General features: G+C 45.6%; 1 protein-coding gene across 1 annotated transcript; it reads left to right on the top strand.

Annotated features, from left to right (window-relative positions):
- Positions 1–16459: 16459 nt before the first annotated feature.
- LOC135400809 (uncharacterized) lies at positions 16460–52896 on the top strand. Its single transcript, XM_064632735.1, has 8 exons — positions 16460–16508; positions 16638–16688; positions 27504–27776; positions 32800–33013; positions 37822–38085; positions 40016–40348; positions 47439–47530; positions 52679–52896. The coding sequence occupies exons 2-8, from the start codon at positions 16647–16649 to the stop codon at positions 52799–52801; spliced, it is 1341 nt and encodes a 446-aa protein (XP_064488805.1). The 5' UTR covers positions 16460–16508; positions 16638–16646; the 3' UTR covers positions 52802–52896.
- The last annotated feature ends 1836 nt before the right edge of the window (positions 52897–54732 follow it).

Here is a 54732-nt window from a genome sequence, read left to right as displayed (position 1 = left end):
GCCATTAGAAACAGTGCATCCGAGCTTAAGTCGCAAGTGTTAAAAGATTTTGCCGGCGGCGGTGGCAGACGTAGGAAAAGAAGAAGAAAAGACGTCTTTGACAAGCAACCCAATTGGAGTGAGGAATAAATATTTTCGTCAACGCTGGCGTCCGTTTGTCTGACTGGATAGTAAAAATGTGGGAAATAAGGCAAGATTGCAATGGGGATAAGTGCGACTGTCCACTTAAAAAAGCCATTAGAACCGGCGCATCGACACGGGAGGTCGCGACGATAACGGATTGCGGTGGGGGTAAGTAAAAAAAAAAAAAAAAAAAAAGCCGTTAGAACCGGCGCATCGACACTGAGTTGTCCAATTTGAAAGAAAATCGTTAGAAGTGGTGCGTATCGGCGGTCTCGACACGGGATCGCATTTCGTACTCGTTACCATAGGTCGTGGGAAGATGCGATAAAAAGCTGCTTAGGAAGAGTCGCGAAACGACGCCGGAGGTCTCGACACAGGAAGATGCTTAGAAAGAGCTGCGAAACGATTCATTTCTTCTTAGAAGCGACACACTGTCTTCCAACTTGAAAGAAGTGGAGGGGAGGAAAAAGGGGCTACAGGTAAACAATCCTAAAAAATAAAACATGGGAGAGGGTGACAATTGTATTCAGTCGCAAACATGTCACTGGTCAACGTAGTCCACGCCCAGTCCGAATTGGTTTTGAAGGGGGAGTGTGAGCTTTTTCAAATCCCACCCACTCAAATTTCTATAGAATCATGCGAGAATCAATTATTCTACCCTGTATCAACAATTACAGGCGGCGAATCTACGATTGAATGGAATATAAGCAACTTATCCGATCTCTATCTCGATGTTTCTAGTATGTACATTAAACTAACTATGCAGATATTGAGAAGCGATGGGAGTGATCCGTATACAAGAACGGCGGATGGTGTAGTCAACGATGTTGTATTCCCCGTGAATAACTTGGGAGCTGCAATGTTTAAGTATATTAATGTGTATATCAATCAGCGATTGGTATCATCAAATTGTTTGAATTCCTACCGATGTATGCTTGATACTTTGCTCCACACCAACACGCATCTTCAGAATACGGTAGATGATTGCGGAATGTATATGTATGATTCAGGTGAACATGCCGCAAACGATCCAAATTCGAATGTTGCTAAAGCACTCATTTCTAGAACAAGTGGTGGCAAACTATTTGAAGTTGTCATGCGTGTTAATACGGATTTGACAGATCAAATTAAGCTATTATTACCGGGATTGGATGTTAGGGTGTCTGCCGTGCACGCCAGCGACATGCATCGCTTATTGACTGGTCCAGGAGAAACTCATCAACATCAAATCAAGATACACAATGCAGTACTGTCATTACGTAAAGTCAAAGTCAGTAACTCAACTTTCCTCTCTCACCAATCTATACTGAAGAAACATCCAGCGTGTTATACTATGCGAGGTTTGGAAAGCAAAATTAAGACAATAACTGCTGGGTCAGTGGATGGTATTTTCGACAATCTATACACCGATCGCATTCCAGATCGGATCTCAATGGTTATGACACGGACCGACGCCTATCAGGGTGACTTCAAACTGAGCCCTTTCAATTTTGAACATTTCAACGTGAGTTCAGTAACACTAACAATTGACGGACATCGAAAACAACTCTCATACGACTGGGACAATGACCTATGCAGAGGAAGCTATTATGATTTCCTATCTCAACTGAATGATAGAAGCGTCGAGCTGCGTTATCAGAATTATAAAACTAATTCATTCATATTGCATTGGAACCTCAGTGCAGACGAGTCCGTTGGCGGCTACTTTAATCCGATACGTAAGGGAAATTGTAGAATTGAACTTAAATTTGCAAAACCATTGCCTCACGCTGTGTCGATTATACTTATAAGTGAGAGCCCCAAGATATTGACAGTCAATGCTGACCTTGCAGTTCACTTGGATTAAATCATGGACGTTCTAGATCTTGAATTATTGTTTTCAATGAACCCTCAAACTGTGAGAATGTATCGAGGAACCTACGCTGTCGACAGAGTTTCGCCACTTCAAGAAGAAGGCTTCATTGTCATTAATACGCATCCACACGATGGCCCGGGAGAGCATTGGTTGATGTACATGATGGATCGAAATGATAGATTCATCTATGTGGACAGCTTTGGTCTACCACCAATTGAAGAGGAACTGTTAGATTTACCTGTTGACGAATATTGTGACAAGTGTATACAGAGTCTCTACAGCTCCCACTGTGGCCTATTTGTTTCCGTATTTGCTTCCCGTCTTTGTAAGAATTATTCACTCAAAAGCATTATGTCATTATTTGACAATAACCTTGTACACAACGATCTCAAGGTAATAAAAATGACTGAAGAGGAATACCTCATTTAAGAAAAATTCTCTCATTTATTCAATGTACAAGCACATTGAAGATAATCCTCCAGACTCACTATCTTGCGAGATCCGTCTTCTTTTCGTTGGACGATGTAGTGCGAATGCTGAATGTAATAATTCCGAAGGATTGGTCTTCTCAAACCGGCATTGATAATGGCCGGTGAAATCTGTTCACCATCACGGTATCGTCTTAACAAGTCACATTTCACGGCGACAAACTTTTGTAGTCTCTTCCTTAGTTGTCCGCGTCTTGTTTTGAGTTGATATGGTAAACATCGCAATATGAGTGTGAAGTCACTCTCAGGTCCGTTGCAATTCAAGTACGAGTTTAATTTCATCAGGTCTTTATACATCATCCACTGTATAGTCAAGTGAAATCTCTCTGCCGAGTTCATACTCAATCCGAGTTGGGATGACATCCGAGATATGGTCTGATGTTAGGATCTAGCCAGTCTGACGATTTCGACGAAATCAATCCCCCGCAGCGACATTGTCTCAGATGATCACCATTTAGTATAAAGAAACTTCTGGGTGGTGTCTTCAATGTTTGCACAATGGGCAAGTCGCCTGTCAGAAGACACTCATAATCTAAAACAAAAATCTCCTTAAGTTAGTGGAAAGAGAGAGGAGAAAAGCTGTAAAAAACTCACAGTCCTCCAGGGAGAGTGAATAGCACTCGTCTGTTTCCATCGTTGATTTGGGAGAGAATGAGATGGAAAGGATGCCTATTGGTTTTCTTAGTATGCCATTGGTTAACGATTTTCTATATGCAATTTTCGGTTCCGCCCACATTTACTATAAAATAGTGGCTGGCGGGTTGTTTTTTCCACCAAGTTCTGTTGCCCTGGTTGCAGTGCTTGTTTCCTTTGCCAAAAAATTTGTTTTGGTGTGCTGCCGAGATCTTTGAAAAGTAAGTCTGCTTCTTGCTTATTGTTCTTATTTTAATTTATGGAATGTCTGTTTCTAGTGCCTCGCTGTGGAATCTGTGGGTATGATTGCGTTGAGGAGGTAATTCGTCGCATGGAGGAGGATGCTAATGTTCCAAATTTAGATCCTGCTTTGTTTGATGAAGAGTGGGGATTAGAATTTGATCAGGTTTTGATGGATGGAGTTTTTGATGATAATACGCCGGCAGATGCCGTGCAAAATCCTGATAGCCCAGAGCCTGTTGTGAACAATCTCGCGGAACATGTTTCGGTGGCTCATCCTGGTGTTAGCGTACCATACTTTCCATTCTTTGAAACCGCTGCTGCCTTTGAAGGGTACCTTGGACGTTACGTCCTGTTCGCGTCACCGTATGATGACTATGTCGAGGATCCATTCGAATACCTGGTACATTACCAGCACGATATAGTTTCCATATTACAACAACATCCCATACCTTTTAAATTTTATATGCGCGTGAAAGTATTGATGGTAAAGCAAGTTGGCGATTCGACGAGTAGCCATTTTGCTTTTCTAAGTGCCGTGTCGCGAGAAATTCATAGTCTCGCGGATATAATGGTTGCGCTAAATGAAATGATTAGCGAGTTAGCGCGCAACCTGGAAAATTATCAGGGTGAAGGTAGTGGTTACGTCTCACGAGACGTATCCGAAATCGAATTGAATATAAGCGCGATTGAAAAAAAGAAGATTGGCTGTAATACTGTAATTCCCGCCGAATTGAAAAAAAGAAAGAAAACACTCACAAATGTAAAATGCCCCAACAATGAGTGTTTCAAATATAATACTTTAGCGCTATTGCATCCTCAAAAATCGCATGCAACTGATTGGAAAACATATCGTAAGTATCTGGTGGATCTCGATTCGAATCCATTGGCACGAGTCAAATGGTGGCCCGACGGTCCGGTATCGTATTCGGAGATTGCAGAATTTGAAGAACGGAACCAAATTGAAGTGTATGTGTACTCATATCAGGATGGGAGTATCCACACTTCCCGTGTTCCGCGTCTCGCATTTGACGATAAAGTGCAATTATTGGAATTCGATAATCACTTTTTTGGGATAAAGAATTATAGTACCTTGTTTGGTCGCAAAGAAATGTTTTTTTGTGAAAAGTGTACGAGGGGATTTACAGCACAGGAAAACCTAGTGTCACATAGGAGAGTGTGCAGGAATTTTGAGGAGCTTTTGATGGAATTCCCTGAGCCAGGTAAGAATGTTCTAAAATTTAACAAGTTTGGTCACATGTTTGCATTTCCATATATTATTGGACTCGATACAGAGTCTGTCCTCGACCCTAATACGAACGTGAAAAGTGCCGTGCAGAAGCATGTTATGAGTTCCTTCTGCTGCATTCTAATAAGAACATATGATTCGAAAATACTGGCAAATGAAAAATATTTAGGCCCCGATGCCGTTTCCAGGTGCGTCGACTGCCTGTTACGTTTTCATAACAAGGTGGTCGATATCAGTCGTTGCCTTGCCCCCATTAAACTCACAGACGAAGAGACTCGTAAACATGTCGCTGCAACGCACTGCGAGTATTGTGGTGTGTTATTTAGTGTTGCCAGGAAAAAGGTTCGTCATCACGATCACAGTCGTGAAAGCAGTGTCAGCAACTTTTTGGCTACCATTTGTAACGAATGTAACATCAGTTGCAGCAATCATGGCAAAATTCCCGTGCTCATCCACAACCTTCAGTACGACATCAGCTCCTTGTTACATTGCTTCCATGCTTTGAAGTGGAAATGCCCGCCCAGGCTCATCGCGACGAGCTCGGAGAAGATTCGCAATTTTGAATATGGCAATCTCATATTCAGGGACACCACACAATTTTTAAATAGTTCCCTTTCTTGTTTGGTGGATAGTTTGAAGGTGTCGGAAGGAATTGAGGCATTTAAGTGTCTACAGCAAGTGTATGGTAATGACTTTGCCCGTTTAACTAGGAAAGGTGTGTACCCATATTCCTGGATCAAAAGCTTTCAAGTCTACAATGAAGAATGCCTACCGGCCATGGATGGTTTTTATGACGATTTGAATGGAACACACATCAGCGAAGATGACTATGCTTTCGCTCGGGAAACATATGACCATTTTGATTGCAAGTCATTGAAGGATTATACATTGATCTATTTGGAATGTGACGTCCTGCTCCTTTTAGATGTTATGCAGCATTTTAGACAGCTTTCTATGAAGACATATGGATTGGAAGTGCTGCACTTTGTCAGTCTACCTGGATTCAGTTGGCAGGCTGCTCTCAAGTATACAAAGGCCGAGATCGAGTTGCTTACAGATGAAGATATGTATCGAACCATCGAGTCTTCTATTAGAGGTGGTATTTGCCAACAAGGATTGAGGTATGCTGCTGCCAATAACAAATATTGTGCAAACTTTGACCCGGAGAAACCGCAAAGTTACATCTCCTATTGGGATGCAAACAGTCTGTATGCTGGTTGCCAGACATTGCCATTGCCTATTGGAAGATTCGAGTGGGTGCCCGAATCCGAATTTTCGAGTTTGGACATCATTAACCATCCTCAGGATGCAGAGTATGGCTACATTTACGTGTGCGACCTCGTCTACCCACCGGAGCTACACCAGAAGACTAGGTATTTCCCACTAGCTCCAATGAAGCAAAAGGTTGACGAGAGCTGGTTGTCTGAGTATCAGTTGGCTCTAAAAGACCAATTGAATTACAAACCTGCAGCACAGGGTAAGTTACTTCTCACTTGTAATGATAAAACAGAGTATGTTGTACATTATCGTTTGTTGAGTCAATATTGTAAGTTAGGTATGCGCGTGAGCAAAATTCATAGAGTGTTGAAATTTCGTCAGGGTGTGGTCTTTGGTCCATACATTGAAATGAACATTAAGCGACGCATTGCAGCGCAAACAGACTTTGAGAAGAAGATACTAAAACTAAGCTGTAATGCGCTTTATGGCAGGACGCTCCTTTCCCCCAGGCGATTTAGATCAATTAAGATAGCATTCAGCAAAGAAGAGGCCCAAAGATATAGCTCCTCGAATGACTGCATTCGATTTGAAATTTTGTCTGAGAATTGTGTGTTGTATGAGATGAAGAAAAGGAAGGTAAAGTGTAGCTTTCCATTGCAGATTGGTTTTTGTATTTTAGATTATAGTAAGTTGGTAATGTATGAATTTGTCTATTGCACTCTCTTGGAAAAGTTGAATTGTCCCATCACCATCATGTATTCGGATACCGATTCTATCATCGGTGTGTTTCATACGTCAGAGTATGAAGAGGAAATCAAAAAGATTGCAGATGATCACCTCGATCTTTCATCCTATCCCACTGATCATCCACTCTATAGCAATAAAAATAAGGGTGCATTGTTCCACTTCAAGGATGAGACTGGAGGTAGGATAATTGAAGAGGTGGTTGCTCTGAAAGCAAAAATGTATTCTATCCGATTGAGTGACGATAGTCAAATTGCTAGAGCAAAAGGTGTTAAGAAAAGTATTGTTCGTAAGGAATTGTATCATGATGTATATAAAGATGTTTTGTTTAATAGTGTGAAGGTAAGTCATCCACAAAGGACCATATGTAGTAAGCGCCAATGTATGTATACACTGGAAACGACTAAGCTTGCACTCATGCCCTATGATGATAAGAGATACCTCTTTAATGCCATTGAGTCATATCCATATGGAAGCTGTGAAATTGGTAATGAGTAAGTATATTCTTTATTATGTGTATTGTGTTTCTTCTGTTACAGGTCGTGAAGGTTTTTCGGCTGGGTTTTTCTCCTTCACCTGATTGGCATCACAATTGGCACAATTCCCAGCACAATTGGCTTTAATAAATATATCGCAACCTGATTGGCATTACAATTGGCATTAATAAATATATTTTCACTCGTACTTTTTGTGTATGACCCTTCTTTGCATGTCTCTGCATGTTATAAGCGCGCGGACAAGCCTCCGCAAACGCGCCGCGCGAGGAAAAATATGCGAACGACTGTGTCGCTGCCCTGGTGGCAATGTCTGAGTTTCTCATTGTCTGTGTTTCTCAACCACCTATTACTACTAACAATTGGTGTCGCCGCATTGTCCAAGGATTACTGCCGGTGTTTTTCATTTGCGGCATATTTTTCAGATGTGTTATCCCGATAGTGTTCAAGAGACGCCCGCTCAGAACGACGAGCCCGTGATAGCAGCGTGATCGATCAGGAGGTTGAAAGGAAATTGTTTCCAGACGGTGTTAGTACGAGTAGTGTCTTGCAGGCAGGGCTGGCGAGAGGAGGAGGGCAGCCGAGGACGGAGCCCGGATCTCTTCAGGCGCCCGCCCGACCCGGATGGTTGCTAGCACCAGGAGACGTGAGGGGGACGGCCCGGGCAGGACCCATCCCCGGGGCCCGTACTTTTTCTCGCCGGCCCTGCTTGCAGGAACCGATATGACATACATCGGTGCATTATGTACAGGGTGTGTGCAGAAAAAAGTGACCCGCATTTAAGCACATAGCTTACCTTAGGCATAGCTTAGGCATAGCTTTGATAGGCCTACCTAACTAACGAACTCCCGGTGGCGCACGATGGCGCATTTATGCGTGCGAAATCTGCAGAAAAATTGTGGAAGCCATACCCAGCTTAAAAAATAAACGGAACAACGAAAACGTCGGCTTCCGTGCATCCGAATAGGGCAACATGGTGGACAACAGGGTGTATGTGAAAGGGCAACATGGTGCGCGTAGGAGAGTTGTGTTCAAGTACCGCTAGGGGAGCTATCGGTGCATAAATCGAAACGATGTCCCACATGGATGCTCATCGGCAGTACCCCTAGCGGTGCCTGCACATAACTCTCATGAGACCGAAATGCACTACCATGCACTGTCATGACCGCCCTATACTAATGCATGGAAGCCTATGTTTTCGCGCTCTGTTTATTTTTTTACACTGAGTATGGCTTCCAGGATTTTTTTGTAGCTTTCGCACGCATAAATACGCCGTCGTGGGCCACCGGAAGTTCCTCGGCTAAGTAGACAACGAGTTACATGTAAAAATGCGGGTCATGTTTTTCTGCACACACCCTGTACATTAAATAAACACGTGTAGTCCATGGTAGCCAGTACAACCATAAGAAATCAGTGCACGTCACTGGGATGTAGTGCAGAGTGATGACTTGAAGTGTTCCGCCTGAGCAGTGGGCGAACTTCAGCAGGTAGCCTTGTGACTTCAATGTTGTCATCAAAGTGATAGACCAGAGGGTAGACGTCCAACCTGAGGGCGACCCGTCTGAGCTCCCGCATGAACGTCAGGAAGAAGAGCATGAAGGTAATGGCAAGGCACCATTCGGCTGTGGCGCTCACCGTAAACTCCAAGAAGCCCTGCGCAGCATTACGTGTTAATGAAGCCCAGCACATACACACACCAAAAAAAGAGGCTTTTGAACGCCTTTTTGATAAGAATTCTACGTTCATGTTAACTCCAAAACAAGTTGGGTGGAATGAATGAAGTTGGGTTTTTGGTGAACGTGAATGGATCAGGACTATTGTGTGGTGAGTAAGGAGTCCACTGACATCGGGGTGTATTACAGTCTGGACGAGATGTATTGCAACCGAAGAAAAAAATCATTTAAACTCTAAGAAATAAAGGCAGTGTGAAGCGCTGCATTGGTACTCCTCTTCTGGACTTTTCTGGTGACGACCGATCTCAAAAGCCAACTGTAACTTATTAACGTAATTTAATCGTAATCATTGCAGGAATTCTTCAGAACGTAATGGTGCAGAGGTTGCATAACTCTTTAATTAGGGAATTTCGGGCAAAAGCGAGATAACAGAACGGGAAACAATCCCCTTCTATCTTTAAAAAAAAGAAAGAAAGAGCGCGTGCCGTGAAATAACCATCGCTGAATTTCGGGATGCAAATGAGCGCGCCTGAAAAGCACATCTCCCTCGCCGATGGGGGCTTATGGTCGGTGGATGGGGTGATGCAGGGGGAAAGGGCGGTCAGCCTGCTCTGCAGTGGCGGTTCGGTGCACCCAGGGGAGAGTGAAAGAGGGAAGGGTGTGCTAACCCTCTGGGATTTGGGTAGTCCAAGAGAACTACCCACCACAGAAAACATGCGAGCATCCCTCACTAGTCTTCATTGGAATGCTCCCTGTACCACGTTAATAACCAGGATTATTGGCCAAGTCACCCCATGACAGAGGCTTATCTGGCCCGGAAAGCAGTTTATCTTGCCAGCTGAGCGGCACCTACTCCAATCATCTACTTCGATGTTCGCTACGATCCGGTGTTGAAGTTTTATCAGCCTGAAATAAGTTCAGCAACGTCATTTTGACGTCATGACAAGAGTTCAAAAGACACATTCTCAGTTGCTCTTGAACTTGTTTTGATTGACAGTCACGCCCTGTCACATGGGCCACGAGCATCCAATCGCCGTGCTTCTTCGCTGTGGACTCCGGCGCCACAAGTCACATGTGTAACGATCGGAACTTCTTCACTGAGAACTACAGGGACAGGACAGAAGTTGTCACTGTGGCAAAAGGTGTTGTAGCCAAAGGACTTCTTGTGAAGCGTACGCTGCCGCGACGTACTCTGCTTCAGTAGAAGACAGAGCAACGGAAAGCTGCTTCCTCGTTGACCAGTAGATGGGGCTGCCTCCGAATTGTGTCAGGTATCCACTGGTTGATTTACGATCTGGCAAGTCTCCAGCCCAATCCGCGTCTACGTAGCACACTAGCTGCATGCCTGGGTCTGCTGTAAGCTTCAGCTTGAGGTCAGGTCACAACCCATACGGGATTGCGGTACCTCAATCACACTCGAGACCTCAAGCTGAAGCTTACAGCAGACCCAGACATGCAGCTAGTGTGCTACGTAGACGCGGATTGGGCTGGAGACTTGTCGGATCGTAAATCGACCAGTGGATACCTGATACAATTCGGAGGCAGCCCCATCTCCTGGTCAACGGAAAGCTGCTTCCTCGTTGACCAGGAGATGGGGCTGCCTCCGAATTGTATCAGATATCCACTGGTCGACTTACGATCCGACAAGTCTCCAGCCCAATCCGCGTCTGCGTAGCACACTAGCTGCATGCCTGGGTCTGCTGTAAGCTTCATCTTGAGGTCTCGAGCGTGATTGAGGTACCGCAACAACTTATTGACGGCATCCCAGTCTCGCTGCCGCGGTTTACTGACGCGGCGGCACAGGACCGCAATTGCGGATGAAATATCCGCACGGGTGGTCGTACTAAGGTACAGAAGCTCTCCTACAGCCTCCCGATATTGTTTATTGCTGGAGAGCAAGTCCTCATCCTCAGTTAGCTTGAGATAGTCCACGTCCATTGGAGTGCGCCTTGTCTTAGCGTCGACCAGACTGTACTTTTCCACCAAAGCGTTGATCTTGCTTCTCTGGTGAATAAAGAAACAATTATCTTGCGGTCTTTCCACCTCAATGCCAAGATAGCGGCTTACGTAACCGAGGTCCTTCAGCTCGAAATGCCGATTCAAGCTTCTCCAGACGTTGGTAATGACTAGGTCGTCTTCGTGACAGATCAACATGTCATCTACGTACAGTAGAATATACATGCGACCGCCACCTATTGTTCTCGAGTATAAACAGGGGTCTGCTTCACTGCGGTTGAACCCTTCCTGCAGGAGCACGTCATTTGCCTTTACGTTCCATGCTCTCGCGGCTTGCTTGAGCCTATAAAGAGACTTCTGCAGTTTGCAAAGGAGGTGTTCTTCCCCTTTGGCAACAAATCCTTCTGGCTGTTTCATATATACAGGGTGTCCACGCTAAGTGTGAACAGATTTTTTAAAAAATATATAACACTTTTTCAAGATGAAATCAATTGCAATATAGCATATGCTGAAGGGCACTCCCTAGCAGGGCATTAGCAAAGTCCAAAGGCAATGTCTTAATTAGCTTTCATTAATTAACTTTTTAATTATAAAAGCTACAAAGTTGTCCCAATTAGAACATCTGTTCCTTTCGGTCACCTGATATCGTAGCCGTTTTCAGAACAAAAATCCGTTCGATAGATCGCCCGCAAAAAATTCGTGAAGGAACGCCATTTTTTTTGCTTTATTTTGTTCATTGCGCTTCTTAGAAGACGCGTATTTCCTTCATCCCCAACGGGAGAGGGGCAAGGAGCACAGTGCCGCCTCATGCGTCGAAGATGAGCTTTAACTTGCGGAAACAAAACAAAAACAAATGTATCGGGTGACTCTATCGGAACTGGCCTTATCTTGGGTTGCATTTTCTGTTTCCTTTTCTTTCTCTTTCCTTATCTTTTTCCAGGACGCGAGAGGCGAGAGTGTGCTCTTTCTCCCTTTCACATTGGGGGTGAAAGAAAGACGCGTCTTCTAAGAAGCGCAATGAACAAAATAAAGAAAAAAAATGGCGTTCCTTCACGAATTTTTTGCGGGCGATCTATCGAACGGATTTTTGTTCTGAAAACGGCTACGATATCAGGTGACCGAAAGGAACAGATGTTCTCATTGGGACAGCGTTGTAGCTTTTGTAATTAAAAAGTTAATTAATGAAAGTTAATTAAGACATTGCCTTTGGACATTGCTAATGCCCTGCTAGGGAGTGCCCTTTAGCATATGCTATATTGCAATTGATTTCATCTTGGAAAAAGTGTTATATATATTTTTAAAAAATCTGTTCACAGTTAGCGTGGACACCCTGTATATCTTCGTTAATGTCACCGTTCAGGAAGGCTGTCTTTACGTCAAAATGGCGTACCTTTAGTTTCTGTGCCGCAGATATTGTAAGGAGTACTCGCAGAGTAGTCAGCTTCGCAACGGGGGCAAATGTAGCGTCATAATCCTCCCCATACTTCTGCGAGTACCCTTGGGCAACAAGCCTCGTCTTGTACCTCTCAACGTTACCGTCCTTATCCCGCTTAGTCTTGAAAATCCATTTGCAGCCAAAAGGTCGTTTTCCTGGGGGTAACTCCACAAGGACCCATGTGTTCAGCTGATGGAGTGACGCGATTTCCTCATGAGCGGCGTCAATCCACTTGGTCCTTTCAACGGGAGGCAACATCTGCACCTCCCTCCAGCTCGCCGGGTCTGCAGGAACTGTCGCTTGAGCAACATATGTGAGGCGACTTGGAGGGACGCCTTTGTTGCTCCTTGCTGACCGTCGAGGTCCTGGCGCTTCTGTGGCGGTCTCATCCCCCGTGGGAGAGAGGGAGAGACATGGTATGCTCCGTCTTGCGTCTCAGGTGAGCCCGAGCACAACTCCAATTCGATCTCACTTTCTTCAGAAACGCTTCCGCTCCGAGTCGTATTCGGGCCATACTTGGTGCGGTCACCTCGGTATTCCGCGGGGTGAGGACGCGCTGGCTTGCTCAGTAACGACTCGAAACAGAACTTCTCCATGACTGGGCTCTCGTCAATGACCACACTTCGAGTCACTGTTACCTTGTGAGAGCCCTTGAGCAAGATCCTGTATCCCTTCTGAGCTCGCCCATACCCAAGTAGAGTGCCCTCGACAGCACGACAATCCCACTTTCCGCGCTTGTCTTTTTGGACATGCACAAATGCTCGACTTCCAAACATTCGCAGGTGCTCTAGATTGGGTTTTGTTTCGTGCCACAACTCATACGGGGTCTTGTCGACGGCCTTACCAGGAAGACGGTTCTGAAGGTAACAAGCGGTCAGGACGGCTTCATCCCAGTACGTCTCTTGCAAGTCCGCCCCAAAGAGCATACTTCGTGTGCTCTCGCGCAAAGTTCTGTTCTTTCGTTCAGCTACGCCGTTCTGCTCGGGACTATACGGAACAGTGGTCTGTAACTCTACACCACGGCAACGCAGAACCTGCCGTGTTCTGCCGCCAGTATATTCGGTTCCGTTGTCCGCACGTAGGACCTTCGGGTAAGTTCCAAATTCGTTCTTCACGAACGCCAGGTACTCTTCAAGTTTCGAGGCAACTTCGTCCTTCGACTTCAGGAGGTAGAGAATGGTGTATCTGGAGAAGTCGTCGATGAGTGTAAGAAAGTACCGGTTCCGACTTGGTGTAAGAACCCTCATAGGCCCGCAGACGTCAGTGTGCACTAAGTCCAGAACTGCTTGAGCTCGAGAAGAGCTCGCTTTTAGAAATGATGCTCCTTTCATTTTGCCTTTTATGCAACTAGTGCATTTGAGAACATGGTTGCAGGCTTCGACATCGATTCCATCCGCTAGACTATCCGTATGCAAACGCTTCACCGCATCAGCACCCCGGTGCCCTAATCGGTGATGCCACACATGGATACAATTCCGGTGGTCCGACGCTTGCGTGAGGTTCGCCATCTCTTTTCCAGCTGTCGAGAGACGGTACAGGTCACGGTTAATCTTCCCTGTAGCAACGACAACCTTGCCCTTTGTGACGGTGCACTCTTCTCCGCAAAACGACACCACGTTGCCGAGCTCCGTTAACTTCTTAACAGATAGAAGGTTGCTGTCCAAGGAGGGTACGTAGAGCACATTTCTTACACGAACCTTCTTCACTGTTGAAGGGGATACTCTACAGTGCAGGATGCCGTCACCAACACCCTGGGAAGATACCTGTTTCCCGTTTGCCACGTTACAGGTAACAACGCTCTGCTACCAAGGTTATGGGCCCAGGCTGCGCTCTTCACCAGTTGCCTCCGTCTCGTTTGCTGGCTCAAGCCATGGGAGACTCCGGGAGACGGAGGGAGAGCCAGGTTACAACACCTTTTGCCAAGTTTTGGTCACCGTCTGGCTGAGCCCACTCGCATGCTTGAAGACAATCAAGGCTGCATCAAGCTTGCCTTGGAGAAGGTCTGAGCGCGAGAACGAAACACATCGACGTTCGCCACCACCACCTCAGAGACTTGGTGCAACGCGGACACGTCGAGTTCGAATATTGTCAAACGGGCGAGATGGTTGCCGACGCGTTGACGAAGCCTCTTCCACGACAGCACTTCGAGACCATCAGAGAGCGCATGGGCCTTATTAAGCCCTAGTTGTCGAGGGGAGGTGTTAGCAGAGGGCGTTATATCTGTTAGAAGAGAGCGACAACTACTGTGGGCGTGCGTGCACTTTGTCGCGTGCCTCAGTTCTTAGCTGACTTTGCACTGCCCACCCGCACAGTAAACCTGTCTTGTTCGCTGGCATTGCCTGGTCTTTGCGTTCCTTCCTACATTCGCATCTGCTGAACTTTCTTCAGTTGTGAACTTTGCGACGACTCTAGCACCCCTGATAAGCGACTTTACGGGTGAGGACGGCTAGACTTAATTATTGCAGGTACAGATATTATGCAGCCGTAAACCCGCACCGTGGATTCAAATACTACTGTACTGATGTCTGTGTTTCTTAATTAAATTACTGTTTAGCTTTGATAATACCATCCCCCCAAAAAATGGTGGGATGCAACACTTTGCGCAAGTGAAGGCGTAAGCAATCTCACCTCTACCGTCTGGGTAATCTATACGTTACACATGGTATACACCGGGATACACGCTGGTGATGAGGTATACTTATGTTACATTAGGCCTGCTTTATACCTCTTTTACACCCTTGTGCAATGTTGGATGTATAAATCGACCCTGTGTACCTCTTCTATACCCCCAAAGGTATACATCTGAAGCGGAACGTATAAAGGAGGTATAATAGCCCATTATTACACCTTATTTATACCTTTCTCTCACAGTGTACGTCGTCTATCCATCAGACGAAACGATATGAGTATACAAGAGAGTACCTGCGCACGTGTTGTGTTGTGTTACTTTACACACTTGTTATTGTGCCCAAGCTCAGGCTTTGTCGTCATGGATCTTGCCATACCAGCTTGTCTGCGAATACTGCAAACGTATTTTTATTCGCGATGTATTAATTTTCGCGAATTTCGCGACCGCTAAAATAATCGCGAAAAATTGTACTCGCAAACACAGCTTGACATTGATCCCGCTGAAGGAAACAGACCTGGTATCGCGAAATTAAATACTCCCGAATAACTTCCCAAATGCGATTCGCAAAAATTAATACATCGCGAATAAAAATACGTTTGCAGTATGCTATTTTATCTACGCACCGTTGCACAATATTTGAAAGAGAAAAAAAGAAAAAGCTTCTGGGGGGGGAACGAAATTTCTCGCAAAATCTTTGCATAACATAAAGAAAGCTACCAAATATCGGCATTCTTCTACCAATGACAGTGCAATTGATTCTAAGATAAATGAAAGATCGCCGCGCAAACACAAAACACTTACTAGGTCATAGTAGAAACACTAGACTCTTTTGGTTCGTTCACTATATGCTGAAACCGAAACCAAAATTTCATTCGTGAGAGCCGTGTTCTCTAAAACGATCGACTTTATTTCGCTGAAACGTATTTCGTTAAAGACTATACTCTCTCCTCTACAACGTTATTCTCTAAAATCAGGCTCGCTAAACTGTAGGGGAACCCGCAATAAGTGCACAAGTCACGTTTTCTCAATCGTACCAAGGTGTCAAACTGGTTGTGTACTTTGCCCCGGTATCTGAACACTGGTTTCCACTATATGGTTTAGTCACCCACGCTACGTGATGACCCAGATATCCGCACAGTTAATTATGAATACAAAAAACAACTTGTTGTTATGTATGTAAACAAGACCTTTCCCACTCACCTTATGGGTAAATTTCACAATTTTTGAGGACCTTTCCCGTCGCAGCTGCAGAGTGCCTTAATGGCGAGCAGATACCTGAACATTTATCCCGGAAAATATTGGTCCAGTTATTGATCTAACAACAGTATGGTTGCTCCGAAAGGGATGTGAGTTGGAGAAGATGAAGGTGATGATGCATGGATCTGTTTGCCGTCGTCGGCCACACTCAGGCGGGCAACGTCACGACTATGGCAGGGGGACTGTGCGTCCTGGGCCGACTTCCCATAGAACTGTGCCGACATTTGTCGCGCCCGAGGGAAGCCTAGGGAAAACACCCAGACAGCACAGCCGGCGCCGAGTTTCGAACTCGTCGTAACCAATCGTAACCACTATAGGCCACGAGCGCTGGTAAGGAACAACAAATGAATAACACGTTTCGCGTACGACAGCCCTGAAATACAATCTCCCTGGCCAATCTCCCTTAGATGGCTCACGGCCATCTTTTAAGGAACGAAGAAGGCGAAGAAGTTATCTGTAGTGCACGGTGCATTCTGAAGTGTTTCATCAACTAGCACACGCATTCCGACAGCAGGTAAAGACTCATCGGTATACGTACGGAGCTATATTCCAAGGTATATGTGTCATGTTGCATAGCTAGCTTTTACTCACATATAGGTGTCTTCTCTCACTAATATGTATGTTATGCCAACGCTAATTCCAGTTCTTCAGGATGATGCGAATCATCTTCACAAACCTAATTTCTCTATCATTAGTAAGTATGTATGAAGCCCTTTTGTGCTGCTGAATGGGTTCTGACACTTAGTGCGGGTGGGGGGGATTCATAGATGGGGTTGATTGCGTCATGCACGCCCTGTACTGAATGACAGAGTATTGAGAAAGAAATACGTCGGAGGAGCGTGCGCTATTGGTTCTCGTAAGCACGTGATCCCTCCCTCGGTCTTTCACAGGCGGAGTTACTCAACATAACCTCACAAGCCGGATACCAGCTTCCGTGGTGTAGCACGCCCGTGGTGTAGCACCGTGGTGTAGGGTGACCGCATTCCACGCCGAGACCAGGACGTATACTAACCTCCCCTGTTCCCCACACCTTCCGGTTGTCGTCTCTCCATCTGTCCACGTGTGTACGCCACTCATAGCCATCACAGTTGCTTCGCGGCTCTAACATAGAATTTATAAAAAAAGAAAAAAGCCGGATTAGTTTCGGTATTGCCGATTTTGTACACGTGTCTATATGCCGTCTTGCCAAAACGACATGCGGTTTCACAGCAAACACGCTCTCCGCCAACCACTGATTGATATCGTTATCGCTTCTGATTTGAGGAGAGAGAGGGTCGTATAGGCCTTTTTTGTGGCAATTCAAGCTGCCACAAAAAGACGTACGCCCCCCTTTTTCGAAATAATCACGAAAGCGAAGTCTACATGGCGGCTGGTTCCGAGCGTCCTTCGTCGCGGATGGACCGGAAGTCTTCGTGGCACCGGAAGTGTGGGGGCTTGTTTATGTTTACCCGAGAATGTCATGTATTGCCCTCTTTGCTTCAAAACTTGGAATGCACGCTCACATCGCATGAAAACGGCCTTCTTTTAAATTTATTCGGCATAACTTGGGGTGAAGTGCCGTAAGCTCTCTAATGTTGAACGTATGGTTCCTTTAAACGGACAGTCGCATCCGGAAACCCATCTATGAAACCGATAGCACTATGTTCGGCATTGGCTGACAACCTACCCGGTTCTTTTTTTTCTTTCCGAAAAGTGCTTAGATATTACATAAACGAACCTTATAGATCAGCACTGCTTCAGCGGGGTCGCAGAAGCTCCTACGGCGTCATGCCGCTCCCTAAAAGGAGAGTGAAAGCGCGGCAATCAGAGGAGGAAAGGCGCCGTCTAGACACCTCGTAACTCTATGAGACCTCTGGGGCCCTATTCTCGTCAAAGTAATCGACCTCGATTACTTTGTGTCTCGCCTGTTATTGTTCGTTACGTTAAGCAGTCGTAAAAATATGAGGTGAATGTCACGCGCCCTCAACCAATAGTCGATCACTTGATCATACACTCTTCATCTACTTCATCACGAAGATCACAGGATCAAGAACTCTACTACCTGTTGAGGGCGCGTGACATTCATTTATGTTCTTCACAGCTTCTTCACGTAACGAACGATCAATGACAGACGAGGCACAAAGTAATCGAGCTCGATTACTTTTACGAGACTATGGTCCCTGCACAGCCGCGGCATTCCTTTTCTCAAGGTCGCGCCCTCATTAGTCCTTATGGAGCGGCGTTTTTTTCGGTTTTCCACAGATAATTCCGGAGTGCTCTCACGTCCGTCGTCTGCTCTTGTCATCTATTCCATCGAATGACAGCCAAACTACACCACTTTTTCGCGTGGGGTATTCGACACCGTGGTCAGTGGTCCACGTGGAATACAATTACACTATAGCTTAGAAATCTACTGGAACAGATGCGACCGTCCCTTTAACACTGGCGCTTGGCAATCAGTACTGATGAGAATAATTTTAACTTGAATGTGGTCGTAAGGGGGGTCACGTCCCGCTGATATCTGCGTGCTACAAGTACACGATACGCCTGCGCGCTTCTCTGCAGAGAGCAATGTGTGACATCTCCATCATGGACAAAAGCCTGGAGCCTGAGTCTAGGCAACCCAGAAGACGCGTTGCGAGAACTCGGGATTTTGTACATGATGGAATTCGTTCACCAGCTGGCCTGCACTTATGCCACCTTACCTATAAATGGTGACAACGCCAGTAAGTACAGCTACGCGTCAAAGTGTGTTTGAAGAATCTTGAGGTAGACTTACTGCTCGCGACACATTTGTCTGAATGTCGAGCCACACAGGAAGTGTGCCCTCCCGTTTAGAGTCACTGGATAGTGTGCCACTAGTATGACCTGCCGGCTGTGTTACTCACTGAAAGAATGTGCAGCGAAGGGAAGATGGTAGAGATGACCACGCTGACAGCGACGGGTCCTTCGAGCAGTGTCACTGTACACCTCCTCCCCTTCGAGCTCATTTTTGTCTGAGCCGACATCGCCGGTAGGAGAGCCAGCAGGGCAGATCGAAATTTCGGAAAAGTACCATATGTACGTATAGTAAGGAAAGTATGCTATGCAATGGAAGAGGCATCCTTCGCCTCAGTGTGAGGCATTAAAGGGGTAACAAAAACACTGAAGAGGAAAAGACAGTGTAAGGGCGTCGAAAGGTGGGGTCAAGCGGGCGATCGCCCCCTTGAGCTCAGGAGGTGGGGGTCTCTCTCCCTCCATACATAGAGATCGGACAGGTTGTTCATGGCTTTCTCTCACAAGGTAGATTTTTTTTACATGATTTGTATGTTCCACTGAATAAGTTTTTCATTACTGTAATTAACGATCTTGTGTGTGTGCGAGGAGAATCTCTTAGTCCTCATGAATATGTTCGCTGGTACGATACCGTCTCCAAAACTACACTCTTAAAAATTGACTTCACCGCGTAGCACGCTCATAGCCAACCATCATCTCGACTGATATAGTTATCTGAACTGACTTGTTGAAAGCGGTATCATTCGAGATGATGGTTGGCTAGGAGCGTGCTATGCGGTGAAGTTTATTTCTAAGAGTGTACCCTCCCCTTTTCTGACAAAAAAACACATTTCCCGTTTAAATACTTTACCTATATTCATATGGAGAAAGACCTGTCATTTCGTAATTAACCAACCCCGTAAGGTTTTAGCATATTGTGAGGAAAGCTGCACTGTGTGAAGCATGTGTTACTTTACTACCATTTTCGTATACCGCAAGCTCTTAATGTACAAATCCTTCGAACTTCAGGTTACTGCCTGTGGCGAGAGACTTCCAACGCCCTTGAGACAGTGGAGACTTAGTTATATTACTAGCTTTTACTCCACAAACTCCACAAGTTTTTTACGCATACACTAGCTAGCCTGCCTCATCCTACTTTGTTCATGACATGTAATTTTGGTGCATTTTGCCCCCCCCCCCCTCAAGAGTGACGTACACCGTATAGAAGGAATGCGAAAAAAATCGTCCTGTTTTTCACTCTGGACTCGCTACCTTTCTATACAGGGCGTCCCAGAAAACGTGTCATTGAATTATAATAAAACAACTACGCCACCTAGAATCATGCTGTCAACAGCATTTGTTCTTATTAGGTTTTTGCCACCTCCTAACGTGAATGTCATGTACTCCAAGTTTAGTTATGTAAATATTTGCGAACTGAACTCGGAAATTTGCCAAGTAAAGGTCACTTTTTTACCCCACCAATATGAAGAGCTTGCCGAATTCACTCAGATTCATGATAAGTGGCAGTGATATTCACGAGCTATCCCATCGTAAAAATAGCCGAATATCATGCTTTTCGGGGTACCGGATCATAACGCGCGATGACTTTTTAAGCGCAATCGCTCTCAGTGCGAAGAAAGGAGGTTCCGAAGCCAGCCCACAGAGTGATAGTAGAAAAAGTAACCGTTCCTAAAGTTGGGAGAGGTAAAGCATTATCCCAGCGAAAGTCGGACGTGATAAGCCGTGCCTGTTTTATCTCTTTCTGCGATGTCGGGGAGGGCTGGGATTCCAACCTCCTTTCGGTCGGACTGACAAAGATTGCGCTGAAAAATTCATCGTGCGCTATCCTGTGCGACCTCCGTAGAGCATGATGTTCGGCTATTTTTTTCCAATGGGATAGCTCCTGAATATCTCTGTCAATTATCATTAATTTGACTAAATTAGACACGCTCTTCACATTGGTGGGGTAAAAAAGTGACCTTTACTAGGCAAATTTCCGACTTAAGCTCGCAAAAATTTACATAATTAAACTTACGTTACACGACATTCACATGAGGAGGTGTCAAAAACCCAGTAAGAACAAATGCCGTTGACCGCATGACTCTAGGTGGTGTAGTTTTTTTATTATAATCCTGTTATTTTATAAAAGTGAGTTAGGTGTGCTACCTAGCTCTGATGCCGCGACTTAGCACGGTATTAGGCCATTATCGTCACTGCCCCAACACAAAGTGACCTGACGTAATTTAACATAGGCTTCATCAGCCAGATGTAACAGCAGCAATTTAGCACTGTCGTGTTAACAATGACACATTCACTTAAAAGTCAGAGTAAAAAAGTACAAGCATGAGCACGCGAAGTATACGAGGGGTGTTCAAGTCAAACCGGGACTTTCTGTCTCCTGAGCGTACAAATGGCTCGCGCTACTTCTTTTTCGTCACTTTCACACGCGACAGGCCTACGCGTTCACCACGTGGTGCTCCAAAGTTTGTGCAAGACAGAAGACACGTGCTGGACAAGATGGCCGACAATGAAGTGAGCGCGCACATCGAACAGCGAATTGTTATGAAGTTTCTCGTGAATGAAGGCATAAAGTCACCTGAAATTCTCAGAAGAGTTCAGGCTCAGTATGGCCACGATACACTTAGCCGCAGCAAAGCGTTTGAGTGGTGCAAACGGTTCCGAGACGGCCGTACATCAGTGCAGGACGATCCCGGCCGGGGCGACTCAGAGCCCAGTGTCAGAGTTCCTGAGAACATCCAACTTGTGGAGCGCCTGATCCTCAAGGACCGACGGATAACATGTCTCGAACTGGCTCGAAAGACTGACCTTTCTGTGGGAACGTTGAACACTATCATTCATGAACACCTCCAGTTTCGGAAAGTTAGTGGCCGTTGGGTCCCGAGGCAGCTCTCCGTGTTTGACCGCCAGAGAAGACTGGAAATCTCCCAAGAGCTAAGGTACTGTTTCGACACTGAAGGACAGCCGTTCCTTGATCGGATCATCACGTGCGATGAAACGTGAGTGCACCATTTCACTCCTGAGTCTAAACGCGCATCAAACCAGTGGAAGCATCCGGGCTCGCTAGCTCCCAAGAAGTTCCGAAGCACCCCGTCTGCGGGTAAGGTCATGGCCACGGTTTTCTGGGACAAGGCTGGCGTTGTTCATGTTGACTTTCTGCCCAGTGGTACCACCATCAATAGTGCATGTTACTGCTAGGTTCTCAGGGATGTGCATAGGGCGCTGAAGCAAAAGCGGCCGGGCCTCATCACAAAAGGAGTCCTCCTCCTACAGGAACAATGCACGCCCGCATACCGCGCATCTCACCGACACGCAGCTTACAGGAACTTGGTTGGGAGTTGCTGCCACACACCCCTTACAGTCCAGACATCGGCCCCAGCGACTTCCATCTGTTCGGGCCACTGAAGGCGTTCCTTGGGGGCCGCCCCTTCAGCTGCGGCGACGAGGTCAAGAATGCGGTTCGATCATGGTTGCTACGCGCCGGTAAGGATTTCAACCCTGCTGGCATCCAAGCCCTCGTAAAACGCTGGGACAGGTGCATTAGTGCAGCTGGGGATTACGTTGAAAGATAAAACTAAATTCTCGCCTTACGTTAGCGAAAAATGAAAAGTTCCGGTTTGACTTGAACACCCCTCGCATGACAGCGACTGCTCTATAGATAAGTGCCTTCTAAGGTTTGAGTCTTCGAACTTTTAATTACTACCAACTTTATATCCCCATAGTCATGTTTCCGCAGTATGACCCCAAGTGACACCAATGTATTGATAGTCTTGCCTTGTACAACAATGCTACTGTTTCAGTTTACACACGCAGTGGCCATTTTTGGTAGGTACGCTCACCTATAGGTCTGGTGTCGCGTGACTTAATGCATGCGGTCTCATGGAGTATATTGACATCCCCGTACGAAAATCATCTAGAATGAACGCTCTAAGGACTGAATGTTGAAAAGTGTCGAATTTTCGATCGTCCATACTCGGTTCTCGTGGCATGCGTTTAGAATGAGGGAATATGAGCAGATCTTGCAGAACTTTGGAAATGAACGAAAGCTATGAGGGACAATGTCATTCCGCATGCGAAGTTTACATTAGAGACAGACTTAAACGTTGGTTGGTTTGGTTTGGTTGAATTGGTTGATTGGTTGAAAACGAAGTGCGTCACTTCAGTGAACGAAGAAAGATTGTACAATTATTTAAACGATAGCGTTTGGGCGATGAAAAAAAAAATACACAGTCCAGGCTGACAGTAGTGAGAACACGATAATCCAGGGAATGGAGCACACTTTGGAATAAAGCTTCACTTGCACTTCATCAGGTCAAAACACATTCAGCACAAACGGCGATTATAGCCACACAGATTTCTTGTTTACCCACCTCTTTTTTATGTTAAGTATCCACCCCACCCACGTGCGAATACACACTGGACAACAAGTACAGAATTCATTACCTGCCCTTTGTGTCCACAAAGATTCCACAGAGAAAGTGTCTTGCTTAAAGGATACTGTAAAGCAACAGCCATACAATTTTAAAATGTTCGCTCATTTGACGGCCTGGGTGCTCTGTATACATGAGATTCTCGGGTAGACATAAAAAAGCCCCCGCGAGCAACTTCCGGTGAGACGAAGATTTCCATTCCTTCGGCGACTAAGGACGCTCGGAACCAGCCGCCATCTTTCGCTTTCCTACTTTGTTGAAAACGGGAGGCGTACGCCTTTTTGTGGCAATTTGAATTGCCACAAAGAGGTACACGACCCTCTCTCTCCTCAAATCAGAAGCGATAACTGTAGCAATCGGCACAGAGCGTGTTTGCTGTGAAACCTTTTGGCACCAAACCGGAAGCGGTGAAAACGGCATGTGTACAAACGCCACAAATTTCGTTCAAATCCACCTCGTAGTTTTTGGAAATTCAGATTTAATATTACCTTGTGTCTACGACCCGACAGGAACTGTGCAGTTCCCGCCATGTAGAGCGGCGAGCATAAACATGATAAGAACGTTGAACATAAGTAGAGTATACTCTTAAAAATGAACTTCACCGCATAGCACGCTCCTAGCCAACCATAATCTCGAGTGATATCGTTATCTGCCCTGATTTGTTGAAAACGGGAGGCGTACGCCTTTTTTGTGACAATTAAGTGTCACAGAAAAGGCGTACGCCTCCCGTTTTCAACAAATCAGGGCAGATAACGATATCACTCGAGATTATGGTTGGCTAGGAGCGTGCTATACGGTGAAGTTCATTTTTAAGAGTGTAGACAAGCGAGCTGGTGTACACTCTTAAAAATGAACTTCACCGCACAGCACGCTCCTAGCCAACCATTATCTCGAATGATATCGTTATCTGCCCTGATTTGTTGAAAACGGGGGGCGTACGCCATTTCTGTGACACTTATGCTGTTCATAATTGTCACAGAAAAGGCGTACGCCCCCTGTTTTCAACAAATCAGGGCAGATAACGATATCATTCGAGATCATGATTGGCTAGGAGCGTGCTATGCGGTGAAGTTCATTTTTAAGAGTGTATGCGATTGAACGGAAACATTACCCTTGAGTCTGAGGAGCAACGAAGGGGGGAACTAGACAGGACGGACACGGGACAGGAACCGACAACGACGACGTCGTCGTTGTCGATTCCAAAGGTTCCAGTTCCAAAGTGTATGTCATTATACCGACCTGCGCGAAAGGTTTTGATGTGTGCAATTTGTTTCCCAGAAAAAAATTCACATAAACATGGCTCCGCGCGTTCACCCTTAACAGAGCGAGTGTTTGGGCTGGTTGGTACATGTTTCAATTAAAAAGAATTAAAAACTCCCAGTGCTGGGTAGGACAAGGACAGAGAATAAAAACGACAAGGACCGGCACTGACGGTGTTCAGTGCCGGTCCTTGTCGTTTTTATTCTCGGGTCTTGTTCTGGCGAAATTCAAAAAACAAATTCAGTCCAAAACTGATGCGGCTACTGGAGTACTCTGTTTATGTGGTGCACTTGTTTCATAAAAAAGAACGCGCAAAACGATTGCTCGGTCACAGGCGCGTATGCTCACTCACACATACACACATCTTTCTGTCACTGCTGGAAAGGGCATGAGCTAACCTGCTCATGCGTTATGTTACTGCAATAACCTCTGTTATTGCAATAAAATGTACGGAAGGTACAACAGCATGCGCATACGTGTTTAGACAAGACTGTGTGTTTCTATATGCGTACGAATTGATATACCTGTTCCTGCAACAGTACGGGTAGTGTAATATATAACGATATATGATATGAAATATAATCCATTCTTAGCCAGGTGTTTGCTGTCGAGGTCCAACCAAGGATGGAATTTGCAATCTCTGAATGAATACAGTACGTATAGAATTGTGCCGAATGGATCAGTAACGTAGCCAGAAAAAAAAAAAAAAAGAAATTGGGAGGGGTTCGATGGAGGTTTTACATGGGGTAGGAGGATTTCGCCTTCGTTTCCCTCTCCCAAATGAACTGCCAAAGGTAAGGTTTCAAGGGGGGGGGGGGGTGAGCACCCCAACCCCCTGGCTACGCCGCTGGTATGGATACAGGATACGCAATACTGAAAAATACTGAAAAAAAGAATCAGTGTTACGCGCGACTGAGAGAAAATGCCAATCACGAACTAAAGAGTAAACTGCTCGAAATAGAAGTAGCTCTCCGAGACATCTCCTGCGCACTGTATGTGTACTGAAACGACCTCGGAAAATGAATAGGAAAAAATGTTACAGTATCTGCAAGAAAGAACGAATGCGGGAAAGGGCATCCTCTGAGCTCGCTGGCACTTCGATGGATGAAAACAGAACAAAAATAAAGTATCAGTGTTTCCTTTCTGTAGCTGCATCGATCTCAAATAAGTTCACAAGAACAGAAAGTCATCCGTGAATATATTTATTAGTAACACTTATGTACAACATGTTACAGGAATAACAATAATAATAACATGGCACAGGAAATACTATTTACAACACTATAACAATTACAAAACAACCACAAATTAAATGCTATTTACAATTATATACAGTATTTACAATTATGTACAATATTTACAATATGGTCTCCGCAACGTTACAACGTTCCTGCTCTGAGTGTCAGCTGGATAGACTGCTTGGAGGGAACCTTGCCCCCTCATGGTAAAGTTCCGAGGGGGAGTGGGGCAGACACTCAAGCCCTCACGTAGTCGTGCTAGTGTATATGCTACAAACAAATGTCGTTGACTAACAACGCAGTGTGGGCCAGTTGGTATGACATTTAGATGCGACGGAGCTACGGCAGACGACGGCAATACGGAAACGGGCGGTGTGGTGCCTTTCCGTCCTTTCCGTATTGTCCTCGTCTGCCGTAGCTACGTCGTGTCTAAATGTCGTTGATCCCACATTTTCCGCGGCACCCTTTCCTTCTTTTCTTCTTTTAGGAGGTAGGTTTCTTTTTTGGGAGGTACCCATATTGTACCATAGGAGCGGGAAGGCAGATTTTGCGAAAATGTGTGGTTCATCCACAGGTGGTGGTGACTCGCTCCACACTTTCTTCGCTTTCTTTCTCCCGTTTTACAACTCTCCAAAAACTGCGGCTGCGGTCGACGGTTTTTGCCAAAGCACTATTGGGAAGTTGGTCAGTTTCGTAAGTGTCTGTACTACAGTCGAGACACGGAAACAGTGACCCGACCTCTTCCCGATTCCTTTGTACCATTGTTTCAGGTAATTGCTGAGGCTTTGTATGTATTTGTCCGTTCTATGTTGTTCCAGCCTCAGAACATCAGTTCTCTCATGTTCAACAGTTGCCGCTTGCGTCAATCCCGTCGTATGATTGTGTGTATGAGTGAGAAAAATGTAAGAGTGAAAGGGGGATGAGTGAGAGAGAGTGGTTGATTGTCCCTTCAGATGACGCGCCCTTGGTAGTCGCTGGGAAGGTGTGTTAGCTTAGCTAAATTGGTAGAGCCCTGGACCGGAAATCCAGAAGATGTGGGTTCGAGTCCTACAGCTGGCTAACCTTTTCAGTGACTTTCATCTTTCATCGTACTGTATTTGATCAATCAAAGAAAAAGCAACAAGAAACTTCTTCCACCGCTGCGGCGGGGTTCCGAGTGAAAAATAGCAGACGACGTTCCTCTAGACGAATCAGCGGCTCATTTCCGACGTCTAAATAACGCTGCGGCTCGACGGCTCGTTCCGGGCATTTCCACCGTTGCGCACGGTCGCGATTTTCAAAATCGAATTCTGCAATATTTGTGCACCTGTTGATAGAATTACTTCGCATGGTGCGTTTTAATAAGCATGCGGACCGCTTGGTTAAAAAAAAGGGGGGGTCATTAAAGTGCTTTAAGAGCGACGACTACCCCAATACTACGCACCCCTTCTGCCGGAACGCGCTTTGTGACGTTTAAGGTTGTAGCTCTTATTTTGGGTTCCATAGGTGAATTTGACGTGACGTGGGCTTACGTTCCAAGGCGTTGCGCGTGCACCCGATGAATGAGTCACGCCCTCATCAATGATCCTCGTTGAGGGCAAATTCTCAAAAGCCGTAAGCCGTGAAGTGAAAATTTTAGAAAACCTCATGACCCGCCCGCCGCTCCAAAGCAATGACGTCGGATGTTTTCGTTCTCCTATACGTTGTTTGAGAACTGCAGTAGTTCAAATCTTTGAAATGTGACAAATTGTGGGTTGATTGTATGAATTCTATTTATTCCGACCTCTACTTGGTAGCTCAAAACATTGAGCTGTTGCAGCCTGCTAACATTGTTCAACATTCCCCAATTAGCTTCCCCGGCACGCCGTGTCCACCTCGAGCGATTTTGAGGTGCATGAATTCGGCTTCATGAACAAGTCGGCTCTGTACCTGTGGAGCCGAAAGTCGCTTCCGGTCGAAGACAAGTTGTGCCTCTGCTTCGGCCCCTCTCGAACCATGAAGCGCCACTTCGATGCCTCCAACTGCACTCGACAGCGTAAGGGGTCAGTCTGCATGGTACGCCAGTGGAACTTGGGCGACACAAGATGGCGATGGGAATGTCTTGCTTGGCTTTCCATGACCAAGGTACATAGTCATGCAGCGTTGCATGAAAAGACATCCAAACGCCTTTTCGTGCAATCGAAAACTGAACAACGTGATCTAATATAGTAACAGCTACTACAACTTTATTTGAATGATGTTTGCGTACGTACCTCGCGAAACGCCAAGCATAATCCAGACGTTTTGAGCGCTGTTGGACGTCCTTTGTACAGGGTTTAGTAGCATAAGCACATAGACTTTCAGTGCTGCTTGTTGCGTGCTGCTTGTGCACGGATGCGCCAATTATCAGTTTTCACTCCCCTTCTAACGTCAGACGTGGGTATCCTCTACACTTTCACCACTTGTACTGAAAACTAGACAACTCGCGGCACCTATAGCTCTAGTGTATTTTTGCCAGAAAAGATGGAAATTTTGCCTCGCCATCTAAGTGTAGGGAAGGGTAGGAATAGCTCTGTAATGACTCTGATGGGCATTTGGATGGAATTTGATCGACGTACTGCGTCCCGTGTTCAGTCCACGATGTCCAGTATAAAAGAAGTTCAGTCCAGAAGTCCAGGCCGTCCAGTGTACTGCACTGGACGGCCACGTCGCATGGATTCAACTTGCCATAAAACGGCTGAAATACACGAAATATGGCGCGCTATGATTATGCCCTGCTGATAGTCCAGTATGACCAACACATACCAAGGACTTCCCCAGTAAGAACTAGAAGTGAACACAGTTGTAGGTCGTGGCTTGCATGACACCATCACCCTTGTGGGAGTGCACCACGGGAGTCAGAAGGAGGGGAGCAAGGGCTTGAACTCAAGCTGCGGGGGCCACGCCCCCCCCCCCTTTCATGCAGATAGATTGGGCAGGGTGCCTGATATTCTCTTATTAGGCATTTTCCAGGATTTGCTTGCTCACCTTCATGAATTTGGATTAATCCATGTAACGTCATTTAAGAGTACACCTCACATGGCGTGAATATATTTGAATTGAATTGAATTGATCTTTATTGTCCACAAACAGTGGTGGAGCCAAGGACAAGGCTATATTCTAGCTTGGCAAGGCCCTCAGCTCCCACAGCATGGGCGGCCGCTACATGCAGTCATGACTGTAGACAAAAATAATAAAAAGTTAACAGTCAATAATACACATAATTAGAAGCAAATCTATTTTTCACAGCAGCATAAGTAAATCTGCACCGCGTGTCGTACACGTGCCACTTTGCTATACTTTCTTTTCATTGTTTTCCTTTCAATTTATTTTGATACGGGATGTCTTTACTCTGCTAGTCTTTCAAGCTTCGGCTCGCCCCCCCCTCCCCGTTCCCCAAGTGGGGAGGGACTTCAGACACCCCTGGAGTGCACTCTTAAAAATGAACTTCACCGCATAGCACGCTCCTAGCCAAACATCATCTCGAATGATATCGTTATCTGCCCTGATTTGTTGAAAACGGGAGGCGTACGCCTTTTTTGTGACACTTATGCTGTCCATAATTGTCACAGAAAAGGCGTACGCCTCCCATTTTCACCAAATCAGGGCAGATAACGATATCATTCGCGATGATGGTTGGCTAGGAGCTTGCTATGCGGTGAAGTTCATTTTTAAGAGTGTGGCTTATACTATGTACATGTACATAGTATAAGCCACACTCTTAAAAATGAACTTCACCGCATGGCACGCTCCTAGCCAACCATTATCTCGAATGATATCGTTATCTGCCCTGATTTGTTGAAAACGGGGGGCGTACGCCATTTCTGTGACACTTATGCTGTTCATAATTGTCACAGAAAAGGCGTACGCCCCCTGTTTTCAACAAATCAGGGCAGATAACCATATCATTCGAGATAATGGTTGGCTAGGAGCGTGCCATGCGGTGAAGTTCATTTTTAAGAGTGCACGTGCAGTTTTGTTATAACACGGCTCTAGCCGATCCTTGCCGATCTCGCGACGGCGCTTACTTTTCTAACACGCCCAGAAAGGCTAGAAGGCATACTCTTGCAACGTCAGTTCACCGAATGCAGTTAAGCGGATTATCTGTGAGGGGAAAGTCAACCGCTTTCGGCCAGCTGGGAAAGGATACATGAGCTTTTCGGCTGGTTGGGCATGGCGGAAAATGATCTAAATAGGCAAGGGGCGGGAGCGGCTTGCAAGATGAGGAAATGTCCAATGGCTCCTGCTGAATCATTTACGTTTTTTTCTTTTACCAATCAATCAATCATCACTCAGTGAACTATAGCCGGAGAACTATACTATATGGTGTTGAAAAATGACACACTCACATGGCACATTGCAGCTAGCTGGCTATAAAACGATGCAACAACATATTGCCGTTGTATATAGTAAATGGGCCATTTCCGACAACGCGTATGCGCATGTCCAGCCCTTGCATCCGCCATCTTCGAGTGGAAAACGTCACTGGACCCACCTGCGGGCGACTGTCATGTTCACTGGGGGCGGAGATAATCGGTTTCAAGGTTACGCGGACGTTTGAGGTCTACATTTGACAACGCTTTGGGTCACAGCCCAACCTGCCGAATCCCAGTTCGCCGAATGCAGTTAAGCGGATTATCTTTGAGGGGAAAGGTCAACCCCTTTCGGCAAGCTGGGAAATGATATGGGAGCTTTTTGGCGAGTTGGGTATGGTGGCAAATGACCTGTAGATAGGAAACGTGCGAGAATCATTGAATCCCTTAGTGAACAGTGGCTGGAGAAGTAGAAATTATGTTGAAAGATTGAATCCTTGCCAACAGCTCGCATGTCTTCTCCGACATTATTTCATTAACAATATGTGTGCTGTTTAGTAATTTGTTCATTTAGAGTAAGAAAAATCTCTTCGAGACATTTCAGTCCGTTAAATTTTCTGTGCTTTTCATTTAAATATTTTAAAGGTATTTTATTTCGACTCCTGAACCTAGAAGCCGTAAGCTCTGCGTCACTATCGTGAGGGGTCCTACCGTAGTAACGTTGTGGCTGGCTATGAGGATGGTTTTGAAACCCTCTACAATCGCTTATTAACCAATTACAGCGAAAGCGTAATGCTTGCCAAGGCAATGGAAAGCCCCATGAGAGATGAACGTAGGAAGGACAGAACGTCCCACGAACAATCGAATTGGTTGATTTACGGCGTGTTAGTTACATAGCGTTCTGCCTGCCGGTGCGGCGGAAGACAAGTTACACTGGGAGGTAGCACCGGCGAGAGGGGGGGGGGGAATGAAGCCCCGGACCTCATCACGGGCCTGCCCGACCCAATGCCCGACAGCTGCAAACACCAGGGGACGTGAGGAGGGGGCACGGGCAGGACTCCGTAGTTTTGCATCCCCGGGGTCTGTAATTTCTCTCACCGGCCCTGCTGGGAGGACATAGCGCGCTGGGCCACCTTTATAGGAAACCTTACCAACATCTAAGGAGAACCCAGAGAAAACATCCAGACAGCGCAGTCGGGTCACCTCCCAATTTCGATGTGGAAGGCGATGGTCTTAGCCACTAAGTCACGGTGGTAAGGTAAATTCGGCGAATCGGGAAGGGACATGTCGGTCATTCGGCCAGTCGAACCAGCACATTTGGAGGTCAAGGGATTACGGCTGTCTCCCGGCCTTCAAAGCATTCGGCGAGTAGGGATTCGGCAGATTGGGAGGACACGACGCTTTGTACTGGTAATGAGTACAGTGCGCTTTCACTCTTTCCGCATTCTTCTCCCCCCCCCCCCCAATCTTCTCTTACTGCTTTCCCACGCAACGTGCCAGTCCGAAAAGCGTCACCATGTTTATTGGGGGGAAAGACACGACGTTCGACATTCCGCCGCCAGGGGCGACGCGAATATGGAAATGGTCCATTACAATATCCCCCGAGACTATAAGGGAACGTAGCCAGAGAGCGCGTAAACATGATAAATATTTAGGAGTAAATCTGTTGAATAGAGAGACGACAAATTTATCCACAGCAATAGTAGGGGGTCGTCTCCGTATCAACCTCCACAGATGTGTTTCTTGTTTGTGTGTGATAGCGTAACGTTTCCTGGTCTAGGGCTTTTCGTATTGTATCCTTGCCATCATCTCGCATGTTTTCTTACCATTCTTTAATTAACAATACGTGTATAGTTTCGTAATTTTATAATTTAGTGTAAGAAAAAAATCTCTCCAGTGTCGATTTTATTGCGATACACTTCAAACCATTAAGCTTTAAATGTTGCTTTTTAAACCAGATATTTGATTACGGCTTCTATTGGTCTATGCACTTAGGAGCCGTGAGCTCTGCATCACTATCGTGAGAGATCCTGTCGCAACGTTGTGACTGGATATGAGGATGATTTCAATTATTAACCAAGCAAAGCGTATATTATTGCGTATCAAGGTAATGAAAGCACCCCATGTGAGAGGAACGGAGGTGCTGGTTGCGACGGAACTGCTTGCCGTCGTCGGCCACGCTCAGGCGGGCAATGTCAGGTAAACCTCAGGGGGATTGTGCGTCCTGGGCTGACTTCACAGAGAACTGTAGCAACATTTGTCCTAAAGCGTCTGAGGAAAACCCAGCGAAAACACCCAGACACCACAGCCGGTGTCACCTCGCAGTCTCGGCTTGAAACACCATCATCGTAGGAACACAACGTTCCACGAACAATGGAATAGGCGAACTGCTTGCTTGCTTGCTTGACCGAGCGATATACCTTCCGGTGTTGTGGAAGGCACGTTGCCCTGGAAGGGCCGTGCCTCCTGGGCCAACTTTATAGGGAACCTTACCGACAGCTGAGGAGAATCCGGCGTAAACACACAAGGCAGCCGGGTCACCTCCCAGTTTCGATGATCTTAGCCACTAAGCCACGGTAGCAAGGTAAATTCGGCGAATTGGGAATAGACATGCCGGTCATTCGGCCGGTTGGTACAGCACATTTGGAGTTCAAAGGATTAAGGCTGTCTCCCGGCCTTCAATGCATTCGGCGAGTTGGGATTCGGCAGACTGGGAAGACACCCGTGCAACGTGCTTTTCTCTGCCTATTATTATCCCCTACCCATATACGCAAACATGGCCCGCGTGTGAATTGACTTGACGTTTTGCGACGCAGGCACCCGAGCATCATCGTCCCTCATATCGAAATCCTTCAACCATGGATCCCTCGAGGATCCGATGCAAAGTCGTGGAAAATACAACGACGGACCTCCTGGGTGATTTTCCCGGAAACACTCACCTCACCTTCTGCAGCATGAAGTTCTGTTCTCAGTGCAGTGGAGGTTTCAGCAAAACCGCTTACTGCACCTCTGTCCTGACAAGAGACAAACGTATGCCTCTTTTAATTATTCCCAGGGCACAGTTATTCCCATCCCATTTATATTTAAAAAGTTTGCGCGCACTGGACATGCTGTTCGGGCCTTCTATACCGAAATGTACCTTCGCCTGGCACTGCCCGCTGTTGTTGCTTTTAATACAGAACACGTTTTAACCGAACTACACCCTAAAAAGAAAACTTTGCCGCGCAATACCCTTTTACTCGGAGTTTCAATGGTCCTTAGAATGAGTGACGATCGAACGCTAACGTAACCAGACGCTGCTACACGGCCCCATTGGTTTACCATTGGCTATGATCCTGGACACGATGGAAGTTCGTGAAACGCTATCGAAGCCTTCTCTCAAGGGTCCTCGGGAGCTGCCGCTGATAGCCTCGTGATCAGCAAGCAAGCTATAAACAAACCTACATAGTGAACCTGCAAGAAGCGCTATGAAAAGTCCTGAAACTTCATTATAACAGTTATCACAGTTGTTACGTGTGGCTTGCATTCATACATTTGCTTTTCTACTCTCAACATCACGCACTCCGCACAGTGTCGACATCACGCAGTCGTAGAAAAATGCACATTGTATTATAGTAGTTAAAGAACAATTCAAACACTATTGAAATCCAAAAATCGTTTTTTTTTTCTTACAGACGGTGTTGGTCTACTAAAACCATGCTAAAACCAGCAATGTTATGTGTTAAGAGGGGTTACGACCTCCGGCGGCCCCTTGTATTCTCTATGGGTGAAACAATGCAATTTTTTGCAGCTAAACTGAAATGATTTGGACAAAAATGGCCTTGTTCGATAGCTTTTCGAATTTCAAGCAATTCATATTGGAGACGTTTGCAATTCTTTTTGCCGTAGTTTTTAAAAACCTTACGAAAGCTGCAAAAAGTTAGGTCTCTCGCTTTTGGAAGTTCGTAGCTCGTTTAATGTAGCACATATGCGAAATTTAATCAGTAGCATTTGCGCGGAATTATTTCTTGAATATTTGGTGTCAGTGTTATGTCTGCGCATGCCTCCAGTTGTTCACAATATTGAAAAAAAACTTAAGGTATGTACGGCTCCGTGAACTGCGCCGTCTTGCCATTCGTACAGTAGCGCCACATTGCCGGTCACAAGAGAACTTCATATCATTCCGCGGAATGCAGTCTCTGTTCTGGCACCCTATCCCAGAAGGGGTTTCCCCGGCAGCGGAAGCGCCAAACTGAGGTCGTGAAACCTGTCTGAGGAAATCCGCGTTGTGGTAGGTCGTTGCAAAATAATGGGAAGGTCTTGAGAATAGGGACGTTCGCCCGGAGCGCGGCAGCGTTCGGCAGCGCGACACTAGCGCCGCCTTTCTCCCCTGGTACGAGGATGAAAAGTAGACTCGTGCACGACCTCTTCCACCTGTTGCCGTGCAATATCTGAGAATGTACAGCCCGGGTAACGGGAAAAATGAAAGCCTGGACCAATTTATAAAATGTATTATTACATGTTATGTTATATGATTACAATTATAAAATGCACGAACTGCACAAAGAACACCGGAGCGTACCTGTACCATATCTGTTTTTTTTTCTTCTGTTTTTGCATTTAAAATCAAGCTGATAGCTGTGTGATTCTGCAAGCTTATAAACTTGAGCTGTTCGGTTGTTGTATTTGCTTCGTTCCCCACGCTTAGGTTTTTTTCATAATGAATTTCGTCGACCAGTTCGCCTGCGTCTACGCCATTCTGTCATGGACGTATGTCTGGGCCTGCGTAGTGCTATGTGAAAATCACGAAGTAATGAGGATTATGCATTATTTTTTTTTAATTCTTAGTTACATATTCTGCAAATATAGGTGGAACAAATTCCTAGACAGCGAGTGCTTGGCAAGCATAGGAGGAGTATAAGGTGTCGTGAGTGCATATGTAAAATGATCATACTTACGCAGGATCCACCGGAACTCATTGCAATTGGTCCTTGGATTATGAAAGTTGTATTGTACTCGAGACATGTCCCTCATGAAGTTAGTTCTCATTCACAGCCAAGTGTCTCAAAGTCTGTCTCAAAGTCTTTGATGACTGTTCTGATCTGACTCCCATATTCCTCTCTTCCGAAACAGTCACGGATATGTGACAAGTGGTAGCTTGGTTTCGAGTAAGCAAAGAGGGGAAAGAAATGATGTAACGCTCATAAAAAGAGCCGAGTAATGGTTTCTGAAAAACATTATTAGCTCTCGCTCCATTCATTTAATAAATCATTACTCCAACGGGTCTCACACCCTCTTCGTAAACCTGAGTAATATATTTGAAACCAGAGATATCCAACTGTATGCATTTAGGCTTTATTCTTCAGTCAGGTTTCGCTCAGAGCTATAGTAGATCTACGACACCTGGGAGTCACATTTTACTCGTATTTCGAGCCTGTCCGAGAATATTCTGCCAATATTCCGCGCACTGTTGACGGTTTCCCTTCTTCCGACTTGATGGGGAAACAATCCCCGGTCTCTTTCGCCTTATTAAAAGTGCAACAAAGCTCGGTCATTATGACACAGCACATACCATGTGCGTGATGAGAGAACACACTACTTTGGAAAACTTAGCACTTAAGAAAACTTCACTTAAGAAAAAATGGTCCCGCAAATGGTCCCGCCGGCAGGCGACCGCGCGGCCAAAAATACAGGGGCATAGTTGTAAAATCGCTTTTCAGGTGTGACAGCGCAGGAATTCCATACTTTTCCTAGAAGCGCTACGGCTTGGTATTTTGCTCGGGACTGAAATTTATTATGTTCATCAAGTTGTACACATTTTGGACAATTGCACTTGGTGACTCAGTGGAATATATGCTCCTTCTGCAGCGCGCATCTGACATGAACACATTTGTGCGCACCAACACAATGCGCTTCTTCCGCCGTGTGAAATGTATTCTCCAAAGAGCTCAGTTACAAATCAATTCGAAGGTTGAATTCGAAGGTGTCCGCCCATTTGATGGATCGCCATTTGGTCGAACGGTCCCGAAAAAATGGGAATGAGCCTCGGAAAATTTGATAACGGAACAAATGGTCTCGGAAACAAATGGTCCCGAGGGGTTAGAGCGGAAAAAACTGTCTCATGCGTAGGCATGGTTTACGACGTTCAAACCCCTCCCGAAATCGTACATTTGGTAGCGCATTTGGGAGAGGGAGACGAAGAGTAAACCCTTCTCTCCTATGGAAATTTCCTCCTGAACCCCTCCAGAATTTTTTTTTTTTTTTTTCTGGCTACGCTACTGCCGTGCACGGCTTGGTTACCCTCGCAGAAAAAACTCTAATTATTGTACGTCATAGCAGTATGGAAGAGAAGGTTGAAGAGCTTTTAATGTGGCAAACGAATAGGTTATTCAATAAAAATACTAGGCACAGAGCCTATACCAATCTGTACCGAGCGAAATATTGAACGCTGTAAAGATTCATATTTATTTTACGTTTTGTCACATTTATATCTTATTTGCTTGAAAATTTGTTTCTTCGTTTCAGTACACTAATTAATATTTTTAGTTTAGTTACCATTTTCTCTTTTGTCGCATTCCACATTCAATTAACATTGCGCATATCAGTAAAGAAAATATTTAGGTCACTCGTAGCCTTCCCTGTTGGTTTTCGGACCATATGACCATTTGGGCCATATGACTATTCTGGCCTTCTGGGCATTTCGATCTTCTGGACACCTTACCCTGCCCTGCTCATTTGATTCAAATGCTCAAAAGGCCCAATTTTTTTTCGGGTCTTATGAACATTTGGGCGTTCTGATCACTTGGGCCTTATTTACACTCGGGCCATATCAGATGTTACCATCTTCAGGTAACATGTATGTTGTAAGGACCAAATTTAGATTCACTTGCACATAAGCGCAAAGTAAATAAACTAAAACTGGGCGTCGCCCACTTCATCGAACGTCGTTTGGTCGAAAGACGTTCGTTGGAAGGGAGTTCAAAGCTCCGTGGAGTGCGTCGTACGAATGTCGGCAGAGTTCCCCGTGAAGTCGGCCCAGGACGCATACTAACACACTGTCCCCCACTCCTTCCTGCTTTCCTCTCCATCTGTTCACATCTGTACGCCGCTCATAGCCACAGTTGCTTCGCGACGTTACCACGGAATAAAAACAATTGCTTCACACCACCGTGATGGTTTGCTTTGCTAATAGAGCTCTACCCGAGAAACGTCATCATGACATTGGTAGACAGACTGAAAGCGAAACAGATCGGAAAGGGAAGGCTGGGTTCCACTAATGGACGCTTGTTCGCTGCCTCCTATTGAAAGAAAAGTAGGACCGAAGGTCGCATCCCTTTCAGGGACCATCGTAATCCCCTCAAGACCGTGGCTTTCGGGCGCGACCTTGTTCCCCTCTAGCTTCGAGCCTAGTTCAACTCTACCAAATTCGTGGCGCTGTCGAACACTATGACGTCATTTGTTTACAAACAGGGAGAGGTCAATTAATCGGTGTATTTCTTGAAATTTTGGTCATATTCTGCAAAAGCGCGATTGTAATGGAATAATTAATCATTTTTTGCCAAAACTGGCCACTTTCTGAAAACCCTGTGTGCCCCCGTCCCAACAAAAGAGATTGTGTGGGACAGCAACTGGAAATTACACTGTATGTATTCGTATGTGTATATTCGTAGGACTTTGTAAAGTCACCCGAGGATTGTGTCAGTCGTTCGCGGCTGCTTTCTCCGTCTGTGTTTGTAAAATTGATTGCGCATTTATATGGTGGCTCCTGATGACAGCTTGGCGAATAACACAGGGTTTCGAGACACATTAAATGTCATCTCACAGGACCTTTAACTAAACCCCTTGCTTTGTGCGTGCAGAGCTAGCTTTCGAAGCTACTGCGACGTCCGACTTCCTCGTTGAAGTGAAATGGAGTCCGACCCACGCTGAAAACAGGAGTTTCGTGGTGAAGGTGTGCGCGTCGGAGAGTGGATGCTACACAAATTGCTTTCGAGAACATGTCTTGGGAGCACAAGGGCGTTATGAAGTTCCTGCCGACCTCTGGAGCTTCAAACTCTCCCTGTATGTATATCGACCGGACGGAGTTCTACTGTTCCAGAAAAAGTTCCGTAGCAGAAGGCTGGGTAGGTTCACATTGAAATGAAGAAAGGATGAGAAACGTTTTGTATTTGAATGCTCGTCTAACAGATGAGACTATGAGATAATATACACCGGCTAGTATACCTTTGCTTCTTCGAAACAGGGGCGAATATCTTGTCATTGTTGCCGTTGCCGGGGACAGTAGTATAACTACCGTATTTTCCGGTGTATAACGCGCACCCCTAAAATCGGGCCGCATTTGAAAAAAGTTCCATGTATAACACGCATCGGTGCATTACGCGCACCGCAATGCTCCTACAAGCTTCTGTACTGCCACCGCTATGCACAATAAACCAAGGCGGCGTATAATATATGCATATGCTTTATTTGAAACATTTTTAGTTTCGCGTCCCTTCTTAATCACGCCAGCCTGCTGAAATGGATTCAGGATTATTGACTGAAGTCTAGCGTGCTTTCGCTGGCTTTGTCAACTGACCCTAAGAGATTTGTGAGAAACTCACAGCACACCCTGGAAGAGGCTAGAATTAGTACGACACCGACCAGAACAGAATCTCTGTAGGAAAGAGGATTTCCGCACTCTTAGAAATGAACTTCACCGCATAGCACGCCAACCATCATTTCGAATGATATCGTTATCTGCTCTGATTTGTTCAAAACGGTAGGCGTATGCCTTTTTTTGTGACACTTATGCTGTTCATAATTGTCACAAAAATGGCGTACGCCTCCCGTTTTCAGCGAATCAGGGCAGATAACGATATCATTCGCGATGATAGTTGGCTAGGATCGTGCTATGAGGTGAAGTTCATTTTTAAGCGTGCGTGTATAACGCGCACCGATAGATGACGCGCAGGACCTCTTCAGAGCAGAGCACTTTTTTACTGTATAACGCGCGCGTTATACACCGGAAAATACTGTACGTATTTTTGTAATATCTCTCAGTATTTGTACTACGTAGTATACTACCCATTATCCGAATTTATTTGCATTATATTGCATACAGGGTGTTTCACCTAACGTGAAAATAACTCATAGTAAAAAGTCTCTTTGTCTGAACAACACTCTAAAAACAGAGCTTCACCGCGTAGCACGCTGTGCGCCAACCATTGCCGCGAATGATAGGATTATCACTTCCGATACGAGGAGAGAAGGGGGCGTACGCCTTTTTGTGGCAATTTGGGTATGTGGAAATTGCCACAAAAAGGCGTACGCCTCCCTCTCTCCTCGAATCAAAAGCGATAACCCTATCGTTCGTGGCAATGATTGGCGCACTACGTGCTATGCGGTGAAGTTCTGTTTTGAGAGTGAAGGCCAACGCTGTTTATCTTAGGAGAGATTTTGGCAGGACGTCTGAGCACTGTTATCATATTGAATTCGCGAGAAATTCCGAAACTCCGAAATTTGCCTTGCCCAAACCGCCACCAATTTGTCGTTACCTTGACGCTAACACAAAAGGAACGGAATTCATCGGTTGCCATCGGATTTGTGTGCCAACGAAACCGCAATCTACATCTTCCCTCTTCTCTCCTCCTCGAGAAGCGTGACAATGCAGAGCCGGCCTCCCATTGAGCTCCTCAAGCACTTCCATTGGGCTCCGCAACCACCCGCGGTCATTGAACAAATTGTTTGGGGAAACCAATGGGAGATCGCTTTTTGAGGAGGAGAGAAGAGGGAAAGTGCGAACTGCGATTTCATTCGCGCATAAATCGCGCAACGGATGAATCACGTCAACTTTATGTTGGTATCGAGGTAGCATTATTTTTCATTTCGTGAGGGGATCTTTTTTTGCACTGTAGTGCCCCTTTAAGGGAAGAAAATCTGAAATTGAGGGGTGGGGCTGTCCTCGTGCTTTCCGCGTATGCAACTCTTAATTTGAATGCTGCGTCATCTTGAGTGTTTTGCAAGCATGCTTTGACATTGATGCAGAGGAAATGAGACACTTTCAATAAATTTCAGCCCCTGATAAGCCCTGCTTCTCGACGGCCGTTGTGAAGAGTTGGAGTAATCTACGGCTGTACTGGTGGCCGCACGATGACGCTTGCGACGGGTACCTTGTGTCCTGGTGCAACCACAAACTGGCTGGTTCGTCGCAATCCATAATGATGGACCCATTTTCTGATGACCGCTGCGTTATGGAAGTCAAGGGTTATTCGTTATCGCTGTACAGGATGCACGCTTTCGCATCCTATTTGTTTACCATACGAGCCTATCGTTGGGTCGACGGGAATCGGTCCGAGCGTCTCCTCAGCAGACCGCACCAAACACACCAAGTTACGATGATCAGTCCCGGTAAGCATTTATTTTCGACGATTCGCATCTTGAGTCAACGGAAGCATGTTGTCGGCTTGTCGGAGCTTTGTTACACGCGTTGAAGGCGTTCGCCTGTCCTTGCTTGAAAAGCTCGCAAATGCCTTCGTTTCTAGCTCATTGTACTACAGGTATTGAATAACTAAAGAAAAATAACCACATATTATGCTGTCACGCTGTGTTATACAGACTCAGAAGGCGTTTATTTAAAGCTGGTCCAACCGAATCCGCGAATCCTCGAATCATACACTCTAAAAACAGAACTTCACCGCATAGCACGCTGTGCGCCAACCATTGCCGCGAATGATAGAGTTATCGCTTCTGAATCGAGAAAAGTGGAAGGCGTACGCCGTTTTGTGGCATTAATCGTATATCCAAATCAAAAAGGCGTACGCCCCCGTCTCTCCTCGAATCAGAGGCGATAAGCCTATCATTCGTGGCAATGGTTGGCGCACAGCATGCTATACGGTGAAGCTCTGCTTTGATAGTATAAGCAGGGATTCGAGATTCGGGAATGCGAATCCCAGTGCCCAAAATGGCGAATCGAATCTTTCGAATCCACCAACCACGTTTGTTTGTTTCTTTTTAAAATTTGCGCTTCTGGGATTCGTCGAAAGCCCGATTGGCCTAAAAAGTTCACGCACCCCATTGACAGTAATGTCAGAAGGATTCTTCAGCACAACTTTTGCCATACACTCTTAAAAATGAACTTCACCACGTAGCACGCTCCTAGCCAACCATCATCTCAAATGATATCGTTATCTGCCCTGATTTGTTGAAAACGGAGGGCGTACGCCTTTTCTGTGACACTTATGCTGCTCATAATTGTCACAAAAAAGGCGTACGCCCCCCGTTTTCAACAAATCAGGGCAGATAACGATATCATTTGAGATGATAGTTGGCTAGGAGCGTGCTATGCGGTGAAGTTCATTTTTAAGAGTGTAGCTGATAAAAAAAAAAACGCAGTATAGGCCAGACACTGAGCGAGTGAGAATGCTGGTGTTTGAATAAACATCTTGATTAATTTAAGACTTTCAACTGTGTTTTCTTGTTTGTTTGTTTGTTTGTTTGTTTGTTTGTTTGTTTGTTTGTTTCTTTCTTTCTTTCTTTCTTTCTTTCTTTCTTTCTTTCTTTCTTTCTTTCTTTGTTTGTTTGTTTGTTTGTTTGTTTGTTTGTTTGTTTGTTTGTTTGTTTGTTTGTTTGTTTGTTTGTTTGTTTGTTTGTTTGTTTGTTTGTTTGTTTGTTTGTTTGTTTGTTTGTTTGTTTGTTTGTTTGTTTGTTTGTTTGTTTGTTTGTTTGTTTGTTTGTTTGTTTGTTTGTTTGTTTGTTTGTTTGTTTGTTTGTTTGTTTGTTTGTTTGTTTGTTTGTTTGTTTGTTTGTTTGTTTGTTTGTTTGTTTGTTTGTTTGTTTGTTTGTTTGTTTGTTTGTTTGTTTGTTTGTTTGTTTGTTTGTTTGTTTGTTTGTTTGTTTGTTTGTTTGTTTGTTTGTTTGTTTGTTTGTTTGTTTGTTTGTTTGTTTGTTTGTTTGTTTGTTTGTTTGTTTGTTTGTTTGTTTGTTTGTTTGTTTGTTTGTTTGTTTGTTTGTTTGTTTGTTTGTTTGTTTGTTTGTTTGTTTGTTTGTTTGTTTGTTTGTTTGTTTGTTTGTTTGTTTGCATTGCTCTGGACTGAAAGAGTTCAGGCAGGAACTCTTACAGTACAAGAAACATGATTTTGCTTTTGATTATTTCTTACACTCTTAAAAATGAATTTCACCGCACAGCACTCTCCTACCCAACCATTATCTCGAATGATATCGTTATTTGCCCTGATTTGTTGAAAACGGGAGGCGTACGTCTTTTCTGTGACACTTATGCTGTTCATAATTGTCACAGAAAAGGCGTACGCCTCCCGTTTTCAACAAATCAGGGCAGATAACGATATCATTCGAGATAATGGTTGGCTAGGAGAGTGCTGTGCGGTGAAGTTCATTTTTAAGAGTAGTTTGATGGAAAGAATTCAGACTCAAGGGTTTGTGTTTTCTGCAGTCGATGAACAACATGTTAAATAAATTACATTCAAGAAGAAGTATATGGGTATGTTTTCACCTGAAAGTGAGCTATTATTTAATTTGTCTTTTATTAAATAAATATATCAAATTCTGCTTTACAACACTCTTCAGTGAAAGCGTTTTTTTTTTCCTGACTTTTTCAACTCTTTTTAAGACAGGATTCGAAAGGTTCGAGATTCGTCCCACCTCTAGATTATATCATGGGCGTTTCTGATGGTGCACAGCTCAGTAGTTGAGAAAGTGTCATTAAATTTCTAAAAATAGGTTTAACTTCAGAAAATTATGAAACTACTTGGAATACACACACACAGACTTTTGCCACAGATTCAAACCGTTTGCATTCGTGTCACACGTTAATTAAGCTAATTTTGCTAATTGAACTCGAAAATTAGCCAAGCAGAGGTAACTTTTTTCTTGATGAATTCGGAAGCCAATGGCCATAGCACACTTCCAACCGAAATCACATGTTTTTTCAGAAGATTTGTACAAAAATTTGACAGCCGCAAAACCGTCCTCGTGCGAGGTGCTCTTGCTGATATTTACGTTTGCGGAACTTTTCGTTCCATCCAAATACCCTCCCTCCTATACGAACAAGGACATAATCACTCCTTCCGCCCTTATCAACGTGCATACCGTCAGTCCCCAGCCACTGATAACGTCGGTTACCGCGGTAATGCCCTCGATCGGGTGTGGTTGTTTGCACTTTGTCTCGATAAAGGCAGAGCCAGCATTTACGCAAACGCAAATTTCATGGAGCACGCCTTGCCAAGTGAGGTTTTGCGGCTGTCAAATTTTTGTACAAATCTTCTGAGAAAACCTGTGATTTCGGTTGGAATAGTGTACTGTGGCCATTGGCTTCCGAATTCATCAAGAAAAACGTTACATCTGCTTGGCTAATTTTGGAGTTCAATTAGCAAAATTAGCTTAATTAATGCGTGACGCGAATGCAAACGGCCTGAATCTGTGGCAAAAGTCTGTGGTGTGTATTCCAAGTAGTTTCATAATTTTCTGAAGTTAAACCTATTTTCAGAAATTTAATGACACTTTGCCAGGCAATGATAACACACTTTTCTGTTCCTATACCTACCTATACCCTACCGGTAACATAAGTCATATTCTATGGCTAATGCCTGCATTGCAAATAACATGTTCTCACGGCGACAAGCAACACTCTAAGAAAAAATAGAGTGTTCCCAACTCTTATGCAGTGTAAAATCTGTCACTGAGATCCCTCTTTTTTAGCGTAAAGTTCACTCCTTTTTTTCGAAAGCGTGTTACATTGTCGCCGGGGAGTATCTGTTGGTCCAGCACGGGAGTAAAAATTACTCTGCGTGGATGCGGGGCAAAATTATGCGGGGTTGTTATGTTCACTTATACGTTATTTTGTTACTGCTTTTGTTTACTGATGAAGAGTGCCTCTTTAACGTTCATGCCCTGAGCGTATACACGCTGAGAGGGGCTATATGGACGGGTGTACAAACCTTGAAACTTGGACTGACAAAGGATGGTTCATTAATATGCACATACTTTGGCGATCACTCACAATTAAGCCGCAATTTTAGAGTACAGGTAGTCAACGGACGAGAACCTGCGTATTCAGCGTGGTATGGCAATGTCATAGTCGTAATGTCATAGCAGGGTAAAGAGAGTATGGGAAGAGTAATGCGGGATAATCAGAATAACGATGGGTAGAGAAGAGCACAGAAAGAGTGTAAAAGTCATAGTTGCACTCCATTTACTCTTATTTACTGTTTCTTTTTTTTTTCCTTTGAGTGAAATGTGACAAAGAGATCATGAGCAACCAACACGTTGTTCTTAGGTTGAATACAACTTGTTTGCCCGTACCTTCCTCAGGGTTCTTGCTTGGTGATTTGGCGTCATTTTACACGTTCTTCTGCTCATGGCGTTCGCATGAGGAGAATTCAGGGACATCCCCCCTGAACGCTGGTTTCACCTTACTTCAGAAATGCCTTGTAAGATAAGCAATGCTACGGGTCACAACAGCTGAAAGGAGGAACTGTTCGTTACGGCGGGAGAGTAAGCCGGAGGCCCCGTGAAACGACTTCTCATTGTCTCGCTATCCTTCTGCCAGCGCGGTTATCAGTTTATCATTTTTTGTTTCCCTGATTTTTTTACCAGACGCCTCCTAAACAAGCTGAAGAAGCAATTTTGTTTCGCCGCTTCGGTTGTATGCCGATTTGAAAGCTCGCCGTTTTCAGGCTGCGGGAGTACAGCTTAGGAAACAAAAAAGCTTCTGAAACGCTGGGATTTTGTATTGAACTTCTCTCAGCCTCCCCTGCTGCTTAGGAGAGCAGGTGTTGAGCAGAATCCTTGGAATAAGTGAACTCACGAATTGTGTTCAAGAAATGTTCCCCTGGGGCCGCTGGGGAAGAGTTTAAATACAAGATTCCAGCGTTATAGGAACTTTTGTCCCAAGCTGTGTTGACGGCATAGGTGGATAGAATACAAAAAGCCCATCACAGGCCTAATCAAGAACTGCACATAGCTAGCGTTATCATTGTTCTCAAAATTGGCGCGCGCAGGGCTGCATGCGCATTGGCCGTCGCAGCGCATTATGAGGACATAGCGCGTGTTATATCCGGCCCCTTAGGTCATGTCTCAGTAATCAAAAACTTTCAATCAATCTTTAAAAATATAGATAAAAACGGGGATATTGAGTTCTGCACACGTTGCAGCAAGCTCACTTGCAAGCGGCTTTTAAAAGCGATATCAGGTGGTCGTGCAACCTTCAGGACGCTTACCAAACAATGCGGCCTTTCTTATACGTGACTACAGTTCTGCTATCCTCGCGCTTCCGGAAATCCACCAAAGAGAAAGTGAGCTAGTGAGCTAATTTTGGAAATATTCACCTGACACACTTGTACTGTTGGCCACAGAATTTGCACCACGCTGCGTTCGTGTGTATACGAAAACAGACCCAGACAACACATGAAATCCCGAGGACATCCCATATTGATCGAAGTGTCCGAAATGGGCCCCAATGTTCATATCCGAAAATGGACCTCCGTGGGACTCCCCTGGGATATTTATGGAGGGACATCCGTAGTCGTATATCCGCAGAAGGTCCTGTTACGGCTGTTTCACGGATTGTCCGAATCAGCTCCGTGATAGGATTATGTATGTATGCATTGCATGAGAGAGAGAAACGCGGGACGATGTAGCACTGCACAAATTCAACTTTCTATGAACCAACTCACTTTCTGAAACCAAATAAGTAAGAAACAGAGGCACTACCTTCACGGTGACTTAATACGCATAGCAATTTCTCATTTCACTGTTGTTTGTGTACGCAATCAAATTAAACTTAGGCATCCCACCCTTGATTCCGACTCACAAGCGAACGGCGCTTTCGAATGTGTAGAAGCTTGCGAGAACACCCATGAGCTGTGTCTGTTTTCTGTTCGGAAGTGAATGGCACTTCATTTCCAAATGTCTTTTTTTTTTTTTTTTTTGCTGAGTGGCCCAATCTCTCGTTGCTTTTTTCTTTCTTTATTTTTAGAAACGCCGTGCTTATTTTCCCTTATGGGAAAGAAAGCGGAGCAACAGAAAACAAAACCACTGGCGACGGTAGCAGATGTTTAAAAAATGGCAGAAAGACGCTTTATATTCTACTGCAAAGCGTATACTGACTTCTGAAAAATAAAAAAAAGTGACACACGCTGCATCCCAGAGAGCTCCTGCTTACGTCCGTATGCTCTGGTTGTGTCCGCAAGGTGTTCGTTCGTAGGAAGTTCGAAGCCCGGCCAAGTGGATCTCCGTAGTATACCCGCTGGAGGAATTTCATTATTCTGCGGATATCCATATCACCGTGAAAGTATATCCGATGGACATCCGTGGGACAGAATTTTCTGACTGGGAAGCGTAAAAAATGCCTATATTTTATGGGCCATATGACACGTTTACTGCATATGTTGCCTTTTTCAACCTAAAGATGTATAGGAGCCGAAAAAAAAAGAACATCAGTGGGGTATAAAAGAAGGCACGAGACATCCATTGCAAGTCCTGTCTTGCTCACGATATGTTAGAAACACGTGCTACGTCAAAAGTAGCACCTTATTCTAACTCAAGCAGGTGAAACTTGCATTGTTTTACTTTTATTACTCTAATTAAATATAATTTCGTGATACGCTATGCGGGACACCCTGTATGTGGATGTACTATGTATATTGCACGTACTTCCATTTAGACACTGTCTTATGTCTTGGTAATGTAGCTCTTTTCAGTATAACTTTTTATGCATGAAGGTTTTGGAAAATGACGTGTTCCTTGCATCGTTATGTAATGCGCACGCCGGATGTTTAACGTAATACAGTGCATTATTAAGTGTAATAAACGCATCTTCTGGGAGCATACGACAAACGTACACTGTTAAAACAGAACTTCATCACATAGCACGCTCATAGCCAACCATCATTCCGAATGATATCATTCTGTGTATTGATTTGCTGAAAATGGGAGGAGGCGCCTATCTGGGACACATTATCTTGTCCCAGATAGGCGCCTCCTCCCTGTTTTGAACAAATTAGGACACATAATGATATTATTCGGACTCATGGTTGGCTAGGAGCGTGCTATGTGGTGAAGTTCTGTTTTAACAGTGTACACTCTAAAAACAGAGCTTAACCGCATAGCACGCTGTGCGCCAACCATTGCCACGAAGGAGAGGGTTATCGCTTCTGATTCGAGGGGAGAGGGAGGCGTACGCCTTTTTGTGGCAATTTGGATATATGGTAATTGCCACAAAAAGGCGTACGCCTCCCCCTCTCCTCGAATCAAAACCGATAACCCTATCGTTCGCGACAATGATTGGCGCACTACGTGCTATGCGGTGAAGTTCAGTGGGTGACACAAGGCTACGCAAAGCCTGGCAGTAGATGAAAAACTACTTCCTTTTGTAAGCGACACCGCAAAGAGTCATAGCGACACAATGGACATATAATCTTGTTCCCGTCCAGTTTTTGTTTTATTGTCTTGCACAGCCCCCCCCCCCCCTCCCTTTTTTCAGACTTTGTTCCTATCTCCGTACTGCTTACCATTGCCCTGTTGGCTCTCATGGTTACTCTTCTTGGCAGACTACCGAATGTTTCACTAAGCAGGGTAAGTGCACCAAACGAATCGTATATTGTCAGGCGTTCTTTGAGGGCTAATTTTCTCTCTTTGAATACCGGAGAGAATCACTCACATTACGCGCGTCGTATGGAGATTACAATGATTTTACTGCATGATATATTGCATAGTTCCATTGCGTAGCTTTACGCGATTAAACGTGCGGCACCTAGTATGTGTAAATCACAGGCAGCATGGGTAGCATCTAACCACGTTGTGGTTATGAGATCCCCCCATTCGCGCTTCCAGCGAAGCCGTAGCCACCTGACGGCGATTTCGAAAAGCTGCGAGTGGAGGTCCGAGCTCGCGTCCGGACAGGGAAGCGATACGGCGGTACACGTTTCTCTTGCTTATGGACAGGAAGTTTGAAAGAAAGAATGTATCGAAATAGAAAAGATGAATGTTGCATTACTAGTTTCTTCTCAGACTGTTGGAAATACCGCTCGCTTTCTTTTAATAGTCTTCTAATCAAGAATAATGGAACGGAAGTCCAATGTGTCGACCCATCGCACGAGTTTCCTGATTAGCTCTGTCACCACAAATTTATCTTTATATTAATCTTAGTAATACAGAACGAGCAACCGGAATGTCTTTGTCATGTTGACATGTATGCATTTTCAGACCTCAGACAAAGTAAACAATATCACCGTACTAATGCGGCGTAGCCTAGCGTTCACTATATGGACGATCTCTGGGAAAGACAGCTTCCGTCTGGTGTCCCACACGTATCAACGAATGACTCGCAAAGATAAAACTACCACACCAAGTTGTGTGTGAATACCAAGAGCAGTGCAGAAAACGAATACTTCAATTTGCCAAAGCATCTCTTGCAGCACTCAGATGTTCGCCGCAGAGCATATGACATATACAGGGTGTCCCAGAAAACGTGTCATTGAATTATAATAAAAAAAACTACGCCACCTAGGATCATGCGGTCAACAGCATTTGTTCTTATTAGGTTTTTGCCACCTCCAAATGTGAATGTCATGTACTCCAGGTTTAATTATGTAAATATTTGCGAACTGAACTCGGAAATTTGCCAAGTAAAGGTAACCTTTTTACCCCACCAATATGAAGAGCGTGCCGAATTCACTCAAATTCATGATAATTCACAGTGATACTCACGAGCTATCCCATCCGAAAAAATAGCCGAATATCATGCTTTTCGGAGCACCGGACCATAGCGCGCGATGACTTTTTGAGCGCAATCGCTCGCAGTGCGACGAAAGGAGGTTCCGAAGCCAGCCCACACACTCTTAAAAATGAACTCCACCGCATAGCACGCTCCTAGCCAACCAACATCTCGAATGATATCGTTACCTGCCCTGATTTGTTGAAAACGGGAGGCGTACGCCTTTTCTGTGACAATTATGAACAGCATAAGTGTCACAGAAAGGCGTACGCCTCCCGTTTCCAACAAATCAGGGCAGATAACGATATCATTCAGGATAATGGTTGGCTAGGAGCGTGCTATGCGGTGAAGTTCATTTTTAAGAGTGCAGAGTGATAGTAGAAAAAGTAACAGTTCCTAAAATTGGGAGAGGGAGAGCATTATCCCAGCGAAAGTCGGACGTGATAAGCCGTGCCTGTTTTATATCTTTCTGCGATGTCGGGGAGGGCTGGGTTTCCAACCTCCTTTCGTTGGACTGACAAAGATTGCGCTGAAAAATTCATCGTGCGCTATTCTGTGCGACCTCCGTAGAGCATGATATTCGGCTATTTTTTCCGATGGGATAGCTTCTGAATATCCCTGTAAATTATCATTAATTTGATTAAATTAGACACGCTCTTCACATTGGTGGCGTAAAAAAGTGACATTTACTAGGCAAATTTCCGACTTTAGCTCGCAAAAATTTACATAATTTAATTTACGTTACACGACATTCACACGAGGAGGTGGCAAAAACCCAGTAAGAACAAATGCCATTGACCGCATGACTCTAGGTGGTGTAGTTTTTTTAGTATAATTCAATGACACGTTTTCTGGGACACCCTGTATGGTAAATAGTTACACATGTTGCTAAAGCAGGGGAGTCAGATATACGCATGAGTGCCTACACTCTTAAAAATGAACTTCACCACATAGCACGCTCCTAGCCAACCATCATCCCGAATGACAACGTTCTCGCCCCTGATTTGCTGAAAACGGGAGGAGGAGCCCATTTTGTGGCCATTATGCACGGCACAAAATAGCTCCTCCTCCCGTTTTCAACAAATCAGGAGCGAGAACGTTGTCATTCGGGATGATGGTTGGCTAGGAGCGTGCTATGTGGTGAAGTTCATTTTTAAGAGTGTAGGGCTTTCAAAATATGTGTTATTCATGTATAACGTTGACATACAGTCACAGAGTTCTGCGAACATCGGGATGAAAGCTAACATCACATGAGCACGTTTTGTCACTACCACACCAAATAATAAGAAGTGTTCTCTTGAGCTCTGGGCGCTGGCACGATCCACCCGAGTCACCTAGGTAAGAGCGCAGCCGAACAGCATACCGGAGTCCCATCCGCGCTGTCGCGAGCCCGGAATGACCATCCGGAACCCCACGCGCCCGCTTCTCCCGGTCGGGTAGCGAGCCAAGTATGTCTTCCACGCGGTCGCTGAATTGAAACTTGAAACCAATGTCACCGCAGTGGAAACGCTAAGTAATGGCGAAACCTAGTTGCGCTGTACATGCCGTTTTTACCACTTCCGGTTTGGTGCCAAAACGACATCCGGTCTGACAGCAAACACGCTCTGCGCCAACCACTGTGCCGATTGGTACAGTTATCCCTTCTGATTTGAGGAGAAACAGGGTCGTATACGCTTTTTTGTGGCAATTCAAACTGCAACAAAAAGGCATACGCCTCCCGTTTTCAACAAATCAGGAAAGCGAGAGATGTAACTCTGCATGGCGGCTGGTTTCGAGCGTCCTTAGTCGTGCAAGAACCGGAAGCCTTTGAGGCACCGGAAGTTGTGGCGGGGGCTAGTTTATGCTTACCCGATAATGCCATGTATTTTCTGTGTTGCTTGCTTCGAGTTGCCGCTGCAGGAAGGAGTACGTGAAAATTGAAAGGACATTAGTAAGTTTTTTAATGATATTGCTAAGTGTGGAAGTGTCACGTAAAGAGCAATTATCCTTTCTCAATTAACCGCTTAGCTCACTCTAGTGCGTACCTCCTGAAGCTACACTGTTAAACCAGAATTTCACCAAATACGAGGGGTGTTCAAGTCAAACCGGGACTTTTCATTTTTCGCAAAAGTAAAATGAACTTACAGGCGAGAAATTAGTTTTATTTTTCAACGTAATCTCCAGCTGCACTAATGCACTTGTCCCAGCGTTTCACGAGGGCTTGCATGCCAACAGCGTAAAAATCCTTACCGGCTCGTAGCAGCCATGATCGGACGGCATTCTTGACCTCGTCGTCGCAGCTGAAGTGGCGGCCCCCAAGAAACGCCTTCAGTGGCCCGAAGAGATGGAAATCGCTGGGGTCGAGGTCTGGACTGTAAGGGGGATGTGGCAGCAACTCCCAGCCAAGTTCCTGTAAGGTGCGTGTCGTGAGATGCGCAGTATTCGGGCGTGCATTGTCCTGTAGGAGGAGGACTCCTTTGGTGATGAGGCCCGGCCGCTTTTGCTTCAGCGCCTTATGCACATCCATGAGAACCTGACAGTAATATGTACTATTGATGGTGGTACCACTGGGCAGAAAATCAACATGAACAACGCCAGCCTTGTCCCAGAAAACCGTGGCCATGACCTTACCCGCAGACGGGGTGCTTCGGAACTTATTGGGAGCTGGCGAGCCCGGATGCTTCCACTGTTTTGATGCGCGTTTAAACTCAGGAGTGAAGTGGTGCACCCACGTTTCATCGCACGTGATGATTCGCAAGGATGATCGCAAGGAACGGCTGTCCTTCAGTGTCGAAACGGTACCTTAGCTCTCGGGAGATTTCCAGTCTTCACTGCCGTTCAAGCACGGAGAGCTGCCTCGGGACCCAACGGGCACTAACTTTCCGAAACTGGAGGTGTTCATGAATGATAGTGTTCAACGTTCCCACAGAAAGGTCCGTCTTTCGAGCCAGTTCGAGGCATGTTATCCGTCGGTCCTTGAGGATCAGGCGCTCCACAAGTTGGATGTTCTCAAGAACTCTGACACTGGGCTCTGAGCCGCCCCGGCCGGGATCGTCCTGCACTGATGTACGGCCGTCTCGGAACCGTTTGCACGACTCAAACGCTTTGCTGCGGCTAAGTGTATCCTGGCCATACTGAGCCTGAAGTCTTCTGTGAATTTCAGATGACTTTACGCCTTCATTCAGGAGAAACTTCATGACAATTCGCTGTCCGATGTGCGCGCTCACCTCGTTGTCGGTCATCTTGTCGAGCACGTGTCTTCTGTTTTGCACAAACTTTGGACCACCACGTGGTGAACGCAGAGACCTGTCGCGTGTGAAATTGACGAAAAAGCAGTAGCGCGAGCCATTTGTACACTCAGGAGACAGAAATCCCGGTTTGACTTGAACACCCCCCGTAGAACGCTCCTAGCCAACCACGCTTCCGAATGATATCATTCTGTATCATGATTCGTTCAAAACAAGGGGAGGAGCCTATATGGGACATGCATAATGTATCCCAGATAGGCGCCTCCTCGCCATTTTCAGCAAATAAGGACACAGAATGATGTCATTCGGAATTATGGTTGGCTAGGAGCGTGCTATGTGGTGAAATTCTGTGTACCCGTCGCTTCTCAACGACGTGGTGTGCGGGCGGTACATCTTGTAAGTATGTTGTTAAAACAGAACTTCACCACATAGCACGCTCCTAGCCAACCATCATTCCGAATGATATCATTCTGTGCATTGATTTGTTGAAAATGAGAGGAGGCGCCTATCTGGGACAGATTATCTTGTCCCAGATAGGCGCCTCCCCCCTGTTTTGAACAAATCATGACACAGAATGATATCATTTGGTATGATGGTTGGTTAGGAGGTGGTGAAGTTCTGTTTTAACAGTGTAGGTCACGCAGCTTGAAGTGAAGGACGAAGGACACGACCTTATCTTCGAGCTGCTTCATCCACATGCGTACGTCCCATGTAAGCTGTTCAAGCGACTCGGACACGAACGTCACCATATCATGCTCACCAATTGTCTCTTGCTTTCAGCATCGGCTACAATTATCACCCGCAAATCGTTTCGAAGAAAACGGTGCAGGAATGCAGAGGCCTTTTCATGAGAGACAGATTCCTCCCATCGTTCTTAGACGCCATTCTCGCGGAGATTTCTAGCGCCTCACTTGTGGTGCCAGCCTATGGTAGCCGACTGCACGACTTGTGGCGTACCATACGCTTATGTTACTAGGCGTCCGTGGAGAATATGCAGTTAAAAGGAGGAAGCAATAAAATACGTCATGAAACAGGCAATTGGAACTGCGTGCGTTGTGTGATATCTATTTGCTCTTGCATATGCGAAACAGGCAGTGGAAAGAGCAACAGAACTTGACCGCCAATACACTCAGAACCAGCCGTGTAAGGACGGCGAAACGGACACGGACGGTCATGTACCAACGCGCCCGGATGCTTTTAAGTCAGAACTAGCCGTCATTTGAGGATGATATCGTCCTCTTTCCTGATTTTTTGAAAACCAGAAGTGTGATACAAGAAGGCCGTACAGTTCCTCGGTGGTTCGGTAGCCTCCCTCTCTCGTCCGGATCAGGTCGCGGTACGGTAGCGAATTTCCGTATAAGCGAATGAAATGTAGGGGTGCGTGCAGTTTCTTGTTCCCGCAGGACGTTGTAGATGGTGGACTTTCCGCCATAGAAGCCCAGCCCTCCTTTAGCCCAGGCTTGAAGGCTAGCAATACCTCCACTCTAAAAACGGAACTCCACAGCATAGCAGGCTCTGGGTCAACCATTGCTACGAATGATATAGTCCTGTCGCCTTTAGAAACAGTGAAAACGGGAGTGAAAACAGTGAAAACGGGAGGCGTACGCCTTTTTTGTGACAATTATGAACAGCATAAGTGTCACAAAAAGGCGTACGCCTCCCGTTTTCAACAAATCAGGGCAGATAACGATATCATTTGAGAGTATGGTTGGCTAAGAGCGTGCTATGCGGTGAAGTTCATTTTTAAGAGTGTGGGAGCCTGCCAACGAAGGCTACTGAGGGATGTTCGCATGTTGTCTGTGTGGGTAGTTCTCGTGGGGCGTGTTAAGTACCGGGTCCGGAGCGCGTGCAGCGCGCTCCCTCGTACTAAGCGGGACATCTCCATTTGCGAAGTGTGGCGCCCCCGCGCTCCAACACACAAGTCGCGGTGCTTCTGCGCTCTCCACCCTCCTCTCCGATAGGACCCACTTGCACCATTTGTGCGTCTGCAGACAGCCGTATCGAAAGACCACTCTACACTCTTAAAAATGAACTTCACCACATAGCACTCTCCTAGCCAACCATCATCCCGAATGACAACGTTATCGCCCCTGATTTGTTGAAAACGGGAGGAGGAGCCTATTTTGTGCCGTGCATAATGGGCACAAAATAGGCCCCTCCTCCCGTTTTCAGCAAATCGGGGGCGAGAACGTTGTCATTCGGGATGATGGTTGGCTAGGAGCGTGCTATGTGGTGAAGTTCATTTTTAAGAGTGTACCGGAAAAGAACATTCGGTGACATCCAGAGGTCTAGAGGTGCTTTGCACACGCAACGTGCACACATTACGTTCATAATGAACGCTTTCTTATCTGAAAAACCCGTTTAGCGGACGCTCCACAGCGAGAGGGACAGAGTGGACGGAGCGTGCTTTTCAGAGCACTGAGCCGTCAACCCAGAGCGGGCTAACCGCTAGTTTCCCCAAACAGCCCCCACCCCCACCCCACTCGAGGTGAAACGAGTGGGGTCATTATGGTCAAACGAGTGGGGGTGAAACTCGAGGTCATTAGGTCTGGTTTCGTTGTGGTTAACCAGTCGCTGTGAAGAGGAGACGTGTCTTCCACTGGACACACTGTTTCGAAAGGCGACAGGAAGGGTAATTTCTAATCTCCACCTATTTCGATGGGCAGCATCGTTGGAGAACGGGTGGTCATAGCCTCTGGGATACATTTTCGCGAGCTACTGCTTGAAGTGAAACCAAATGCTGATATATAGCTTTGTTGCGGTTCGCCTATCGTGTTGAAGAGGAGTCGTGCCTTCTACTGAGCACACTGTGTTGCGGAAGACTATACAGGGAG

This window comes from Ornithodoros turicata, chromosome 1, assembly GCF_037126465.1.
Source record: "Ornithodoros turicata isolate Travis chromosome 1, ASM3712646v1, whole genome shotgun sequence".
Classification (NCBI taxonomy): Eukaryota; Metazoa; Arthropoda; class Arachnida; order Ixodida; family Argasidae; genus Ornithodoros; species Ornithodoros turicata.
Note: the sequence above shows the minus strand (reverse complement) of the source record. Positions and strands in the feature narration are given on the sequence as shown.

Coding starts and splice junctions, on each gene's coding strand:
- LOC135400809 (XM_064632735.1), top strand. CDS start 16,647: ATGATGCGAATCATCTTCACAAACCTAATTTCTCTATCATTA. Junction 33,014..37,821: donor TGTCCTGACAAGAGACAAAC/GTATGCCTCTTT, acceptor TTGTGCGTGCAG/AGCTAGCTTTCGAAGCTACT. Junction 40,349..47,438: donor AGTTACGATGATCAGTCCCG/GTAAGCATTTAT, acceptor CCCTTTTTTCAG/ACTTTGTTCCTATCTCCGTA.